Here is a 72089-nt window from a genome sequence, read left to right as displayed (position 1 = left end):
AATGTATGTTTCCATGAATTACTTCTCTTACTACATCAGTGCTATTATTTTCATTGCATAAATATCAAAATGGAGATTTCAGAGATCAATGAATTAGCCCAAGGTCACACAAGCAGAAATGGCTGGGTCAGAATTTGGAACACATTCTGTCCATGTTCTTAGCTCCTATGCCAGATTTCTAGAATTCCAGCTATAACTTTATAGTTGCGTGATATAAAGCTCGCCACAGGAAATCCCATATTCCCCGGGTCTATCTGCTACTAGGAAGATAAAACTTCTGAACAAAGTTGCCTTGAGCGTGTCTCAAAGGGACTGGGGAAACCACATCTTTTGTAATGGGAACAGTGAGATGTGGCTCTTTTATGTCAGTTTGCTTTATTATTTTGAGTAAATTATGTCTGTTAATAGATGTGAGTAGTTATCCAATCTTCAACATTTCTGCCCCAAATTGTATTTGTGATGGCTCTTTAGTATGATCATATTTAATACTCTTCTTACTTGGATATGCACAATTCTCTATGCAATGCCACATATGCTCACAACACTTACTTTCTATTGTGTTACAAAATATGTTTCTTCTACCATGGCATGATGTTACTTTTTTATTATTATCTTTAAGTAGTTGATCCAAGGAGTTGCCATTTAACAAAGCAGTTTATGAGTAAGATGCATCTTAATCTACGTCACTCCTTTCAGCATTCTCTCAACATCCCTGCCCAGCTCAATCTCTTCCCTTAGTTCTCTTAATCCTTCCTTTTTTCCTTCCTTCCTTTTTTGTTTTTTCCTTCCTTCCTTTCCTTCCTTCCTTCCTTCCTTCCTTCCTTCCTTCCTTCCTTCCTTCCTTCCTTCCTTCCTTCCTTCCTTCCTTCTTTCTTTTTCTGCCAGTCCTGGGGCTTGAACTCAGGTCAGGGCCTGAGCACTGTCCTTGGGCTTTCTCAAGGCTAGAGCTCAACCACTTGAGCCACATCACCATTTCCAGCTTTTTCTATGTATGTGGTACCAAGGAATCAAACCAGGGTCTTTGTGCATGCTAGGCAAACACTCTACCTCTAGGCCAAACTCTGGCCCCATTCTTCTTTCTTATTTAACTTTATCATATCCTCATGGCTTTGCTAGAGTTATAGTGCCGCAAGAGTAGGGTTACCAATCTGTTCCATGCAACTCAAAAAGTGCCTGATACATAGTGAAATTCTGTAATAAGGACTTGCATACATACTCCCTTCCTCCTTCCTCTCCCCTCCCCCCTCCTCCTCCTTCTCTTTCTGCTTCTGCTTCTTTCCTTTTGGCAGTCCTGGGGCTTGAACCCAGGGCCTGATCACAGTCCTTGGCTACAGCCCTACCACTTGAGCCAAGGAACTGAACCTGGGTTTAGGTGCATGCTAAGTAAGCACTCTACTACTAGATCAAATTCCTGGCCCCAAGATTCTTATTTCTTGATTGGGATGATTTTTTTTCACAAATTCTTGAAAACATAGCAAGCCATTGTTTTCTAGATCAAGACCTGGCCCTCAACAAGTAAAGCAACATAAATATTTATTTATTTATTTCTTCCAGTTCTTTTTTCTTTCATATATTTTTTATTGTAATTAATAGAAAGGTTACATTATATTCACCAGATAGAAGGTGCATTACTTCACAAACATTGACACCCTTTCTCATGTCTTGGCCCCCATTTCCCTCCCCCCATCCCCACCCCTCATCTTGTTTTCCTCCCTTCCCTATCTGATTTCAAATAACCAAATACGCATATATCTAATATATCAGAGAACAAGGTGAAATACTGTAACAATATGAGATAACCAAGGGACAGCAAAAGAGATGAAAGATAACATAGTACATTAAGGACAACAATCACTTATTATAGCAACATAAATATTTATATGATCAAGAATCCACTGTGGGAAAAACTAACAGATACTGACCTTTATTCCATTACTGGAACAGCTTTTGCCAAGCATTGATGTAAGATCTACTTTATTATTTCTCTGAATTTTAATGAGATCTTTCTTAAATTCGAGTTTTGTTTGTTTGGAAGATCAAGTGAGGACATGGAGAATCACGGTGGAATTCCACATTCCATCCTTTCAGTATCCCAAATTACAAATGTTCAAAAGCACAGAGAAAGGACTGGTATAAAGATGAGCAAGAGTCCCAGGTGTATTAGAATTTGAAATCCCGTGTGATGCCCTTGTCTCTTTATGGGCTTTGCAGGCTGAATTTTCAATGGCTTGATTGAAGCATCTTGCTGATTGACAGTGATCTGGCATTTTGAAAAAGGGACAGGTCTTTGGAAATAAAAGGAGAACTTGGGAACCAGGCCATGTTTGCTTGGCAGGAAGAGAGAGGAAGGAGCGAGGTAGGAATGGACTGATCAACAGAATGTGGAACTTCTGACAGTATTTGCTTTTTATGGCACTTGAGTCCATTGTGTTTGAGGTAGGTTTGACATTGGAACTCCAAGGGTTGTGGACTTAGAGATAAGAAGATTCTAGAATATATCTGGAAACATGTCCCATGACTTAAGAAACCATGTTTTTTAAAATTTTCTATCATGATCTAATTTTAATTCACAGATAAAATTATGTTTAGATATATATGGTCTAAAATATGGACACATTATAGAATGGTTAAATCAAGCTAATGTACTTAGATTTTTGTGCTGAAAACACTTAAAATTTGCTTTGTTGTTGCTTGATCTTACTGAAGTTTTGTATGCTTTGAGTAATTTCACCCTTCTCCTCCCAAGTCTCACTGTTAGCCTCTATTTAATTCCCTGCCTATCTAGATTTAATCCTCTTTATCTCTGTTCTCACAAATAAAAGAATTCTTTTTGCTTTTTATGGCTAAGTTGTATTTCACTGTGTATGTATAACACAGTAAGGAAGCATAATTCTAAGTGCAGGAAGGAGAGATAATGCATCGTACATATCTTATGCAAATCATATCCTATGTAATAATACTGTGATTTAGCATTACAATCACATTAGTCCAAGAAGGAGGCCAAGGTTGAGAAAGGTTGAATTAATTTACTCTGGGTTTAGAAAGATTGGACCTTCGCCTGATTTCCAAGTGCAGTCCTTCATGCCGTACTTCTAAGTTTTATCTACTAAAACATGTTTCTTTTCTTTATGATATTTTTTTTATTGTAATTACTAAAAGGGTTACATGATATTTGCCAGATAGAAGGTGCATTAATTCACATACATTGATACCCTTTCACATGTCTTGGTACCCATTTCCCTCCCCCCCTACACCCCCCACCCATCTTGGTTTTCCCCCCTTCCCTATCAAATTTCAAATATCCAAATACAAATAAATTCAATATATCAGATAACAAAGTGAGATACTATACCAATATGAGATAACCAAGGGGCAGCAAATGAGATGAGAGACAACATAGTACATTAAGGACAACAATCATTCATTATATGGCTTTTTAAAACATGTTTCTTCTCCACTTGAAGATGACCTGCTTTTCTTTTTGTTGTTGTTGTTGTCATCATTGGTTGTGGGGCTTGAACTCTGGGCCCCGGCACTGTCTCTGAACTTTTTAGTTCAAGTCTACAGCCCTACCCCTGGGTGTGGGCATGGGCGTTGGCCCTTGGGCTCTTCAGCTACCCCCCTGAGCCACAACACCCCTTCCAGTTTTCTTGAGGTTAATTGGAGATCAGAGTGTTACAGTCTTTACTGACTGGGCTGACTTTGAACCATGATCCTCAGATCTCAGCCTCCTGAGTAGCTAGGATTACAGGCGCAAGCCACTGTGTCTGGTCTCCTGCACTTCTAATGTGAGATCTGGACAGGTTTGGAAATACTTCAAGAAATGATTTCCTAACCTTGACATGGCTTGTTTACTATGAAACCTGTGAAATGAGCAAATCACTCCACTACATCACTCATATTCTTGTCAGAAAGGGTGCCTTCAGGGCTTTCTGAAAGATCAAACAAAATCAAGTTCATGGAAAATGTAAAATGCATTGCAAATCTGAATGTGCTCTCTGCAACCCAGCAACAATGAAACCAAGCCATAGTTATTTCATCTTCAATGAGATCTTCTTATAATGATTACAGTATTATGATATTTATTTCAGCAAGTGACCTTGTCTTCATGGCAGAAAATGCCACAAGGGTGACAGAATTTATCCTGATGGGGTTCCGGCTCCACACATCACTGCAGATGAGTTTCTTCTTTGTGTTTCTGGCCTTTTATCTGATCACCATCGGGGGAAATCTAGGCATGATTCTGCTAATTCAGAGTGACTCTCGGCTCCAGACACCCATGTACTTCTTCCTCAGCCACCTTTCCTTTTTGGATATTTGCTATTCTTCAGTGATTGTCCCTCAGCTTCTTGTGACCTTGGGGACCGATAAGACGGTCATCACCTATGGATGTTGTGCCACCCAGTTCTTCTTTTTCACACTCTGTGCTAGCACGGAATGTTTCCTTTTGGCTGTGATGGCCTATGACCGCTACATGGCTGTGTGTCACCCTCTCCTCTATGCCATGGCCATGACACCACGGGCTTGCCTGGGGCTGGTGATGGCAGCATACGGTGGTGCCATGGTGAATACTGTGGTCCGTACTGGCTGTACCTTCTCCATCTCCTTTTGTAAGTACAACCAAATAGACTTCTTCTTCTGTGACCTGCCACCTCTGTTGAAGCTTGTCTGTAGTGAGACCAGGCGCAAGGAGCAGGTCATTTTCCTCTTTGCTTTTCTGGTTATCACCACCAGCGTTCTGATCATTCTTATGTCATATCTATTCATCATTCGGGCCATCCTGAAGATCCGTACGGCAGGTGGCAAAGCCAAGACCTTCTCAACCTGTGCTTCTCACATGACTGCAGTGGCTCTCTTCTTTGGAACCCTCATATTTATGTACCTGAAAAGTAACATGGGCCAATCCCTCTGGGAAGACAAGATTGTGTCTGTGTTTTATACTGTGATCATTCCCATGTTAAACCCGGTGATCTACAGCCTGAGAAACAAGGAGGTGAAGGAAGCTTTGAAGAAAGTTTCTCAAAGAATGAGGGTATCCCAAGCAGGCTAAGACTGGCCTTCCCGACACCCACAAGTGCCTGCAAATCATTCTTCAGGGTTTTATCACACATGAACCAGGTGTATTACCAAGATAGACTGAAGGAGAGAAATGTAAGTCTGTGCTCCGGAACTTAAATAAACTGTTTGATGTTGAATCAGAAATACTTCCCCCTCAGTTTTCTCTTCAGAAAAATTTCTGCCTTGCTATGAGTAAAGAGCAAGAGATGGTGAGCCAGAATCAAGAGAGATGGGATGACAGAAGTTTTCTTTTTAATAAATAATAACACTATAAAATCTAAGATTTTTTTCTTGCCTGTTCTGGGTGGGTATTGTTGAAGTTTTTTTCAGTTACTTGAATCTCTTTCTACAAAGCTAATTTTTGAACCTAGAACAATGATAAATCAATAATTCACTTTTAATGTAGGAGGACAGTCATTTTTTAGTTGTAGATTGGAGCCTAGAATAATGACAAGTAATGACAATAATTTAGTGTGGTAGGGAAGTCAATTTTTTGGTTATAGACTGTGGAGTAGATCCCAACTCTGACTAAAGAAACATTTTTAGATATGTCATATCCAACTTAGGTACTTGCCATGGAAGAATACAAGTAATAACTGGAATAAGCAAAAAAAATGAGAGGAAAGGAAATGTGATATAGAAAATGTTCAACTAGGATATGTTATCCTATTTCCCAAGGTGGTGTAGAGGACTAAGGTATTGTAGAATTGCAGAAAGATGTAATGATTTGTGTTACTTATTGGAGAAGTTAGATCTTGATGCCATGCTGAAGTAAATCATACATTCAACTTTGTAATATTTCCTGATCAGTAAAGGTCAAGAGCTCTGTTTTATTTCTGAAGCTCTGCTTACAGACATCTGCCTCAATTAACTTGAGTTATTTCCTATCGTTCAGTGATGAAAATCACTATCTACTTTCATTTTCTCCAGGACATTTAGTTTTTTTTTGTAACAAGACAAAGAGCTATGAATCTATCATTCTTTAATTACCCCATATCTGATAGAAACATTACTTGAGAAATATCTCCATGGATACCTCACTCCAACCCATCAATTTAGTAAATATTCACAGACTACCTGCTCTGTATCAGAACTGGTATTAGGTTCAAAACAGAGTAGTAAAAAAGATAGATATGGATTTCCTGCATAGACAAGGCATAGACACATAACTAATAATTTAGACAGTAATAATAGACAGGGAGTGGGGTTTTTTTTACACAGTTTAGAAAGTGGAAGGAGAAGAAACATGGAGAAACAAACAGTCTAACAGGGTTCTGAGTCTGATCTAGCCAGACCATATTGTCCTGAAGATCTAATACATAAATAGAGACCTAAGAATAACTAATAGTCATGAATGAAAAATAGTCATGAATTTTCAGACAGGAAGAGCTATGAATGCTACAGCCTGTGAAATAGGATGCTTTGAAGGACTGAGAAAAGCCACAGTGACTGTAGACTGAGGGAAGGAGATGCACCTGGCTTAGTGTGAGATGCAGCAAGTGGATTTAGAAGGGACCAGGACAAGAGCCTTGTAGACTTACTTAGGAACTTGAGGAACTTATTTCAAAAGCAGGGTATGAAATGCTTAGCTCTGAATTTTAAAAAGATCCCTCTGGCAGTAGTGTGAAGGGGCTGGTGGCAGTGATGATGGAGGGACATGGACTCAGTTGTCTAAGAAACAATATAGGATGTATTCCAGAACTTGACATTTGACTTCCATGCAGCACTTAGACTTCACTCTCAATGATTTCAGACCATAAGCAAAGCTAGGAGGTGCATGATTATGATGTTGGTTTAGGACAGATGGTTGAAACAATGCTAAACTGGAGGCAATATATTTGGAGGTGCTACCTTTAATTGGTGAACATTTTCTCCTATAAAATCTGACCTTGCTCAGGAATTCAATTGTTCCCTCATCAAAATGTTAATATGAAGGCTGGATATGGTGGGACTCACCTGTAATCCTAGCACTCAGGAGGTGGAGCTAGAAGAATTGTGAATTTGAGGTCAGCCAAAGCTGTATAGTGAGTCTCTATCTCAAAAAGCAAACACAGGGTTCGACTCATTTCTTCTCACCTCCCATGACACATGAGGTAGTTTAGGTGGGCTGTGTTAGTGAGCTAAAGGAAATATGCCTTGCATGGCTTCTTGAGAGTTCAGGAAACTCTAAAGAAACTCTAGTGTTTTTGGTGAACATTTTCAAGAGAAATGTTGTTTTACCAATTGATTATATAATAAATGAGTGGAGATTTTAATAAAATACTTGGGACCTTATTTCAGGAGTGTGTGTGTGTGTGTGTGTGTGTGTGTGTGTGTGTGTGTGTGTGTGTGTGTTTGTGTGTGTTACTGTGGCCTGGTTTTTGCCAATAAGTTAGAGATTGAGTTTTTTAGACTTTTCGTCCCAGGTTGGTTTCAGCCTCCTGATTAGCTAAGATCATAGACATGAGCCACAGATATTCAGCATAGTCTTACTTTTTTTTCTTTCCCTTTTTTATATTGTATTTTATTGTCAGGGTAATGTATAGAGGGGTTACAGTTACAGTCGTCAGATAGTGGGTACCTTACGTCTTGAACACTGATACCCCTTCTCATGGTTTTGTCCCCCTTTCCCCCAACCCCTCCCAATCATCTTGTTTTTCCCCTTGCCTATTTCAAATAAATGAAGTAATCATTTAGAAACATAATCAAGTTAGTAATCTTGGAATCTCTTTTTCCTCAAATTGCCTTTTTTGGTTTTTTTTGGAAGGACTGGAATTTTGAACTCCAGGTCTTGATTTTGTTCTACTTGCTCACTCAGTTGGTGCTCTGCCACTAGAGCTACATTCTAGCCCTGCTTTATGCTGGTTAATTTAGAGACTCATGGACTTGGGCTGGCCTCAAACCATGATCACTTGGGTGTCAGCTTCTTGAGAAACGAAAATTACAGGTATGAACCACTAGTGTCCAGATCCCCTTTCAAATTTCAAATCCATTTTTTCCCATAGAAACTAGGCTTCAACATAATAAATTTTTAGTTGTAATACTCTGGCTTCTATCTACCTAAAATTGAAAAAATGAAGTGGCTTAGACTCTAACTCATTTAATACAGTACGCCAACAGGCCAAAGTACTCTGTCCCTGTCATCATGTAAAACAACACTCATAATTAAATTGTGGGATTCTATTTTCCCTACATTTTAATTTGTATGACTTATGTTTCATGTTTTAAACCTAATTAACTAGATTATCAGCATGGGGCAGGTGTAAAGGGGAAATGAAAGAGCATGACTTATGGAACACATGGTTCTGAACGCTTGTTAGAAGTGCATTTTTATCTATTTGCTTTTGTGTATGGATTTGAATTTAATCTGGAGGTGTCATCATGGTACAGATAAGAACAAAACCATCACATATGTTTAAAATGCTTTAGTCACAAAGCTCAGTCTAGGACACATAAAAATACCCCTCAGATCCAAGAGCTGATGACTCACTCCTATAATCCTAGTGGGATGTGAAGATTGCGGTTTGAAATCAGCTTGGACAGGAAAGTTTATGAGACTCTCATCTCCAATTAACCATCAGAAAACCGGAAGTGGTATTGTGGCTCAAAGCGGTAGAGTGCTAGCCTTGAAGCCTTGAGCAAAAGAAGCTCAGGGACAGAGTCCTGGTCCTGAGTTCAAACCCCATGACCAATCCTCTCTCTCTCTCACACATACACACACACACACAAAAAAAAAACCACCCCAAAACAAAGCATAAAGCTTCTCAGATGCCCCTTCTCTCTAGTTGTCATATCCAGGGCAGCATTGTCACAGTTCTATGCAAATGACCAGAAGCACAGAGCTGCTCAAGTCCAACACAACTGTTACTCATGAGTCTATTTTAAAGCAGTGGAGCCAGAGGGTAGAAAGAGGATGACACATTTGTTAAGAAGGTTGCACTGGTGAAGGAGTTCACAGAAGAAGGTAAGTCTAGCTTCTGAAATTCATCTTGCCTCAAATAATCCTTTTTTTCCTCTTGGCTCTTATTTAGATATAGCATGTCCTAAAGGATGAGTCACTGGAGATTGGGGACAGGGCACAGAAGTGAAAAAGTAGGCCGCCTGCTTCCCTGTGGTGAATCTAGAGAGTTGCTTGTGGAGATCAAGATTGACATTGCACAATTCATCCTTTTTATTCTATTGGAAAAGAAAAAAAAATCTCCGCTATTCCTACTTATCTCTCCTTCAAAAGTCATGATGCTTTCTGAAAATAGTTGAAAAGATCATTGTGTCAGTTCCTTTTTCTCACTGTACCGTTGTCCTTATTTAAAATGTAGCAGTGCAAACACAAAAATAAAAGATGGAAGAATCAATAAAAAAAGTACACTTTACTTGTACTTGATTACTGTGAACTTTTTCTTATTCTCCTCTGGCTAAGTTTGTTTCCTTAGGATTGAAAAAGTTCCCAAAGCCCATTTGCATTTGCTGCATTCTGGATTTGCTATAAGGAGAACCTAGAATATTGTTATCAATTGATTTATTTAAATATTAATTTTTTGAAAGTAGTTCAGTGTACTAATTTTTGTTGAAAGGATGCCATATATTAGCTACTTAGACCAAAGAAGAGAATAGACTAAAACCTGTCCATGTAAGTCTCACATTTTCACAGAGGAGATAAACAAGAAACAAGAAAAACAGCCAGGTAGCAGTGGCTTAAGCCTGAAATCTTAGCTATTCAGGAAGCTAGATCTGAGGATCACAGTTCAAAGCCAGCCCAGGCATGAAAGCCCGTTAAGACTTGTATCCCTAGTTAACCACCAGAAAACCAGAATTTGAGCTGTGGTTCAAAGTGGTAGATCAGTAATTCTGAGCAAAAAAACCCTTCAGAGACACTCCCAGGCCCAGAGTTCAGGCCTCAGAACTGAGCAAAAAAGAAAAGAAGCAGTGAAGATAATATGTAAGTAAATATTATAGTATATGTTCTAAAATATGTTAAGTTCTCTGGAAAAACTGAGAAATTAATCTACAAGTTAAGAAATCGATACCAGCTCCTCCTTCAGAAACAGGTAATTATTTCCTTTCTGGGGTGAACATAGTCTGTATTATTCCAACATTTATTAAACAGTACTCTGTCCCAAATACTATAATGGGTACTGGGGACCAATAGGTCATAATCTCCTATCTCCAAGTGCTTATAACTAGAATGGGTGATAAAAATATAAATAAATATTTGTAATAATATGGAATACTGCAATAATAGTATATGCAAAGTATTTGAGTGTCTTCAGTGGGGAACTCTATTTTCCTGCAGACTGATGATCCAAGAAGTCTGCTGTTAAGATTTCAGCTATGTCTTGAAGATCAAGTTAGGAGCTCACTACTGGACAGAATGTCCGTAACCCTTCTGATAGTGGGAGACTTCAGGGCAAGCTCAGTTACTGGAGCTCAGGGGACGAAGTGGCAGCAGTCAGGTCTTCTTCAGAGCTTCTGTCTATTTCTCTGAGATTTTCACCCGTGGCAGGAGATCAGTGAAGAGTTTAAAGCAGGAAGTGGCATTGCCATGGGGGGGGGCTGCTTCCCACCAGCATGGAGTATATTGTCTGAAGAAACATTCATCTCAAGAAAAGACTCACAAAGGGAAGGAGGCAAGATGGTAGAGTAGAAGTTTTTTCTAGTTGATTCTGTGAATGGTAAGAGTCAAAGCAACAGAGGGGAGGTGATGTTTGAAAGAAAGAAAGAGAGGAGCACCAAGTGCTATGAAAGTGGGACAGAATAACCAAAAGGGATGGAGAAAAAGAAAGGCAGTAGAGCAGAGCAGGAGAGCTGCCTGGGAACGGTGAGTGAATGCAATCATGACACTCGGTGTACATATGTGACAATGGAACGAGGAAAGTTGCTCAGAATGATGGAAGGATGACTCTGATCAAGAGCCATTGTACACATAAATGGACACATTCAGTTGAACACCCTTGTACAACTACTAAATGATAAAAAAGTTAAAAACAAGAAGTAAAAGAGGAAGGTGGAGAAAGAGGAGGAGAAGGAGGAGAAGGAGGAGGAGAAGAAGAAAGAAGAGGAGGAGGAGGAGGAGGAGGAGGAGGAGGAAGAGCTTTACAGCTCCATTCTTGTTTTGCTAGGTTGAAGGGAGGGGAAGCTAGAGCCTCTGTTGACAAGGTAAGCTGGGTGGCCTTGGTGACAGATTCAGATAATTCTTCAGCTCCTGAAAGCCTTAAATCCAGTGTAGGGATTTGGTGGGACAGTAACTCTCCCTCTGTTATCATTAGACAAGAAAAACATTTTCCTATTCTCCATAGCTCAGAGTCGAATAGCCAGGCATCAATATTGGAGAGGCTTGGAAGAAAGGAGCCACCATACCTCAGATTGTCTTAGGGCATTTGGTCCCAGAATCGAGGAGGGAGAAGGCCAAGAGACATGCTTGTGGAGAGGGAGAAGGTCAGATGTGGACCCTCTGGCAAGTCAGAATAGCTTGGCGCTCAAGCAGTGAAGGAACAGTGGATGGTGGCCCTGTCTACACTAAAGAGGATCAGGGTGGAAAGGAGCACCAGTCCTGTGGCCTGCAGAGTTCTCAGGTTCCATGAGCTGTCAACTGGATTGAGGGGTTTGGAGCTAGGCAGGATGTGAGTCTGATCTATCCTGGGCTCTTGACAATAAACAATTAGGAAAGAAATAAACATGGACAAACAACAAAATGACAAGGAATTATCACATGCTGTGGGCTGTCTTGGAACCTTACTCCTCTCTAGCTCCACCTCCTAAGCAGCTGTGATTACAGGCATGAGTCACTACACCCTGCTCCTATTCTGAGTTCATCTTCTCTTCAGGTCCTCAAGTTACCACAGAGGAACAGGATGGGAAGACGAGAAGCTGGAAGATGGCGGCAACCAGTTAGCAATCTTGTAAGATCAGTTCTTTCTCATCTGTGTACATCTTCCAATTGGCACTGGATCCTTATCCTTCTAGAACCCTCTTGGCACCTGTTTTCCTATGACTCATGGAATCTCAGTACTTTAAGTGAATTATCAAGACATCTCATCCCCTTCACCCTGTTGTTATTCTACATGTCCAGCCATACTTAGCCTATATTGTCACAACTGTTTGTTTCTTCCCATCATCCCTCTTGTCAAAACTATTGCTCTATTATCTTGAAATTTTCTACTAAAATGGTATGTGTTTGCTTGATGGGACTTCATATATGTTAATATATTTTAGAGGGATAAAACTATTTTTTTCAAGTTTTCAATACATTCTTTTTAAATTTTATTTTCAAACTATTTTTTTTAACAAGTGAATAGTAGACATTTCCTAAAGAGTATAGTTTAATTGATTAAAACAAAGCTCTTTGCTGGGTACTGGGCTCACCCATGTAACCTTAGCTACTAGGGAGTCTGAAATCTGAGGATCTGAGGATTGTGGTTCAAAGCCTGCTCAGGAAGGAAAGTCTGTGAACTCTACTCTCTGACAACTAGAAAAGGCTGGAAGTGGTGCTGTGGTTCAAGTGGTAGGGTGCTAACTCTGAGCAGAAGAAACTCAGGGACAGTGCCCTGAGGTCAAGCCCTAAGACTGGAAACAAACAAGCAAAAAGAAAGCTCTTACATTGTACATAGGCTTACTATCTGGAAGTTTTCGCATGATCTGACCTTCAGAAAAGAAGTCAAGGCCTGACCTCCTTGGGTGAGCCCATAAAAGAGCCTGAGAACAGTAGATATTCCACTCTCGCCCTGGGGAAGCGTTATAAGAGTAGTGGACCAGGCAGAAAGGCTCTGAAAGTAATCAGTAAGATCAGTTGTGGCTGAAGGCAGCCCCCGAAATGGGTACCACAACCACGCAATTGCCAGGAACTAATTACTGCTAACATTTTAAGAGAGCCTCAACCTTCAGCGGAGATGGAACTCACACCTAACAATTTGCTTTCAGTCATGGATGCTGTAAGCAGGTCCTGACTTATGACTCATGGAAATTAAGAGATGTGGTGTGTTTCTAAGCTGTTAAGTGTGTCGTAATTGGGATTCAGCAACAGAAAATGAATCTATGTGGCTCTCTTCTGCATTTGCTGTAAGCTGAACGTTAAATTCAAAGCAGGGGCCATGTTCTTTGAGGTGTTTCTGGTCAAATAGTCACAAGTTACAATTACTCAGGCTCACCACTGTAGTGAGAAAGCAGCTACAGTTAATAGGTAAACAGCTGTATTGCAGTAAGCTTTATTAATAAAAATTCAACAGGCCTGATTTAGACTATGGGAGATGGGCCATAGTTTTCAGGGTTTTTTGCACTAATTCAGGAACACAAGTTGGCACATAGTAAGTAAATTTTGAAATAATTATCTCAATTAAAGAATAACTCCATAGATCATAGAGAAAAAAAATTGCACCGCTACTCAGACTTGAACTCAGCGCTGATATGCTGTTGTTCACTTTTTCACTGAAGGCTGGTGATCTACCACTTGAGCCACAACTCTGCTTCCTGATTTTTGCTGGTTCATTGGAGATAGAAGTCTCATGGGCTTTCCTGTCTAGGCTAGCTTCAAACCACAATCCTCAGATCTCAGCTTCCTGAGTAGCTAGGGTTATAGGTGTGAGCCACTGGTGCCCAGAATCACACAGAACGTGGTCAAAGATCTTTGGAGACAATTAATTACATTGCATAGGTTGTCTAAGCAATAGCAGCTTTCAATTAATAATCATGGATTCTTGTTCTGGAAGTCGAGAGATACAAAATCAAGGCACTAGTAGGTCCCAAGTTTGGTGGGGATCCATTATCTCTTTTCTAGATGAGACTGTACGTCATGAAATAGTTGGAAGCTTCCTAGGCCTATTTTACACTGTGCTAATTCCATTCATTAGTGATTAGTCACCTAGTCACTTTCCAAAGTTCTCCGAATTACACTGATGCCAGGGTTCCTCTATTTTGAGAAGTACAGAAACATTCAGTCTGTAGCATTACTACTATATAGAATTTTTCCCCCCCTCCTAGTATGGTTCTATGAGTTTCAGCCACAACCCATCTCTGGCTAGTATCAGGGCCAATGGAATCAAAGGAAAGCAGATGTACTTGCTGGGGTCCTAGGAAAGCCCTAAGAGGAAAGAAGTTTGTCTGGCTTCTGAGGCAATACATGAAATATGTGAAATATATAGATGGTGGGAGAAAGGAATGTTCCGGCTTTGGACAAGAATTTTTCTCCTGTTTTCTCAGACTTTCCTACCTGGGTTGACTTTGAACTATGATCCTTAGATTTCAGCCTTTTGACCAGCTAAGATTACAGATATGAGAGACACCAGTGCCAGGCTGTATTTATTATTATTTTTTTGCCAATCCTGGGGCTTGAAATCAGGGCCTGAGCACTGTCCTTGGGCTATCTCAAGGCTAGGGTTCTACCATTTGAACCATAGCACCACTTCTGGCTTTTTTTGTGTATATGGTGTCAAAGAATGGAACTTAGGGCTTCATGCACACTAGGCAAGCACTCTTACCACTAGGCTACACTCCCAGCCTGGCTGTAAAAACTTTTATGGGCTTTGTCAATGGTTTGTAAGTATAATTTGTGTAAGGAATGTTAGTCTTTGTCATTTATATAGAAAATATCTTCCCATGTTTGTCCTCTAAGGGGTGCTTTTGTTCTCTAAAATTGTCAAAACTTGATGTGGATAGAATTACCCAGGTTTACTCTTGTGGCTTATTGGTTTCATATTGCAGTCAGACGTCTACCTTCTAATATGATCGATATGGTCGCGCACATGCGTGTGTGTGCGTGCGTGTGTGTGTGTGTGTGTGTACACACACAAACACATGCATGTTGTTTAAAATCTAGAATTCACCTTGCCATGGACTCCCACACATAAATATGCAAGTTTACATTTCTTCTGAGATTGCCAGGTGCTGCTGCATACCCACAGAATTCCCAGCTTTAGGACGGGCACCGAGTGTCTGCTCTCACCAGCTGATGCTGGCATCCGGTGGCACAGCACCTGGCTCTGGCTGATGTGTAGTGAGCTCTAATTGGTACACGATAAAAACCGTAATTGTCCTAATTGTACATAATTAGTACATGGAAAAAAATCTAACGATAGAGGGATGAAGCTGTGTCTGTGTGGAATACAACTTCATTTCTGGAGTTTTAAAAGAGAGTTGAAATAGGGTGGGAGTGTCTAGACAATAAAAACTAAAGAGGTAGTGGAGCTAGAAGCTAAGTCAGGAGAGGAACTGAGGATTTGAACTGGAGAAAACTCGAGTATGAATGTGTGTGTGTGTGTGTGTGTGTGTGTGTGTGTGTGTGTGTGTGTGTGTGTTGCGTGCACGTGCATTCGCTTCTTTGTCTACTGTGAAGGAGATGGAGTCTCTGGCAGGGATTTGGCTGTCTCTTGAAAGGGTAACTCCCTGTAGGTGGGAGTGTTCACATATAGATTCAAAGGATTCTTGGAGATGTCATTGGAATATTCAACCATGAAGAGCCAATGAACTGAACAATGTGGGCTGAGGGTAATACAGCGGGGGGGGGGGGGGCTCTGCAGAAGACAGCAACTGCTGCAGGCCTCTCACCACGGCATGCTACGTGTCGTGAGAAGACTATTTTCTGTTGTGTTTTAAAGAGAAGTTTGAAATTGAATTGAAAAATGAGAAGTTTCACTCAGCAGCAAATGGTTCACCCCATGTAATCCTAGCTACTCAAGAGGCTGAGACCTGAGGCTCATGGTTTGAAACCAGCTGGGCAGGAAAGTTGGTGAGGCTCTTATTTCCAATTAAATACCAAAAAGCTAGAAGTAGAACTATTGAAGTGGTAGAATGCTAGAATCTCAGGGCTTGTGCCCAGGCTATAAGTTCAAGCCCTACCACCAATATACGTGGTGCGCGTGTACACATACACAATAGTGAGAAATTTCTTGATTTTGTAGTATGCAAATGGTTACAAATGCATTAACTGAAATATGGTAAATTCGAAAGAGAACTCAAATAGGGTAATTCCTGAGAGAGGTAATGTCAAAACCCAACAAAGTAAACCCCAGGAAACAGATTCTTGCAAAGAGGGGGCAAGTAGGACCAAGGGGAGAGAGGTAGCCGAACAAAGAGGAGAAGGCCAGGGGGAGAATGCAGTCAAGTACATACTTATGCACTTCACAATTCAAAAAAGCAAGGGAAGGGGTGGGTTGGAATGTGGGTGAGAAGGTTCAGGGGGTGATCAAGATGCATTGTATGCATAAGCTGCTTTGTTAAATGGCACCTCCTTTGTACAACTCCTTACAGCTAATAAACTGAAAATAACTCCTGAATGGGCAAAAGGAAACATATGTAATTCTTGGATTTCTCTTGAGGTTACCAGTTTCCAACTTCTGGATTAGATAAAAGGTGAATTGAACAAAGAACACAACAGTTTCTTGACCAGATGACCTTCCAACACTTTTCTAACCTTGGCTCTCTGCTTTCCTGATATATATATATATACACACATATATGAATATATGTATATATATGTATATATATGTAATTGTTTGTAGTGTCTTTGGATCATCAGAATATGACCCCATATTTTCATGTAGTAGATAGGATGAAGAAAGAATTAGGATTTGGTGAAAGGAAGGTAGTCTCTGGAATTAGGCTGCTCTGTAAAATCCTCTCATGTTTTATGCCAATAAATATTACTAAGGGAGTGTGGGGGAAGTCACAGAAGCAAGTCTTAAGAGGAACGAGAAAGGAAAGGAAGAGGAAAGAAGTATTTAAAGTGGAAATAGTGAGGAGGAACTGAAAAGTAGTGGAGAAAGGACTGGGATGGGACACAGAGAGCAAAGTTTGGGAATGGAGCTTGGTGCTTGCAAAAGGCCATTGAGCACTTTACTCTCAGGCCGGGAGCTGGCCTGCAGAAACAATGTCTCTTGCAGATGCAAGGTCTTTTGTAGACATCATTCACTAATAAAGTGGAGCATTCTGGCTTTAGCAATAGGAGATCTTGCTGTGGCTGTTTTGTTCTGGAATGACATAGAGTTGAGAAGGAAAGCAACTGTGATCATTTCCCAGTCATTTGGGACTTTCTTCCATCATTAAAACCACGAATGAGGATGGCTGAATGAATATATAGCTTTCCTTCTATGTCCCTGTGAACTGCAAGAAAGATTGGCTCTTGGCCCTCCTTTTCTGGATACACTAGGAAAGGAAATCTTATTGTCAGGACACAGCTTCTACGACCCAAATGGCTGATAAAACTTCCAGCTGGGCACAGCCAGGCATGAGATACTGCTTGCACGTTCATTCTCTCACAACACTGACAGCATCTTTGAGATTCCTGCTATAAGCACTGGAGTGAAGGATACTGGACAAGTGCCCTCAGAAGGAGAATCAGTGTGTGTGCGTACATCACAAGATGAATCAATTCCAGGGAAGGCTCTCTCCTAGAGAGCACAATGGAGCTGAGCCTCAGTTAACAAGTCGTCATAAATGTGGTCATTTTGGCTTCTTTCCCTTCATAGCCCATTCTCCCTTCCTTCCCCGTATCTCCTGAGATTATCTCGTAATAGGTTCTCTTTAAAATTATGAGTTCGCAAGCCTTGCTAATATGAAGGGTAAGCTATTTCTCTCTTCTGTGCTAAGAATAGAAGTTGAAATCAACTCCCAAAGCTCTGGTCCCTGATGCCAAAAAGATGCTATTTATGAGGTAGTAGAGGGAACAGTGGAGTGTGTATGTGCAATATGCATATTTTCTGTTTTTGTTCTACTCTTCCCCTAAACTGTAACACTGCTAGAAGGAAGGCAGAGGCAGATTGTAACTCCTCAGCTCTGGCCCAAATGTAACTATATCCATATTTTATTCCGTTCCTTCCTCCCTCCCTCCTCCCTCCCTCCTTCCCTCCTCCCTCCCTCCCTCCCCCCTTCCCTCCTCTCTCCCTCCTTCCTTCCCTCCCTCCCTTCCTTCTTTTTCTTCCTTCCTGTCTGAACTGAAAGCATGAGCACTGTCCTTGAGTTTTCTTAAGGCTAGCACTCTACCCTAGAGCCATAGCACCACGTCTTAGCTTTATGCATGCTAGGCAAGCACGTTATCACTAGACCACACTCCTGTCCTTTCATTTTATATATTTTGTACTGCTCTTTAAACAATCATAATGAAGCAGGGCACCGGTGACTCATGCCTGAAATCCTAGCTACTCAAGAAGCTGAGGTTCATAACTAACCCTGGCAGAAAAGTTTGTGTGGCTCTTATCTCTAATAAACTATTTAGCAAAAACTGGAAGTGTCACTGTGGCTCAAGTGGGAGAGTGCTAGCCTTGAGCACAAAGTGACTCAGAGACCGTGCCCAGTCCCTGAGTTCAAGCTCCAGGATTGGAAAAAAAATTCATAACGAAAACAAGTGATTGAACCTGGTTGTAATCCAAGACTCAGGTCTCTGACCGAAGGCCGCTACTAATGTGTTACTGGCTAAATTATGTCCTTTGTTTTTATTTGCTGAATTTCTAACTTCCTATAACTCGATGACTCTATTTGGAGATGGCAACCGATTTAAAATTCCAATAGCAATCAATTCAAAAATAAAGTTATTAATATTAGCCCTAAAGCAATATCACTAGTATCCTTATAAAAAAGGAGAAATTTAGACACACAGAAAGTAGGAGTGAGTCCTACAGACTGCTTAGTTTCAAATATCTGGCCTCGAGAAGGTGAGACAGTAAATTGTTCAAGCCAGTTGGTTGGTGGTGTTTTGTTATTTGCAACCCTGGAAAATGAATACATCTTGGCACCTATTGAGACTTCCTGCTGTTCTAGGCATTAGTCTGGAATTGTTATGCACCTTCTAGCAAGTAATTTTTACCAAAGCTCTTTGAAGGAAATACTGATTCTGGCTCCCATTTGTGGTTGGGGAAGCAGAGACATAGGTAGGTAAAGAAATTACACACATATACCCCCACTCCCCCAAGTATAGCAGCAGGGAGAAAGGATTGGCGTCTTGTTTTCAGAACTTGACTCTTAGCTCTTACAAGGTTTACTTCTCTCTGTGATAGATCTTTCTATCAAGGTGAGCAATTCATTGATTTTAGTCGCTTAGAGGATGGTGATTCAGGGTTTGGTATTAGCCAAGTTTCTCCAAGGAGATAGTAAAAGATATATTTATATCTGCATATTCATCTTTCTCCCTATGAATATTATGGATATGTCTATATGCATATCCATATATCATTTATCTGCCTGTCTGGGGATAATTCTTTTAAGGAGTTGGCTCATATGGTTGTAAAAATTGGCAAGTTTGAAATCTGTAGGACAGACTGGCTGGAACTGGCATAGAGGAGGGATTATAATAGAAAATATTTGAGAAGCAAAGCGAATCACTGAAATTTCTGCTTTTCTCTCTTAGACTCTATTTTTTGTTTCTCACCTCTCTGTCTCTTTGACTATGCACATATATAACTTTTGGCTTTTGGTTTTGTTTTCCAGATAACAGAACAATTTGAAAGACTTAGAGTCAACACTTTGCTACTTTAGTTAATGGAATAGCTTAGTAAATGATCAGTGCATGAGAAATAAAAGACCATGGATGCTGGGGAAGAGGGAGTTTGAATTTTCTCATAGGACAAAGCGTATCTCTAATCATCTAAGTCAAACCTTTTGTGTTAGATTGTAGGTTTCAGTTGCTCTTGGGGTAAACTGTTGGATCATGAGGCACTATGTAACTCAGGCCTGATTGATAACTATGCTGGCCTTGCACCATATTCTCCTTAGCTAAGCACTGGTCCTAATGGCTCTTATAGTCACTTAAGTAAATGACCTTGGCTAATCCAGTCCAAGGCCCACTTACTCCAGCTTCCCATTCTGTGCTGTCTGTGCAGTTTCTCAGTAAGGATTGCTTTTCTTGGCACTGACTCTCAGATCTCTCCTCCAGTGTTCCTCCTGGGTTTGTGTGATGGGATCAGGAACGACTCAAAATCTCTTCCTTTTCATATCTTTACATATCCCTTCCTCTGGCTTTTATAAAGACTATTATTTTACTCTTTTTTTGCCAGTCTTGGTCTTGGGCTCAGGGCCTGAGCACTGTTCTTGGACTTTCTCAAGGCTAGAGCTCTACCACTTGAGCCTCAGCACCATGTCCGGCTTTTTTCTATGTATGTGGTACTGAGGAATCGAACTCAGGTCTCTGTGCATGCTAGGCAAGCACTCTACCACTAGGCTAAACTCCCGGCCCCTATTTTACTCTTTTTTTTTTGTCAGTTGTGGGGCTTGAACTCAGGGCCTGGGCATTGTCCAGAGACTCTCTGTGCTCAAGGCTAATACTCTACCACTTGAGCCACAACGCAACCTCCAGTTTTTGAGTCATTAATTGGAGATAAGAGTCTTACTGGGAGTTTTCTGCCCAGGCTGGCTTTGAACTGAGATCCTCAGGTCTCAGCCTTCTGAGCAGTTAGGAGTACAGGCGTGAGCTTCTGGCACCCACCTTAACTTTACTTTTTGTGATTGTCTATTTAATATATAATTGCTACTTATTTTCCCCAATTGGTCTGTAAACTCCACAAGAACATTGCTTTGTCTCTTTTGCCTATCATGAAACCCACATTCTTTTTTTTATTGTAATTAGTAAAAGGGTTACATGATATTTGCCAGATAGAAGGTGCATTAATTCATATACATTGATACCCTTTCACATTTCTTGGTACACATTACCCTCCTCCCACACCCCCCACCCATCTTGGTTTTCCCCCCTTCCCTATCAAATTTCAAATAATCAAATACAAATATATCCAATATATCAGATAACAAAGTGAGATACTGTAACAATATGAGATAACCAAGGGACAGCAAAAGAGATGAGAAACAACATAGTACATTAAGGACAACAATCATTCGTTATATGGCTTTCGTATGAAACCCACATTCTTTAGTTCCAAAAACAATTGTTGAGAGAAAGAAAAGATGGAAAATACATTTTAAAAAAGGAGGTCAAGCAGGAGGCAGAGAAAACATGGGCAGTAGGAGGAGTATCTGTTTAATATGACATATCAGGCTTGGAGTTTGGCTTGAAGACCTTGCTGGCAGGTGAGCCCAGCTTATCTTACCCACTTTAATGTCTTAGTGGCTTCTCACTGATAGTTCCTTTCCCTATGAGATTTACAAAACAGGTTGTAGGGTTTTTCAAAGACCTTCCTTTTCTTAAAAGCAAAAGAGGCACATGATGGGATAGACATCTGAGTTGATGCTCTACTCAGTGCTTCAGCTAAACAGCCAACGATGTTCTTCCAGTCTGCAAGCTGAAATCTCTGACACCCTCTCAGGCTCTCTTAGTCCCGGATTGTTGGTTGTGGCAAATAGAAATGTACTCCAACTGCCTCAATAAAATCGGAACATTTTATTGTCAAAATAAAGCTGGCAATTTCAAGGATAAAGGAGCTGAAATACAGCTAAGTATCATGGGAACTGGATTCCAGGAGCTACTTGGAACTGAAGCTTCATTCTCATCTCTCAGGGGTATTGTAGTCTGACTCATTTCTGCTTCAATCTGATTCTTTCTGTATACTTCTTAATGTCCTGTTTGTGTAATATCTAAACATTGTTGCCAGCTGCAGTACAAGCAAATTAATTAGGTCAAGTTTTTCTACCAATCTGGCCACAGTATCTGCGCTTCTTGGTTAAAATTATCAGGAAAATGAATCTGAGTCCATTGGCCAGTCACATTTTTTTTTTTTAGATTGTCCATGAAGATGAGGTTTGGGTCATATGATATATAAATATGGCTACCTCGCTTTATGTGGGCCTTAGCTACTTTTCATTAGAAGAGACTTGAGAGAAGCCACAGATCACAGGAATTAGCAAAGGTACTTGCTTTTGTTGGACATAGATAAGACCTGTATGCAGGAATTTGGAATCCAAACTATGCGAGACTCATCTTCATAAGGAATAGACTGTACTGTGGATGGCCAGGAGGTATAGTTGTCCATATTCTAATATGTGGATTGACCTGCAAAGGAAGCACAACTTGAGACATGTATACACATACACACTAATCTGATGTATAAAGAGAAGAGATGAGAGACGGAGAAGGGATATTTCCTAGCTTCTCCATATCTCTTTATGAATGGGATTTTCTGACTTACGCTGTGTTCTTGAGCGAGTGGGTTCTATGAAGTAATTATCTATAAGGTCACTTTAAAATATCTGAATTCACCTGTGTTGATTTAGGATACTGCTTAAAATCTTAAAAAAATAGTTCTAAGGTAAGTCAAGCTATTTTTAATGCCATAAACTTTTTTCTACAAATATTAGGACTTCTATAACAACAGTATATGTAGAATCAGAGATTTGGAAAACAATGCATTGTCACTTGAGACAATAATAGGGACACTGGGGACTCGTTCATGCTAAGAGGAGAAATGGAACTTGAGATAGGAAACTCGGACCTAAAAGATGAGGCAGATTTTGATCAGAGTGATTAGAACACTTATTTAAGTAAAACCATGCAGGCACTCTCAACTTTATCCAAACTGGCCTTCTTGCTGTCTCTCAAAGAAAGCTCATTCACACTCTATTCCAGAATGACCAGATTTCCCACTTTCTGTGATAATGATCTCTTGGTCACAAGGAGAGTGATGACTAGTTTCAGTCATTCAGATTAAGCCAATTAGAACCATTTCCATGGGATTTGGAACTGGACTGAATTAAGAGGTATACATGTGACTGATACAAAAACGTGGAAACCAGAGTGTTGTATATTCTCCAAGGCAGAATGGACAGAAGGGAGAAGAAAGGGAAGGAAGGAGGGAAGGAGAGATAAGATTTTGAGAAATATTGTTATAATTCTTCTAACCCTCTTTGTAGATGCATAATCATATGCTGGCATGCCGTTATTTTTAAAAAGTTACTAGTAACAAGAAATCATAAAAAAGTAAAAATGCTCTAACTTCTATGAGAAAATTGCCTTTCATCTTTTAGCAAAACTATGCTTTGTTGAAGTGTGTTTTATGTAATGATACTTAGAAAGAACATTTTTCTAATAATGGGTTGTCAGGGGGTAAAAATTTTAAGCTGTCTAACGTGCAGCTGTACTAAGGATGTGGTTAGGGAATATATACTCTGAAAATGGATTCATAGTGGGACTGGAGAGGTAGTCTTACATTAGTGAAGCTCTCAGTGCTTTACTATGGTGGTTGGAAAAAGACCTTCCTGGTCTTTGTGAAAAGCTAGAGTACTAAGTGAAAAGGTTATTTTATTTGCTGCCATTGCAAGGTGCAGAAAAAGAAAAGCAAGCTGAACACCATGCCAGCTGGTGGCCCCAAAAAGGTGATTTAATCTCTACTTTCTAAACACATGATGTAAGAGAAAGTAATTTCTGTGTTTTGGGGCACTTCTAAATGTCAGAGAAGAAACTAATGACATCTCTGTTAGGTCTATAGATTTGGGGAATGACCTTGGGTAACTTTCCATCTACCTGTTCCCTGTCTGTGTTCTGGCTTTCATAGAATGAGGGAAAAAAATCACATAAACGCCATTCTTCATAGAATTTTTCTGAGGATATAATGAATACTACACTGTTCTGAAAGGTCAAAGATATTCTGGTAAATCTGAAAGTGTATCCCTTTTGTTTTGCTTTGTGTTTTCTCTAGAAAGAAGGATGAGGGGGAAAGAAAGTGAGGAGACAGACATTGCCAGAATTTATGTAACAACAAGGACAATGGACAATAAATACAAAAGTATATCATATGTTATTCTAGAAGGTAATCTCTGTGCAGTAAAACAAGATAGGGCAAGGTTTCTTTGCCCCTGCCTTATAGTTGTTAAAGTTCAGGCTAAATTCTACTTCCGTAGAAATTCATGTCCTGTGATTCTCTGTCCTTGTATATAGAACCTTCTTCTCACAGTAACAAAGTCCTTGAAGGCAGAAAATATCTGTGTGAATCTCCTTCTCCACCCCTCCACCTGTGTGTGTGTGTGTGTGTGTGTGTGTGTAACTTTCACACCAGTCTCCTAGATACCTTGTACACTTAAAAAATGATAAAGCAATCAGAATATGCACACGGAGCCCATTTATCCCTTTTCCTGACCTTTCATTTCTCCAAGGTATTTTCCTCTGACCTTGTTCCGCCCTTTCTTTTCTCTTGCCCGGACATTGTCAAACTTAAAAAAAAAAATGCTGTGCTTCTGGTGCTAAGAATAATTACCATAATTTCTTTGCAGCAGAGAGTGGGCAAAGGTCATGCCAATCTGCAGACTATGCCAACTGCTTTTCTGAGCAATGAACTTGTCCTACTTATTTTTTTCCCCTAGGGTTTCTCCTGTGTTAAAGATGAAAAGGGAAAACCTTGGTGAAGCATCTGAGTCCAGAGAGGGCAAACTGTTGGTTGCAGTGGGCCTGTCTTTTCTTCAGTGAACAGGTGTCTGGTATGTCATCTCTGGATAAAAAGCCCAGTGTTTGTAAAGCATCATTCTCCCAGGTAATAGGTGATGAGAAGTGACATTGCCCAAGACTCATGCATTATTATGACTAAAGAAACCAGACTGTGGGAGAGAGAGGATTCCTCAGGAGAGCAAGTCAGACTGCAAGTCAGTCTTCATCATATCCCCACATGGGATATAACATAGAAATGGAGACAGAAGAGAAACCATATTGATTCCCATGTAGGGATCTCAATATGAGGAGTAGCTTCTCAAGACTTGGTGTGACCATTGACTGGATCCTTCAGAGCCCAGGTAGAGCACACCAGTAGAGCGGGAGCCGCAATCCACATAGACAGTGGGTATTCCACCCTACCTCTGTGGGGCATGACACGGAGGATTTTATTGGAAGGGGAAGGGAAAAGAATCATGAAACTGAATGTCCCATGCTTCCTGTCTTCAAGGGGCTAAGTGAAGACTATCTGCTAGATTTTTAAAAGGAGAATTTAATAAGAAGAGAGAAGAAAGGAAAACAAGAGATCGAAAGCACAGAGATTAAATAGTAGGGTGACACCACTAGTCGAGAATGAGAGTGGAGAAGGTTCAGAGGGTGAGAATGACAACCTGTGTCCGATCACTTTATGCAGAAAGAAGAAGAGGGAGAGGTAGGAACTGTGACCTGGGTTTCAGAAGAAGAAACATCAGGTTCATCTTGACCACATCCATCCTGTGATGAGAGGTCAACCTTTCTTCTTTGTCAGCTGAACCATGACTTTGTTTAACACTGATCATGCTGTCAAGTTTTTTTTAATTAAAAACTAATATTTTAATTGAATGTAGTTTTGGAGTACTGTGTGATAATCTGATGCATGCATAGTAATATGTAAAGATCAAACATTTCTATCTTTTCAAACACCTAGGTCTAGACAGTAGCATTTGGGGAAACATTCTAAAATTGGAATATTGTATAAATATTTCATTGTGGTATTTATATACATGTCTATAATGTATGTTGATCAAATTCACTTAGTCTGTATTTTTATTTCTTCCCTTTTTTCCCTTCTTTCTCCTACAGTTCTTACTGGTTTTCATTAGACTATATTATCCTTTTGTTTTTTTCTTTCTGTCTTTTGTTTCTGTTTCTGTTTCTGTCTTTCTCTGTCTGTCTGTCTGAACAATATCCCTTTTTATAATAATCACACATACTTTTGGAAACTCTGAGCTATATTTCTGTCCTGGCTTCCCTTTATTGATTGGCAAAACCTTTTACTACAGTCACATGCTACACTGCATTGTGAAAGGGTATGCTTACTTCTGCTAGACTCTCAACTATGTGCTCTCACCTCAGCTCCACACTTGCTCTTTCCTATGCTTGAAAAAGGCTCCCCCAGATCGCTCTGCAACTTGTTCTCTTGAGTCCCTCAAATACTTGCCCATATATTACCTTCATCTTCTGTTGGGATCTTCTTTTTTTTTTGCCAGTCCTGGGTTTAAGCTCAGGGCCTGAGCACTGTCCTTGGATTTTTCTCAAGGCTAGAACTCTACTACTTGAGCCTCAGCACCACTTCTGGCTTTTTCTAAGTATGTGGTACCAAGGAATCGAACCCGGGTCTTCGTGCATGCTAGGCAAGCACTCTACCACTAGGCCAAACTCCTGGCCTGAGATCTTCTCTTAACTGTAAACATCCTCATTTATATCCTTTTTTGGGGGACAGCAAGGAGATTTGAACTCAGAACCTTGTTCTTGCTAGAAAAGTGCCTTACCACTTGTGCCATACTTCTATCCTTCCTTCCTTCCTTCCTTCCTTCCTTCCTTCCTTCCTTCCTTCCTTCCTTCCTTCCTTCCTTCCTTCCTTCCTGTACTGTGATTTGAATTCAGGGAGTCAGGGAGTGTTCTTCCTTAGCTTTTTCAGTCAAGGCTGGTGCTATACCACTTGAGCCACACTTGTGCTTCCAGCTTTTTGGTAGTTAATTGGAGATAAGTCTTACGGTCTATCCTGTTTGAGATGACTTCAAACTAGGATCCTCACATCTCAGCCTCTGGAGTAGCTAGGATTACAGGTATGAGTTACCTGTGTCTGACCTGCTGTACTTTCCTGAATGGCCTTTATCTAATCACTATCTAGTACATATCCTTTTGTGTTTCAGTTTCTGTCACCCCATAGGAATGTAAGTTCAAGAGAGCAATATTCTCTACAGTGTCCTCAGGTTTAACAATCCCTGCCAAATAACAACTGTTTCTGAAACCATTAACCTGTGTGTAAAGGCACTTCTGGCCATTCAGGCTTGTGGAGGGAATGAAATTTGTTCTTTCCTCCGGCAGTTCAATTGTTATCACCTCCATGACTTGAAAAACTCCTTAATCTTTATTTTTAAAGATTAACAAAGGCCTCTTGCTAGGACCTTTGGTGGATTGTGTAGACATTAGGAACCCTTTAATTCTCCAGCTAGGTTGCTGGCTCTTTGCTCCTGTAGCTATCTTTTGCTCTGTGGTTTCTTCCCCCCGCAAAATGTTAAACCACTTATTGTTACTTGTTTAATGTTTGCTTGTTCAATGGATCTTAAACATTTTAATATGGCAGGGACCATATAAGGCTGGCTCATTATAGTTTTCTGTACTTCCTGTTAGCTACCTGGCACTTCCTGGCCAGCCAATGGGTATTCACTGACAGAAGGGACCAGGTGTCATAACTGCCAAGGAGAGATTAAAATATGCTCCCAGAGAAATTTTTTTATTTGAAGTTTTACCACTTATAAAATGGCACATTTTGTTCCAGAGTTACAAGATTGAACTCAGACATTCTGTTGTTTAGCATACAAAAATGATGAAACATTATCCAGATTTCTCTGCATTTAAAAATTGTTTCTCCAAACTATGTTAAGTGACATAAAACAGTCTTGGAGAGATATAGGGTACACTGTTTTACTCATATGGTGAAGTTAGACCGAAATTATAAACACACATGAAAATATAGATAGGGACATATTTGCATATACATAATGATATTGACTATAAAGTATCATATACACAACAGAGGATTGCAATGGGTAACTTTTTTGAACTTCCAGTTTAACAAAGTGAATACCAGGAAGCTGAAACATGTGTTGTGAGAATAGGTAGGGGGTACAGAGGAATGGTGGGTTAATGTACTTATAATATTCAATGTACATTTGTGAAAATGGAACCAGGGGATAGATTGATGGGTTTGAAAAGAATGAAGAAAGGGATGACCTGTCACAATGCATTGTCATGTTAACATATCAGGGAGCCAGGTGTGGTGGCTCACCCTGTAATCCTAGCTACTCAGGAGGCTGAGATCTGAGGATCAAGGTTCAAACAAGCCCAGGCACAAAAGGACCTGAGACTCTTATCTCCAGTTAGCCTCTGGAAAACCAGAAGTGGGGCTTGGCTCAAGGCCTTGAGCTGAAGAGCTCAGGGACAGTGCCCAGGCCAAGTTTAAGCCCCACGACCCACCAAAAAAAAATCATAGAGATTATCTATTTCCATTATCTATTATCATAGGTCCAAGGATAATTAGCATAAAATCCATAATAATCTCATCTCTTTGGTGGAAGTAGAGCTTTGATTACTTTCCAACTCTGATAATGCACTTAATTTTCTATTTCTAGAGAGTTAGTTTTATAACTATATTTTTCTGAGAAGCAAAGCAGGCAGTGTAGATTTTTGTGTTATATATGATTGGGTTGTAGGGTATTCTGACATGGATTTTGTATCACAGAATGCTTTAAGCACACAAGAAACATATTTATATGTTAAACATTTATCTAGGTGCATCCTTCTCCAATCCCATTCTTTTCTCTTCCTCCAGAGAAAATCAATATCCTCAACGGTACTAATATTCTCACACATGCTTTAACATGTTTAACACATATGCATGCCTCTGCACTTACCTACATATATTTGCCTTTATTTTATTTTAGTGTTTATATTTTTGCCAGTTCTAAGCTTGAACTCAGGGCCTGAGCACTATCCTTGAGCATTTTAAAATTTTTAAAATATTTTAATTTTAATTTTTATCCTTGAGCTTTCTCAAGGCTAGTACTCTGCCACTTGAAGCATATCACCACTTCTGGCATTTTCTGTGTATGTTGTGCGGAGGAATCAAACCAAGGGCTTTATGTGCGCAAGGCATGCACTCTACAACTAGGCCACACTCCCAGCCCTGTTTGTATTTATTTTAAAACTTTACATATGGTAGTGCCATAATGTTCAAACTCCCAAGCATTTGTTCCACATGATAGTTTTGAGTTTTGCATATATATATATATGTATATATGGCTTCATTTTTTTTTTTTGTGGTTCATGGGGCTTGAATTTGGCCTGGGCATTGTCCCTGAGCTCTTCAACTCATGGCTACTGCCCTACCCTTGAGCCAAATTCTACTTACTGTTTTCTAGAGATTAATTGTAATAAGAGTCTCAGGTCCTTTTATGCCTGGGCTGGCTTTGAATGTTGATCCTCAGATCTCAGCCTCCAGAGTAGCTAGGATTACAGGCACAAGCCAGAGCACCCGGCTATGGCTTCAAGTTTATCTTTTTGTTGATATGTTAGGTTCGAAACATTCTTCTTCATACTATGAAAATTGCCACAAACTTTTCACATTTCTCATTCTTAGTGCCATTTATTTGGTTTATTGTTAGTCTCCTTTTTCTTTTTTGGATTAGCAATCATCTCACAGAGCCAGTTCTGAGTTTATCAGATCCCTAAAAGTCTAATAATGTTATTAGTTCTTACTTACAATTTTTATTTCCTTTTATGTTTTGATGTGTTATGTTTGCATTTTTAGCTTATACTATATTTCTAGTATTTTAATATATTTGCAAGCTTCCCTCCTTTTTTTCTACACTACAATTCCCAGGTGTCTACACTACAATTCACAGATATCAAAGCCAGCTATTTCTAAATAGTTTGTAATTTCAGGATATTTCCATTTTATCTCAAAACAAAAAAATGGTTGAAAGGATGACATTAATAAAGGTATATTTGTACTCGTAAACTGCTTTGTTAAATGGCAACTACTTTGTTATGTTTATAATTACTTAAAGATAAAAACAAAATATTAACTGAGCAGGCTACCTCATAAACATGATCCATAATCTTGTTAGGCTTTTGTTAACTTTTTTTTTGCCAGTCCTAGGCTTGAGCTCAGGGCCTGAATACTGTCTTGGACTTTCTCAAGGCTAGAGCTCTACCACTTGAGCCTCAGCACCACTTCCAGCTTTTTTCTATGTATGTGGTACCGAGGAATTGAACCCGGGTCTTCGTGCATGCAAGTCAAACACTCTACCACTAGGACAAACTCCTGGCCCTCAAGATTTATTTTTAAAGCTCAAGGGAATGTTCTGTTGTGTGATTATTTTTTATCATGATCTGCCTTTGTGCTTCTTAACTGTTGGTGTGATTCCTTATTCCCTCTTGTGGCATTTCTGTGTCACCTGGAAAGTAACAGGTTTATGACTTACAATGTCAATACAGGTGTGCAACCAAAATAACTTCCTAAAATTGCATTTTCACTGAACTCAATCCCCACTCCCTGAAGGCAAAACAGCATTCCTTTTTGATCTGAGGTTATTCAATCTCTTCTAGTTTTTAACATAGCCCATTGAGGATTTAAACTAGGTCAGTCTGAAATGCTCTCTGTTTCCTTCCTTCCTTCCTTCCTTCCTTCCTTCCTTCCTTCCTTCCTTCCTTCCTTCCTTCCTTCCTTCCTTCCTTCCTCCCTTCCTTCCTCCCTCCCTCCCTCCCGTCCTCCCTTCCTCCCTGTTCCTCCTCCCATCCCGCCCCCCCCTCTCTTTTTCTCTCATGACCCGAATTTCCTGGGGCTTTATGTAACACTCTGATGTTGAATGTAAGACATTTACCTCTTGTTGCTAAGTGCTTAGGCTGTTGTTGTTTGATCCATGACTTCTTCTTTCTTGACAGATAAGTGCGCTGTGTCCTCTTTGTGTAAATGTTAGTTTCTTCTGGCTTCGAGATCTTCTCAGCAATTTCAATGTAGGGATGCCAGTGTTTTTGTTCTCATTATCTAGATCCCTCCATTAACCATTGTTCAGATATTCAGTAGCCAAGTTGAGTATAGAGTCTTTGAAAGGTTTTCAGTTGGCCTAGGGAGTGATGCGTGGTCATCACCTCTCCCAGGTATTTCTTCATGGAACAGAGATCTATGTCATTTTCTTGACACTCAGGATTTAGGGATATAGGAACAATAAACTCTTCTTGAAGATTTAGAAAACAGCTATAAAATTAGAGATACCCTCTGATTTTCTCCTCATTTATAATTCAAGAAATTCTACTGTTAGAATATTATTTTCTATTTTACGTAAGGGAATAACTCTATTATAATGTGAATTTTATGTTCATATTCTAAAGTTTCTTCTTCTTGTCTTCCAGGATTGCCTATGGTAGTGAAAGACCCATTTTTGAAATGTTCAAAGAAACTCTTTTATCTTTCAACATAGTTTCTTGTAATAAAAGCTTTGTAATCAAGATTTTTGGCAGTATTGGAGTTTGAACTCAGGGACTTGGAGGTGGCTACTCAATACCTTGAGTCACTTCCCTTGTCCTCTGTGCTTTAGTTATTGTTTATTTTTTTCAGAAAATATCCTACTTTTTGTTGGTTGAGCCTGGAGTGCAGTCTTGCTACTGAAGCTTACCGCCCAGATGGGATAATAAACACACTCATCCCAGCCCTTTTCTGTTGAGGAAAAAAAAAACACATTTTTTTTCTAACAACTTTCCTGTGAGTTAGCCATGGACTGTGATCCTCTTGATTACTGCTTCTTGAGTAGCTCGGATGATTGCTGTTGTGAAACATAATTCAATTATCTTTTCAGTGCATCCAAATCTATTTAGAAATTTGACAAGTTTCTTTAGGCCATGATATATCAGGGGAAGTGTATACTAAAAAATCACATTTTAAATCCAGGAGGTAAAACAAGGGTTACCTGTACACAAGACATTGGGTGGTGATCATGGGAATTAAAATGTTCAAAAAGGCTGATTTTATCTTTGGAAATGCTACTTGGATTTTTCAGATGTGGCATTTTCAACCTCTGTTCTATGTCATCATCACGACTCTCAAGATATTCTACATCAAGATGGTCCTTGCATGCATGAGACAGTTGAACAAATGAGCCTCAATATGTTATATCGTCTCCTTCTCCTTTTGCCTGCTCATCAATTCACGATGATGTAGGCTCAGTGACCTCTTCTTTGCTCTCTGTATGACTCGGACCCAACTTGCTATGGTTCTGTTCATCAGCCAGTCTTTTTTCCTATCTGCAGTCAGGTTGGGCAAGGTAAAACCTCTCAACCATTCTCCTACATCACTAAAGCTGGGTTGATCTTCAGGATTCCAGCTTTAATCTATGTATATAATGATCGAGGCGAGTCCCTGCTAAGAGAAAAGGCTATGATCATGTTCCCACACAGTAGTGAACCCCAGACTGAACTTTCCAATTTTATTAGGCAAGGAACAAGACACAAAAGAGGCCCTGAGGAAAGCTTTTTAATAAAGCAGAGTTGTTCTAATTATCTTCACAGCTCTGGAAGATGCTCAACAGCTACCTCCATCTGGGCTCTCATTATCATTTCCAAGTGTTCATGCATACCAGGCATGAGACAAGGCCCCCAGAGGTAGGAACTTTTCAATAACGAGTTTCCCATGAGTCCTAGCACCAGAGAAGGCAGTTCTAGACAGAGGCATAATATTACCAAAGGAATTCCATACTATAGTGGAGAAAGTGATAAAGATTTGGATTTCGCGGATTTGTAAAAACAGAGAAAGCTGACACCAATAGTAACATTAATACAGGGCTAGAAAAGTGAAAAATGGGACAGGGAGATGAGAAGTAGACAGCTGCGTAATGGAGTTTGGCCAACAAGAAATGCTTTGTCATCAGTGACAAAGCATATTTCCTTACATGGCTGGAGATGTCACATTTAATTTGAAGGATTACAAATGTGTTCCTGAATAAGAAGCTGTATGTGAAATGCTTAACACAGTGCTCAGGCATGCTGTTTATTTCTGACTATTACCATTGTTTTGAGTGGGAGCTACAGTCATTGAAGTCTTGTTAGAAGCTTTTGCCTCCATTTTCACATAACCAGCCGGTATGAACTGACTGTAATTAATGTACAAAGATACAGACCTGGAGGTAGTAGGAAGAAAGTGTGAATTTGGGAAGCATGTGTGGGAAACACATGCCTGTTTAGTGAAGATCAGGGTAACCTGCTAAAGAATGGCTCTTCTGCCTTGTTTTATTTTCCCCCAACCTTTTTGAGATTGGTGCTGTCATCCCTAATATACAAAGATATTGAAGTGCAAAAATATTTTGCCTGCTTCCTAAGATTACATAGTTGAAATGGTTGGGCCTAGATTTCAACCTAAGCAGTTTGACCCCAGAACCTGTGATCTCTCCAAACTCACACTTTCTTTCTGGTAAACTCTTAGTAGCTGTAGAATGCCAGCTGAAAGACCTCAGTCAAATAGAAGCTGTGTTCCCACCTTGGTGAATGCTTCTAATTGTGTCTCCCTTCTTCTTAAAGAAGTACATTCACTTCATTTGTTTTTAATCATTATTATAAGGGTCATGTCCAGAGGGTTTATAGTTACATAAATAAAGTTGAGTACATTTCTTTTGGGCCAAAGTCATCCCTTTCTTCATTCTCTTCCACTTTGCATTTCCTTTGTAAGAAAGAATATTTTCTACCTAGGGAAGGGAAATTTAGAAATCCTTCACCAGAATTTCAGAATTGTTTTTTTTTTTTTTGCCACACACCTGCTTATCTTCCTTCCTTCCTTCCTTCCTTCCTTCCTTCCTTCCTTCCTTCCTTCCTTCCTTCCTTCCTTTTCTTCTTTCTTTCTCTCTCTCTCTTCCCCTCCCTCCCTCATGTCCTCCCTCCCTCCCTTCCTCCCTCTAGCTTCCATTCTCCCTCTCTCCCTCCTGTCCCTCCTTTCCTCCCCTTCTCTTTCTCTCTAAAATTTTTATTAGCATATGCTAATTATATAAAGGGGTTCCTTGTGACAATTCAATATATGCCTACAATGTACCTTCGTCAAACTGACTTCTCCATCTCTCTCCCTCAACCCCTCTCCCCCTTCTTAAAGAAACATTAACAGATTTTGTTATATTTTCCATACCTGCATATAAAGTACTTCAACCACATTCTCACTCATTCCCTCTTTCCATGGGTCTCCCCCATCACTGGTACCCATGTCTCAATATAGCCTTTATCAATACAATTTGGGGGTTTGTGTTAATTTTGGTAGAATGAAGGAAAAAGGAAGCAGGTCATGTTTCCTACTTGAGGTAACCGTACAGATCAGAGTGGACACAAGTGTAAATAATATGTTAATGGAGACGGGAAATGGGATAGACCCGAACACCTTAATAGTAAGACTTGGAATGCCCTCAAGATTTTTGAGGGAGGGGGTTTCTAGACTTCATGGTACCTAAAGATAGGAAAATGATAGTTTTAATATTATTTTTATACAGGTATGAGATGTGAGTTTGAACATTATTTTGGACAAACCTCTCTGCATTTTCTGGCCTCTCTTGTAGCTTTGTTGAGGCTTCAAACCCTTCTCTGAGCCTTTGCATTCTTGGTGCAAGGTGGAATCTCTTTTTCTCAGTCCCATGGAGCTTTTGTGAAGATAGACAAAGAGAGAATGTTTTGAAGTGGCTAAAGATGCTCCGCTTCTGCCAGGATTAGATCTTATTAAGTTGAAAGTCTTGTATTTTCTTTCTTTTTCACATGGAGAATAGAGAGGAAGGAAGTAGGAAATCTCTAGATGACTGAAAGTCACCTGATAAACCTGTCTGCTAGAAGCTTTTTTGGTTTTTCCCTCTCATTTAATATATATATATATGATCAAAAATAACATGTAGAGTCTTTGTCAAGGTGAATTGGACACACACACACGCATATATGTATATATATATATATATGGTATATTCCAAAATTAGGGTAATGTATAGCTTATTTTGGGCTGAGGCAAAAGGAAAATCTGGAATCTTGTAAGGCTTGCATTAAAGGTTTGCTTTCTTCATGATATATATTTTAATAACTGTTATTTATGAAAATATTATATGAACACAGTTATCTCACTTAGCCAGGCATTGTCATTTAATGAATGGGCCAGTGACTTATACAACTCACCCTAATTCTGAGCTTGACGCCTAATTTTCAGATTCTCAAAACTATGAGATTCAAAATACAAAAACATCGGAGCATTCATGTAAACCCACTTCAGTGAAAAAGTCCACACTGACCTCATGTAACTCCCAATCAAAACCTAAGCACACTAAATCTTGTGTATTAAATTTTATTTTCAGACTCTTGTGTTCAAGGTCTATATGAAATGGATGAGAATTTCACGTTTAGACTTGAGTGCCATCCCCAAGGTCTCTAATTATGTATATGTAAGTATTTGCAAATATAAAAGCCTTTGAAATCTTTGTTGTAATTAGCTTCAGGTAGTTGTACAAAAGAGGTGCCAGTTAACAGAGCACTTTTTTTTGAGTGTCACCTCTTCCACATTCTCACCTCCCTTTGACTCACCACTTCCCTTCCCTTTCTTAATTTTTGGGTACATACAATTGATTCTTGACTGTATTTCCCCCTCTTTCCCATCATTTGTCTGACCCTCTCCCCTTGGCCCCACCCTGTTCTCACATGTACCCATTTCCTGGTGCTAATTTTGTTGGGTCTTGAAGCATTTGAAATCTCAAAGCATTTTGGAAAAGGGTGGGTCAACTGTGCCATCCTGCACTGCCACCAGAGCTCCTCTGCTCTGTCCATGTCTGCCCACACTGATCTCTTTGTCTACAGAATTTTGTTCATTATGCCCATATCCTCATCTCTTTCTCAACTGTCAAAAATCGTCTGGTGAGGGAAAATTTCCCTGTTCTACCCTACCCCATGTCTAGGAATCTCCACGACACATTACTCAGGTGCTTGTCACTTTGCAGGATGGACAATATTCTCTTCTATTAGGTTGCAGAGTTCTTTTGTATCTTTTGCTCCTTATGAATCAACCACATCATCCCGTTGGCTCTTAGTTCTCGTCAGTGTCAGAGTGAGTAACTACCTCTGCACCCTGTCATCCTCCTTACTTCCTTATTGAATTGGGATTTGTTGGGATTCAAGTTAACAAAATGCGAATTTGGAGCTTCAAAGATTCTACTGTGTCAAAGATGCCCAGAGCTGACAAAGGACAGGCCAACAAGAAGACCTTGCCAAAATCATCTCTGGACAACATCCCAGGCTGTCACTTTCCCCCTCATTTCACTTGTATTTAAGGAAGTAAAAAGACAGAGAGTTAATGGGACACCTGACTCCCAGAGAGAGCAGTCAGAAAGCACAATGAATGCATCTTGTTCAGGTCTCAGGTAAGGAGATCCATTGGTCCGCTCAGTCAATGTGAATGAATGACTGCTGCATTGGAACATAGTCACACGAGTTAAGGGTGGCATCTTGCAAACTTATGGCATTGTTTCCATTGGACAAAGTAAATCCCGAGACATCTGAATCCTCAAAGGACTGTGAAAAATTGGGATTCAGGTCTTTAAAACTCAACTCGGCTGGTATGTGTTGGGGATTTGGGAAATGGGATAAGGAGATGAGAATCTTCTTTCTTCCCATGTGAGAGGGACCAGGTGCCTTGTTAAAAATCCACATGAGTAATAATCGCTTCTCCTTAGAGGCCACTTTAACCATTGCCTGGGGACTTCAGAGGTGGTGTAGCATTTGTTAAATTTTCTCTTAAAGGAATTTTTGTTGGAGCCAGAAACTGCTGTCCTAGAATGGAACTGAACAAGAGCCAGAGAGAGAATGCATCCTCCTAAGCAGGTTTAGCAGCTCATGGGAACAAAAAGGAAGAGAAGAGAGTCCTTGACTGGAATAAAATTGGCCAGAAGGATCTTGAAGGTCACTGTGTGTGTGTGTGTGTGTGTGTGTGTGTGTGTGTGTGTGTGTGTGTGTGTGTGTGTGCATGCACATGAAATTTGGAAAGAGACATTGGGTCTGATTGACCCAGTGCCATAACTAAGTAGGTTTCGAAGGGAAACAGGAGGTGTCTAGACTTCAAACTGCTTAGCACAATGCTTTCCCCATCACACCCCTAGATTGCTTCTTAAAAATGATTCAAAACATGACTTTATTTTTTATTATTGTGGTGTTGCACAGAGGGGCTACCATTTCATAAGTCATGTAATGAGTACATTTCTTTTTGAGACAATGTTACCTCCTTCCTTTACTTTCTCCCACTTTCCCCCCTCCCATCCCTGCCCACAAGTTACATAGTTGACTTTTCACATAGTGTATGCTGAATAGCAGGAGTGCCTTTGTTCATCTTCCTCCTTATCTCTGCATCTTTCCCCCAGGCTTCTCTGAGAGCCAAAACACTCATCACACACCATCACTAACAACCATAATGAAAAGCCTCCATGTTTCCATTTCCTCGAGTTTATTTCAATAAATAATATTTTTTAAAATCATTTTACTTTTTTTGCAGTCAGTGGTGGGACTTGAACTCGGAGCCTGGGTGTTGTCCCTGAGTTTTTGTGCTCAAGGCTAGTGCTCTATCACTTGAGCCACAATTCCACTTTCAATAGATAGTATTTAAAATGTTCAGAGTAGTTACATTCTTGGGGTTCTCCCCTGTGTGCCCAGAGTCCTGTATAGGATATCAGAGCCAGTTACATTTTAGATCTAGCTTTCACATATGAGAAAACATGTGCCATTTATCTCTCTCAGTCTGGCTTACCACATTTAGTAAGATTTGTTCCCTGAAAATGATATAATCTTATCCTTTCTCATGCATGGGTAAAATTCCATTGTGTTCAAGTATTACGTTTTATGTTTTTATTAAACCACTCATCTGTTGCAGAATATCTGGGCTGTTTCCATAAGTTGGTTAGTGTGAGTAATGCAGCAATGAACATAGATGTGCAAGTGTCTTTACTGTAGAAACAGAGGGAAAGAAATGACCTATTAGAGACTAAGGGAAATAGTAGAGGATGACCTAGGAGATAACACTGAGCTGGGATTCAGGATGTGACTTGGCCTTTTTGGTTCATACACAATCCAGGTCATGAGATTCAATTTCCTTTATTTATTATTATCCTAGTAGGTCTGTACAATATCAGACTGCCAAAGTATTTTGCTTTGAAGGTGACTATTTTTCTGCATCCTGTGACTCTGCCAAAGGACATTCTGTTGGCTTAAATTTCTCCAGAAGCCTTCAGATGTTAAAGACTGCAGTGCTGGCCTTTGTGTTGTTGAGGGACTTCTGAGTACTGCCTGAGAAAAACCATGGGAAGTACATGAAAACATGTCATAAGGTAAACAGAGCTGTTGCTGCTGCTGCTGCTGCTGCTGTTATTTCTCCTCCCCCTCCTCTTCCTCCTCCTCCTTTTCCTCCTCTTTCTCCTCTTCCTTTTCCTCTTCCTCCTCCTCCTTTTCCTCCTTCTCCCCCTCCTCCTCCTCTCCTTCCTCTTCCCCCTCTTCCTCTTCCTCCTACTCTTCCTCCTCCTCCTCCTCCTCTTCCTCCTCCTCCTCTTTCCTTTGCTAGTCCTAGGGCTTGAACTCAGGCCTGGGCACTGTCCCCGGGCTTTCTAAGGCTAGCACTCTATCACTTGAGCCACAACACCACTTCTAGCTTTTTCTATGTATGCGGTACCAAGGAATCAAACCCAGAGCTTCATGAGTGCTAGGCAAGCTCTTCACCACTAGGCCACACTCATGGCCCTAGAAGCAGAGCTTTTTTGTCCAGCTTTGTTCTTAGTGGTATTGCCCCACTTTTCCTGCTGTGCCATCTTGGTCTTGAAACTGGGTTATGACTTGATTCCCTCATTTGTAGAAGATGGAAGAGAAAAGTACCTTCCTTATAAAGTAAGGATTAAATGAGTTAATATGTTATCACGTGGAACAACATAATGCTTATAAAACGCACTTAGTGAAAAAGAAATCAGAGGTTGCATGATCACATCAGTTTGCTGTTAAGTAAGCACACTGTCAGGTTGAGGATAGACATGTGAACCCAAGAATGACTTAGTGCCTTCATTGTTTATTTCTTTATTTTTGGATCAATTTTAGTGAGCTTTTATATTCTAGATGTTTTCTACTCTAAAAAAAATAGAATTGGAAGCCAGGCACTGGTGGCTCATGCTTATAATCCTAACTACTCAGGAGGCTGAGATGTGAGAACCAAGGTTCAAAGCCAGCTAAGGCACTAAAGTCTATGAGACTCTTATTTCCAATTGACCACTAAAAACTGGAATTGGCACTGTGGCTCAAGTGGTAGAGTGCCAGTGAGTTGAAGAGCTCAGGACAGCACCCAGGCCCAGAGTTCAAGCCCCATGATCTACCAAAAAAAAAAATATATATATATAGAATTAGTCACTTTAAGGTGCTTCATATCTCATTTGATAACTTTATCCTATAAAAAATAGAAAGCCTTTAGTATGTGCTGAGTTCCAAGGGCACACAGTGACTGGAGAAGGCCGAGTCAAGACAGGTTCATCATAAAAAGAATGATCTGAGCTGAGTGTTTGGAGTCAGTGTAAGAGCTGAGAAGGATCTTGGGGATTGGCAGGATCAGGGTTCTGAACAGAAAAGGTGTTCTGCCAAAAGAACAGAGCTACAAGAGAACTGGAGAAGCTGCCAATAGCCTGCAATGACTGGCAAAATTGTCGAAGGGTGAGCGGAGAACTGTGCCTGTGAAGGCTGGGAGGAAGTAAGTAGGGAGACATAGGGCCATTCCCAACATAGCTGAGTCTAAGGGACACACTATTCATGAAGGGGCACCATACCACTTTTTCTTTTTTCTTTTCTTTTTTTTGCCAGTCCTGGGCTTGAGCACTGTCCTTGGACTTTCTCAAGGCTAGAGCTCTACCACTTGAGCCTCAGCACCACTTCCGGCTTTTTTCTATGTATGTGGTACCAAGGAATTGAACCCTGGTCTTTGTGCATGCTAGGCAAGCACTTGAACCACTAGGCCAAACTCCCGGCCCACCACTTTTTCTTTTTTAAACATGGAATGAGATATGAGCAAATTCAAGTATTAGAAAGATGAGAGAGAGAGAGAGAGAGAGAGAGAGAGAGAGAGAGAGAGAGAGAGAGAGAGAGAGAGAGAGAAAGAGAGAGAAAGAGAGAGACAGAGGCAGACAGACAGACAGACAGACAGACAGACAGACACACACACACACACACACACACACACAGACAGAGACAGAGAGAGAGAGTCTGCAGGTAGAGAACCACATGCCAAATAAGAACTAGCTATCCATTCCCAATGGAAACACAACAAAGCTTTGTCCCTGGTGATGATGTGAATCCGGGAAGGCCTCATACAGCTCCTTAGCAGCCAAGGTGTAAAAAAGCATGCTTTTTCTTTTCCTGGATATGTTTCCCCCTTCCACGTCTATTAAGATGGTTCCTGTGTAGCTCAGCACTTCCTTGAAGGGAGCGTCAAAGAACGACCACCTTCATGGTCCCACGCCAGCCAGGTATTTTGTCCCCAGTGTTTAGGCTCAGGGACAGCAAAGGCAGGTTAAAATATCATTTCCAGGTCCAGCGTGCTGGCTCCATGGCAGACACAAACCTCACCATGGTGACCGAATTTCTCCTGGTGGCGTTCACCCAGTACCCCGAACGGGCCCTCCCCCTCTTCCTCTTGTTTCTATCCATCTACCTCTCCACTCTGCTGGGGAACCTGGGCATGATTGTGGTGATCCGTGTGGATGGCCGGCTGCACACCCCGATGTATGACCTCCTGAGTCACCTGTCTTTCACGGACATCTGCTACGCGTCTGTCACGGTGCCCCAGACCATGGCTGCGCTCTGGGCGCACGGGGCCTCTCTGTCCTACGCTCGCTGTGAGGCTCAGTTCTTCCTGTTCACCTTCTTCGGTTCCATCGACTGCTACCTCCTGGCCCTTATGGCCTATGACCGGTATGTGGCCGTGTGTCAACCTCTGCTCTATGTCACCATCATGTCACAGAGGACTCGATGGGGCCTGGTGGCTGGAGCTTACATGGCCGGCCTCTCCAGTGCCTCGGTGAGGACCATCGCCGCGTTCTCTCTCTCCTTCTGTGGGGACAACCAGATCGACTTCATTTTCTGTGACCTCCCTCCTCTGCTGAAGCTGGCCTGCGGGGACAGCTCCACGCAGGAGGTGGTGATCCTCGTGTTCGCCGTCTTTGTCATCCCCGCGTGCATGGTGGTCATCTTAGCGTCCTACCTGTGCATTGTCGTGGCCATTCTCAAGATTCCTTCCCTGGATGGCCGGGCCAAGACCTTCTCCACCTGCGCCTCGCACCTCACCGCCGTGTCTCTCTTCTTTGGCACACTCATCTTCATGTATCTCAGGGACGGGTCTGGCCAGCCCTCGGAGAAGGAGCGGGTGGTGTCTGTGTTCTACACAGCCGTGATTCCCATGTTGAATCCCCTCATCTACAGTCTCAGGAACAAGGAAGTGAAAGAAGCCCTGGGGAAAATTCTCCACCGAGTCAAACTCCGCTCACCATGATCCCCAGAATTAAATAAGCATGTCGCGGCCCAAGGAAGGAAATAGAGAAAGCCTCAGAAGAGGTTGCAATCAGAGCTGCCACTTCCAGAACACCAGAGGTTCTGGATTTTAATCTTGCCCAATACAGGTATGTCTCGCCTGACCAGTCTGTGGATATAGAACACCTTTTTATTTTTTATTTTTTTTTTAGAACACCTTTTTATATTTGTAAGATGCTCCATGAAAATGTTCATCATATAAAAATATTGAACATAGTGTCTAATAGACACCTTGTACGAAGTTCTTGGGCTATGTAATTGGTAATAGTTTTACTTACTATATTTACTGCATTGCAGACATACAATCTGCCTGTGAATTTATCCATCTATCAATTCATGCATCAACCCATTTTGTATTTTGATTTCTCTTCATGTGAGTTTTTGATGTCGGCATTAACTGCAATGGACTTCAGGATTTTCTACTTTGTTTTTGGGCTAGTTCTAGGGCTTGAACTCAGGCCTAGGTATTGTCCTTTAATTTTTATGCTCAAAGCTAGCTTTTCACCCCTTGAGCCACAGCTCCACTTCTAACTTTTTGCTGGTTAATGGAGATAAGAATCTCAGGATTTTCTTGCTCTGACTTTAAATCACTGTTCTTACATCTCAGCCTTTGGAGTTGCTGGGATTACAAATGTAAGCCAGTAGTGTCCAACACAGATTCCTTTTATTTTATGTCAATAAAATTATGGCAATTTAGTGGCCTAATGGATGACACTGACTCATTTGAAGCACTCTTCAGATTCTGGTATTGATTCCTGAAGACCCATTCCATAAATTGCTTAAAAACATTGTTTCCCCTCTGGAAACATCCTGGTGTTTCCTCTGGCTCGCCTGTTCCTACTTCCATTTGTCATATTGCTTGCTTGAGAATCCCACATGGTTGAAGACATTCAGTCACTGCTCATATGCTATTTCTAGTGTTTGTGTCATCAGTTTTTACTGTGTTCTTTGAAGCTTTTGTGTGTGAGGCAGAGTATTGCGACTTTTCATGGCAAGGTGGCAGGAAGGTAACTCTGCCCATCCTGAGTCTCTATGCCCTGTGCCACGTTAGCCTGCATCGAAAGCCTCCTGAATGAAGCATATTGACTTCTTGCTTCTTGAACCACAGGTGCTGGCTTCCAAGGCATTGGAAAAGAACAGTTCCCATCTACTCACCCTTTCTTTACTTTCTTTGATTCTTATCTGAAGTCAAACTCCTTCTATCCTATCCTATGGAATAGTAAATAGACAAAATTCCAGCTATATGAATGATGTATGCAATAGTAGGTGGTAGTGTGCGCACGCGCGCGCTGAAATCTGAGGATCTTGGTTCAAAGCCAGCCTGGGCACGAAAGATAAAGAGACTCTTATCCCAATTAACTATTAGAAAATCTGTGGCTCAAGAAGTAGAGCCATAGCCTTGAACTCAGGGACAGTTCCCAGTCTCAGCCCCATAACTGACAAAAAAAGAAATACAGAAAAAGCAAGTTGAGAAAGATGGAAGCATCAGTGTACACAGTGCCAATGGATCATCAATTTGAGGTCACATATTAAAATAAAATGGGTCTACATCTTCAAAGAAGTTATTATTCTAGACCTCAGGACATTTTAGAATACAACTTAAAATTTTCATAAGAAATATTTTATCCTTTCAATAGTGTTTCATTTGAGTAATGAAAACCATGCTCCAAGTGGAAAGTTTCACCAAGGAGGATAATTAATGTCAGGGTCACGAGTTAATTTTATGGCAGGCGGTAGAAAATGTTAAGGAAAGAGTCAGAATTCTTGACTTAGTTTTTGAAATTCTCTCCTGATTAGAATAGACGGTGTGGTTTCTATGAGAATAAAAGGAGAAGTCGCTTTGTAGGAGACATGATTGGAAAGCAAGGCATACACTGTGCATTGAGAGAACAGGTTTCCAGGTCCAGAGCACATTTCTAAGTAAGCATGTAAAGATTTTCATTTAAGAAGAAAGGGACAAATGAAAAGATTGTAGGGACTTAAACATTGAAGTGTAAGTCATATAGAGCATTCTATATACTTTTTACACTATAATAACAACTCAGATGAAATTAAAAAACTGCCTTGTGTTAACATTTGGAAGGGGGGAAGAATTTTGATTAGGAAAAAATTGAGAATCATTGATAATAGGGAGATGATCTCACTGCAAATGGGTGTTAAGTGTGTGGGCTTGAAGTCTGGGCCTGGGAGTTTTCCTGAGCTCTTCAGCTCAACGTTACTGCCCTACCCCTGGAGCCAAAGCCCCATTTCCCGTTTTCTAGTGATTAATTGGAGATAAGAGTCTCTTGTTTTTTAGAGCCCGTGCTGGCTTTGAACTGTGATCTTCAGCAATTAGCCTCCTGAGTAGGGCCCGGCTTGTGTGTGTGTGTGTGTGTGTGTGTGTGTGTGTGTGTGTGTGTGTGTGTGTTTATACCCACTTATACATTATGTTGAAACAATTCAAATAAACACGCAATTGGTTTGGGTTATTTTAATTATGAAAGTACATCTTGAATACAAAATATATTAAATTGCTAATAGAATCTTAATAGCATCTGGCAGCTTTGGAGTCTGTATTCCAGAGTTAAAAATCACTGTGGAATTACTGGCAAGAGTCAAAAGGAGGCAACAATCTAAATGTCCAATTATAGATGAATGGACAAAGAAAATGTCACATATACATACATGGGAATATCATTCTGCTTTATGAAAGAAAGAATTTCTACCATTTGGGACAACACAGATAAATCTAGAGGGCATTGTGCTAAATGAAATAAGCCAGTGACAGAAAGGCCAAAAACAAAAACAAAAACAAACAAAAAAACTCCCCCATAATTCACCTAAAATGGTGAAATCAGAGAAGTAGAGATTATAATACTGGTTGCTTGGGTATAGGTGAGGACAAAGGTCAATTGTTTAATGAGTAGAGAGCTATAGGCATGCCAAAGAAGTTCTAGACACCTGTCATATAATAGTGAACTTAAAGTTAATAATATGACATTGTACATTTTAAAATATATTAAAAAGAAAGAGCTCAAGCCGGGCATGGCTGCTCACACCTATAATCTTAGCTACTCAGGAGGCTAAAATCTGAGGATCATGGTTCAAAGCCAGCCTGGACATAAAGTCTATGAAAATCTTTTCTCCAAGTAACCACCAGAAAACTGGAAGTGGTGCTGTGGCTCAAGGGGGTAGGCCCAGAGTTCAAGTCCCATGACCCACAGAAAAAGAAAGAGAAAAGAAAGAAAGTATTCATGTTAAAGATTTTTTCCATCCAAAGTTGAACCAAGCAAAACTCGTCAAAACTGGAAAGACAATTAAAAATGCACAAACAAACATAAGGAAACCTTTGGAGATGATGAATACAATAAACGCTGTAGTGATAGTGTTTATTATTCATGTATGTCAACTCACCAAATGTACATAGTAAATAAGTCACTTTTTGTGGATGAGGCATATCTCAATAGAATTTTCAAATATCCACTTTTAGATAAACATGTTTAGGGACAATAAAGCTATTCAGACCAAGAAACATCATCTGTTGGAAGGCTTTGGGTGTGGCCATAATATCTAACAAGAGAACACAAGGCCCTTTGAGGAAAAGCCTTGAACATCAGCATAATCACAGAATGGCAAGTGTAGTCCTGGCCTATACCCCACCTGGCCCCATACTTGGAGTTTTGCTTGGCCCCTCCCATGACCTTCCTCAAGAGTCTGCCAACACATAGTACTCTCTAAGAAAAGCAACACTGTTGATGGTCAGGCAAAAATATTCAGTATCCAAAATGGAATAATTTCTTTTTTCCCCCATATATTTTTATAGTAATTAATAGAAGGGTTACATTATATTCACCAGATAGAAGGTGCATTACTTCACAACCATTGATACCCTTTCTCATGTCTTGGTCACCATTCCCCCCCCCCACCGCCCCTCATCGTGTTTTCCCCCCTTCCCTATCCTATTTCAAATAACTAATTGTGCATGTATACAATATATCAGATAACAAGGTAACTACTGCAACAATATGAGATAACCAAGGGACAGCAAAAGAGATGAGAGATAACATAGTACATTAAGGACAACAATCCCTAATTATATGGCTTTTGTTTCTATATGGTGGAGGTCCTTTCACTTAGCATCATACTATGGCCTTATGTTGTCTAGGTTTTGTTCTATTGTAAGTCTTTGCTAGGAGAACCCAAGGTTTCTACTGATTATGACAAATGAGGGAAACAATTGAGCCTATATTCCTTTGAGTCTGGCTTCACTTAATATGATTTTTTTTCTAAGTCTTTCCATTTCCTTACAAATGGGGCCATGTCGTTCTTTCTGACAGCAGCATAGAATTCCATTGTGTATTAAATACCACATCTTGTCAATCCAGTCATCAACTGAGGGGTATCTGGCTTGGTTCCATATCTTTGCTATGGTAAATAGTGCTGCAGTGAACATCATTGTGCTAGTGAATTTAGGATGTCCTTGTTTCTGGACAATTGGGTAAATAACAAGTAGAGGAATTGCTGGGTCATAGGGGAGTTCTATGTTTAGTCTTTTGTGGAATTGCAAAATGGAATAATTTTGAAACTTGTAAATTAGACCTGACTAATAACCATTATGTATAATACTATAGTATAATATTCATTGCATATGTACACATTATTGTCCAGGTTACAGTTACATTCATCAGGTAGTGGGTACATTACTTCTTGAGCATAGATATCCTTACCCATGTTTTTCTCCCATTTTCCCTCCCCCCACCTTCCCCAAGCATTCTGTTTTTCTCCTTCTCTTCCCTACATTATATTTTTTAATTTAGTCAGTAATAGGCTCTAACAGAATATATGAAAATATAATCAATATCCCTCTGAAGATGAACTCTTGGTAGCTAAACTGCCCTAATCAACATACCTACCAACCAAATAACCATTCTTTTTTGGAAATTTACAAACAGCCTTATTTTATTTCTTTCTCTTATGATGAAGGCATCCAGTGTCATTCCAAACAAAACTACAAATACTAAGAATGCAGGAGGTTACTTGAAAGATTTAATATACTAGTTAGCTGCAATTAATGGAAACTGCATATAATGAATAGAGCCTAGAAACCTGATTGCATTACCAATATTATTTTCATGACATTAATTGAAATTGATTTCAAGTCAGTGCAACAAGGAAAATGGAGATAAAGCATCCTAAAGTCATGTAGAAGAGACATGGACTGAGACAGAGAGAAGTCTATTAAAATGTGATATATTGATAACTAATTGCAATGCAAAAGAAATCACTACTAACATTAAACTTGCATCTACCCAAGAACATTGTGATAAAACATGTAGGAGAAATAATGTTTCAGTGATACTTCAAACTCATTATATTATGTAAACAATAAATTTAGAAAAGTATGAGAATGGAGATATCCAGCATATACAGTATGAAATGAAAAAAAAACACATACAAAGCCCCAACATAAACAGACACAACCAAAAAGATGATAGAAAATGTAATGTAGGGGAAAACATTCCATAACATTCTCTGACATGAAATTTTCTCATTATATATGTAGTAAGACCCAAATTAAGGACTAACCAAGTGATGATTTTTCCATATCATTTAAATACAAAAGAGGCTAAACTATTCAGTATTCAAAGTAGAATAATTTCGAAACTTGTAAATTAGACCTGACTAATAACAATTAGAACTCAATTGTCAACTAATAATTGTATACCTTTGTGGGATAGGATTTGATGTACATTTAGAGAAAGATCCAATCAATTATATAGGTTAAAATCATTTCACTCAAATACTTCCTGAAATCAGTGTTACAATGGCATCCAAAGCTGATTTCACCAGATGGAGTGAATATTATTTATGTACTGGGAACAATTGCTTTTGGGAGAACCAATCTCACAGAGACTTGAAGGAGCTAGATCCTAAGATGCTGTTTATGAGAATAATGACTTATTCAGCACTCAAATAATTTCTGAGCATCTATAGGGTAATACGGCTTAGGAGCATCCATCTCTGAGAACTCAGATCCTGTAGGAAGCTAATATAGACATGCATTTGTGGTTACTTGTGGAAAATGGTGGGTCAGCTAAAAACGTGGTTTCTTAACTGTAGGACTTTATACAGCTTGTGAAGTGTGCTTACATAACATGATCTGAAGTGGTCCCCAAACTTCATGAGAGCAGTAAACCTATTTTCCTACCTCAGTCAACTGGGGAAGAGTAAGAGCATCCTGTCAGCAGTTTTTAAACCTTGCTGCACACTGGAATCATCTCAGGATTAAAATTATCCGTGTGTCTGGCTCCTCCTCTCAGCCATTCCGATTTAATTGTGGAGAGGGACAATCTGGATCTTGGGATGTGAACAGCTCTCTGGGGAATTCTTCTGTGTGGTGAAGTTTGAGAAGAACAGTCCTGGAGCTCACTTGTGTCTGTGTATATTCTAGAGTAAGTTTGGAATACAGGTGAGGTTTAAGTCATCGTTCTGCCACCATGAAGCTTCATGGCAAGCTCTGCATCCAGCTCTTTAAATGATTTATATGACAGGAAACCTAAACTCATTCACCTTTCACCATCTCAGTTCTATGAAGAAGGAAGGCAATCATATTTTTGAGATGCGCATATGTGTGCATTTATTACTTTTTTTGTTTATAGTGTCACAAATAGAGGGTGAAGAGGGGATACAGCTCTTGAGACTGCTTCTTCAGGTAGTACATCTAAATATCAATGTTGAAGGTTTATAGTATGGTGATTTTCTGGGATGGCCATTAATGCGTGATTATCTGTTTGCTATGAATAACTGCATTAGAATCCCATGGACATACTGGATAGGCTACCCTCAACATATTTTCCAGGTCTTGGAAATTCTCAGTCATACAGAAGCTTGAGAACCAGTGGGGTCACCTTCGAGAATTTCCTTCATTTTCCTGGTAGAAACCTCTCCACAGCTTACTGGTATGTTGCCCTCCAATATTTCACCTAGGGACTGTTGATATCATGCCTGGCTTTTGCCAGGTGGTGAACTTTAAAAGTCACCAGTTCCAGCATGCTTTCATGATGGGAGGAAGAACATGTACATATAAAGCTGCCTCTTTTAGCTGGCAAGTATGGCCCTGTGTGAAACCACTGATGAAATTCCCAAGTGAGATCTAAGGAGCCTTCAAAGAAAGACATTTCTTTTGGTACAAAGCAGGAGGAGTGCAAGACTAGGAACCATATCCATCATACCCTCCTGTGGGATGGGGATTTGGGAGTTTGAAATTAAAGAGATGCCTTCGAAGTTATTAGACACCTTGTTAGAAAGTCACCATGTCAACTGTTCCCTGGAGAGTCACCTCAGGAACCAATTAAGGTGTAATACTGGAGAGGGGAGTACAGGTGCGTTGCTGACAGGATCTAGGGTTGGATTAGGAGCTTCTGGAAGAAGATGGTCCCCAGCCTTGGTGTCTTGGGATAAGTCTGAAAAAAAAAAACCCCACAGTCAGGGATGGCTTGCTTTGTCAAGTATAACAGGAACTGCAAAGTAACCCATCTTAACCAGGTTGCTCTGATTATAATCCCATGCAGTGTTGTGTTGTTGGTTGACAAGGAGAGGAAATGTGACTTGTCCAGGTTCACACATGTGCTGTGGGTGAACTAAAGCCATGTTTGGCAGGTCATAGGCAAAACATTTTTTTTTTTTACCAAACCAAGGAGATAGTCACTCACAAACTGGAATTCAGGTAAGGAGGACTCATGCTCAGCTCATGGCTTATAGTTCTCATGGTGTTGTTGTTATAATCTGTATGGGTCATCTCAGTCTTGGCCTGGCTGTTGTCGCATCAGGCATTCAAACATAATGGAGACCTTCCTAGTGCCTTGCTCTAAAACTCTATGACCTTCTAGTCCCTAAACGTAGATTTCTCAGGCAAGCATAAGATGAAGACAGAACTTTGCTCCATTCTGTTTTCAGACTTGAATGCTGGCTCTTTTCTGGTTACTACAGTGAAAGGCATTGTGAACTGAAAAATCTCTCATAATGACCTAGGAGAAGTGGTGTGGAAGTCTTACGCCACAACCAGTGCAAACACCAGAAATTCCTGGAATCTGCAGGATTGCAAACCAGCCTGAGAAATTGCAATCCCCAGAAGGACAAACACTTCTCTGGCACTGTCAGGCTTAGATGCACAAGCTCTCTGTGTACGCCCTTAGGGGACCAGAATGGTGATCGGGTACAGGCAGTGGATAGACCCCACTTGGACATCAAGGCTCTGAAGAAGTTCAGCAAGAAAGAAGAAGCTGGGAAAGAAGCTGACCAAGGAACAGGAGGCGTTCTGGCATCCACATCTCTTGCTCAAGTGGATCCTGAGTCAGGCTGGCCAGTTCCTTCTCCTACTAATACACAATGAAAACATGGTGGCCAAGATGGATGAGGTAACGCCCACAATCAAGTTCTAGATGAAGAATCAAGCCAGATAAAGAACATCTCCATGACTGTTGCTGGTATGTTGATCAGGTGAAGGTGATAGATGATAACCTGAGGTATAGCATCCATGTGACTGTCCATTTCCTGGTGTCATTGCTTAAGAAGAATTGGCAAAAAGTCAGGGTTTTGAACATCAAAAGCACCATGGACAAATTTCAGTGTGAAGTCATATGCTAATGAATCCCAATATCACCAAGAAGATAAATTAGGATGCTTGCTGTTGTGATACAATTGCTTTTTGAGGGGCTTTGAGAACAACTAAACAGGGATGTTTGCCGAATCTAAGGAAGCTTACCTATATTCTTTTGGGTCCAAGGTTGATGTTAGTGTGTAGCCATGTGTACATTTACACAGACTCGTAAGAGGCTAACCCACTTGACTTGGCATAACAGCTGTTGGTTAAACATTAACATTATTTGACTGAGAATAGAAGTATTCTACAAGCAGATCCCAGTGCTGGCTGATAATGAACATTACTTTTTGGTTCACAATCTTTTGTCCTTAGATTACAAAATTTTCTTCTTTAAAGCATTCACTTAACATTTTGAATAGTCAATACATGTGGGGTACATTTAGCTTTCCAATGAGCTTTGGCAAGTGTTTTAACGTACATTATCTTGTCAATAGGGCAGCTATTATGGTTTCTTTTGGCAGAGGAAGACACGGAGGTTCAGAAAGGTTAAATGCCTTGCACAAAATCAACCAGCTAATTGGGGTATCTTGTAAAGCAAGCTCCGGTTTGTAAGCCAGAAAAATCACTTGCTCTTTACTCCTACTGTAATAGAAGCCTTTGTAATTTCCCCCCTCCCCTTAAATCGTAGGCTATAGTGAGATATATAGCTCACTTTCTTAGAGTGTAAAGTGGGTTGAATTTGAGTGACTGTAGGCCAAAAAGTCCATTCTTTCCTCCCCTTTCCCCAAACAGCTTAAATTGGCAAGCTGTTTTTCTCATCTTGTTCTAGTCCTCCCAGGTGAACTGCTTGATGGATGGCTGGACAGAATGATACTTTAGTGACCGAGTTCTTCCTGACTGCGTTCACTGAACATCCTCAGTGGAGGCTTCCCCTGTTCCTGATATTTCTCAGTTTCTATCTCACCACTGTGCTGGGAAACATGGCGATGATCCTCTTGATCCGCACAGACCGCCAACTGCACACCCCAATGTACTTCTTCCTCAGTCACCTGTCCTTTGTGGATGTCTGCTACTCCTCTGTCATTGTCCCTCAGATGCTGGCTGTGCTGTGGAAACAGGGCTCAACCATCTCCCAAGTTCGCTGCGCAGTTCAGTTCTTCCTCTTCACCTTCTTTGCTTCCATTGACTGCTACCTCTTGGCAATTATGGCCTATGACCGCTATGTGGCCGTGTGCCAGCCCTTACTCTATGTCACCATCATGACTGAGAGGGCCCGCTGGGGTTCGGTGGCTGGAGCTTACCTCGCTGGGTTTTCTAGTGCCTTCATTCGAACTGTCACAGCCTTCACTCTCTCCTTCTGTGGAAACAATGAGATCAACTTCATTTTCTGTGACCTCCCCCCTCTGCTGAAACTCACCTGTGGTGACAGCTACACCCAGGAAGTGGTGATCATTGTCTTTGCCATCTTTGTCATGCCTGCTTGCACCTTGGTGATCGTGGTATCCTATCTGTTCATCATCCTTGCTGTCATGAAGATCCGCTCTGCTGGAGGCCGGGCCAAGACCTTCTCCACCTGCGCCTCCCACCTCACTGCCGTCACGCTCTTCTTCGGCACCCTCATCTTCATGTATCTGCGAGATAACTCAGGCCAGTCCTCAGAGGGGGACCGAGTGGTGTCTGTGCTCTACACCGTGGTGACACCCATGGTGAACCCATTCATCTACAGCCTGAGAAATAAGGAGGTAAAGGAGGTGGTTAGGAAGTCTCTGGGCCGGTTCAAAGTTTCAGGAAGGTGCTAGATGCACCCTTGCAAGAGGTGTCCTTCTGTACTTTCTCCATCCTTGGTGGATCTCTCTCTCTCTCTCTCTCTCTCTCTCTCTCTCTCTCTCTCTCTCTCTCTCTCTCTCACACACACACACACACACACACACACACACACACACATTTTTGGGAAAGCTTTCCTACACTTCCTTAAATGTCAATCCAAACTTTCCACTCCACTTTCTGACTTCATTTTAAAGCGACATGTGTCATCACTTGACATATGAGATGGCTTGTGTTTGGATAGATTCTCAGAGCTGGAAAGCAAATGTCATGAGAGGACACATTATTTTCTCATACCCAGTGTCTAGCTAAGGAGTTAGCATGTAAAATTTACTTGAACAATAAACAATTCCCAGGTGGCATGGATTTCTAGTTTCTTCAGTTCTTAGTGAGTTAACTGCGAAATGGGCATATTTACTTTCTAGGATTGTAGTTTTGAGGATCCATGCACGAATGGGAAGGCACCCAGTCAGCCTTATTTGCCGTATCTGCTGGACCAGTGCCTTTCCTGGGGGACAGGAAGTACTCAAGTAAAGCAAAAAATAGTTGAAAAAAAATTCCAAAAAAGCTATCTTTAAACACAAGTGACATTTTTCTTTACATTTTATTACTAGGGTGATATATAGGGAGTTTACAGTTAACATTCATCAGGTAGTGGGTACATTACTTCTTGAGCATTGATATTCTTTCCCAATTTTCCCCACTTTCCCTCCCCCTCTCCCTCTCCAAAGTTGTAAAGTTCATTTCCAACACATGTTCTTATGAACATTCCTGTCACACTGATTCATCCTTTGTCTCATCATTTTGTTTATCCCCTTCCCTTCCCTGATTCAAATAAACAAATAAATGTGTATACAATATAACAGGTACCACAGCCAGATACTACAGCAGCAGAAGATAAATCATAAGGGAGAAAAGAAGAAAAAAGATAAAGAAAAAGAGAAAAATAATAAAAAATAAATTCATATAGTATATTAAAAAACAATAACTATAAGTATAAATCTCCTGTTTCCTTATCCTAGAGTTCATTTTGCTTAGCCTCATCCTTTACAGCCATATGTTCACAGCTTTTAAGTTATTGCACTCCTTTGATAGGAAAATCCTAGACACATAGCAATTATTACAAATGAGGGAAACCATGGAGCCTATGTTCCTTTGGGTCTGGCTTACTTCACTTAGTTTTCAAGTCTTTCTATTTCCCTGCAAATGGGCAATGCCATTCTTTTTGATGGCAGCATAGAATTCCATTGTGTACAAATACCTTTTTGACCCAGCAATCCCACTCCTGGGCATTTACTCAAATGTCCAGAAACAAGGCCATACTAAACCTACCGGCGCATCCATGTCCATTGCAACATTATGTACCATAGCTAAGATATGGAACAAATGCCACTCAGCCCCACTTCCCATTTTCTAGTGATTAATTGGAGATAAAGAGTCTCTTGGCTTTGTATTGCCCTGGCTGGCTCAGATCTCAGCCTCCTGAGTAGCTAGGATTACAGGCGTGAGCCACTATGCCCGGCCTCACACAGAATTTTTCAAGTCCAATAATTGATCCTTTTCTTTCAGTTTGCCTTCTTATGGTTTCTGTAGATTTTGAGTCATACTAGCAGCTACTTTTTTGAGGTATAATTATCTTCCAGGATTCATACTAAGTTTGCTATAGAAATTATCTTATTTAACTTGCAGGCTATCCCCAGAAGGCAATTTCTATTATTATCCTGGCTTTCTAGGTGGATGAGGCACTTAAGATTTAGAGAGGTAGAGTAATTTTTCCAAGGTCAGGAGGCAAGCAATAGAGTGAGGCTTCTATTCAGTGAGAGCCAGACTTCTCAATTGCCATTCCTCCTTCTTCCTGTGATCTATTACTTGTGCTAAATCTCTCAACCTGGAATATATTGTTATTGTACTTTTTACTTTCATCAGGACAAGGAAAGGTAAAAGACCAATATATGGGTTAGAAGGCAGCCAGCAGCACCCATTTTATAGCTCCTAAGTGCTAGTATTTTGCAATATGATACACTTTCACTCTCTCCTCCCTCTCCCTCCCTCTCTCCCTATTTCCTTCTCCCTTTCCCTCCCTTGCCCCTCCCACCCCTTCATAGAAAGCTTCATAGCCAAACTCTATGCTTCTCCCCCACCACTCCACTTCTGCTAGAGAAGCTGTACTCTTGGTGTAGAGCATTTCATGTCAAATTGTGCTTTGGCTCTCCTTTCTCTCCCATCCCTTCCCTCCCTTGTCTTTCTCTGTAGATGTTCATGAGATCATATACATGAAAGTGAGATAAACTAAGCAACAGATTCCAAACTCCAAGAACTTTCATAGTAAGGACATGCACGAAATATTTTAGAATGGAATTGAACAGGTAGATTTAGGAAAAAGTCATTGCACTGGTAGCCCAGAGATTGGAGATCATATATTAGATTTTGTTTATATCTTTGCACAAGCCATCTAAAACACTTCAGGCATTACATGGTTGGAGCACTGAGTTAGCCATGTTCTCTTTTTCTTAGCAAGATGACTTAATTGGTTACTGCCTTTCAACCTACTTCTGTGAAGTAATATTTACTGAGCAGTACTGTGGACCAGGATTTACATGCATTTTATTTAGCCACCAAAATGAGGCTAAATAGGGACACACAAATAATGAGGAGGTATTCAGACCATCTATCACCGTGAAGCCGTGTAATGATAGTCATAGAGGAGGTACCACCATTCACCAGTGGGCAATCTGGTTTTGAACTGACAGAGGCAGACTCTCCTTGGTTCCAATTAGATCAAGCTACTTCTAGACATGGAAAATTCACTAATAAGCTTTTATTTTTTAAAAAAAAAACCCAGCTCTTTAGCTAATGCACTCCTGCCACCTTCAAGACACTCTGCCAAAAGTTTCACATGAACCATTTATTTTAGTTCTCTTAACAAGTACAAATGGAAAAAAATATTATTGGCTCCAAGAAACTTTAAAACTCCAACAATCCAACATCCAGAAAAGTCATGACTTGCTCAAAAGATGTAGCAAGAAATCAGCAGATGAGTAACATTCCAATCTCAAGTTGTTCTTAATCCATAGTGCTTACTCTTAACTGGTATTGCCCTGTACTGTCTTCCCTTTCTTTCTACAAAGCCTCATAGTTTTGGCACTTTTCTTCGAAGGCATCTGGGTTTCAGTTGCACTCTTGGTTTCAAGGTATGGTTAATGTGGTTGGGGTGCATGTGTTTTGGCAACTAAGTGCAAAGTTCATGGACTTTACATTGGCTCTTATATCTGTCAGTAAGCAAGAGCTTGGGGAATGTTCAACTCTCTTCAAAGGGCGGGATTAACTCAAGTAAACTATTCCCTTCCAAAATACTCCCAGAATTCCTCTGGGATCAGACTTTCTTCTGAGAACTAGCTTATCATTGCTGAGTCTCCAGGTAAATACTAATCTGTCTACGAGTCTTCTTTTTCAGTTTTATGTGGTCCCTTAACAAATTTATGATTCACTGTTATTTGTTGAATTGTATATAAGTATATAATTACTTTTGTTCTGTTTATCTACTTATCTGTCACCATCATGTTATTATTCAAAAATATGCCTAAAATTTTTCATTTTTGCTAAAAGTTAAAAAAAAATGGCTTAGTCGGGTGTCGATAGCCCATGTCTATAATTCTAGCTACTCAGGAGATTGAGATCTGAGGATCATGGTTCGAAGACAGCCTGGGCAGAAAAGTCCACGAGACTTATATCTCCAGCAGACTACTCAGAAAAAGCTGGAGGTGGTGCTGTGGCTCAAGTGGTAGAGTTCTATACTTGAGCATAAGGAGGCTCAGGGACAATGGCTATACCCCGAGTTCAAACCTAAGGAGAAGCAAAAAGAAAGCCTTTATTAATATTTAATTGACATGTGATGAACTAAATCTATTCAAAGTGCACAATTAGGTTCTGACACTTGTATACTTATGAAAACTACATCGTACTCAATAGTGCATACACCTGTAATTCCTAGAAGCTTCCTTACATTCTTCTGCACTTTCCCATGTACTCCTTCCACTAACTTCCCACGTAGTCCAAGGAATTGCTGATATGCTTTTTGTGTTGTATGTATTAATATAAATTGTTTAGAATTTCATGTAAATTTAAATTTTATATGAATGGAATAATGTACTTTTTCACATCATAATTATTTTTTATGACTCATTAACATTATTACATACATCAGTAATTCAATCCTTATTGCTGAATATGATTACATTATATGCATATACCATGTTTGTTTATTCATGAATCTGTTCCTGAGCCACTTGGGTTATTTCTAGCTTTGGCTGTTATAAATAAAACAATAATGAATATTTCTGGAAGGATTTTGAGTTGATTCAAACTTTCAGTGCTCTTGAGTCAAAGGTAATCTTGGGATCAAAAGGTAAGTTGGGATCAAAATGGCAGAGCTGCTTTTTCCAAAGTAAATATATAACTTAGCATTCTCCCCAACAATGCTAGCAGTGCATGACAATTCCTAACACTTGGCATGGCTAAACTTTACTTTTTAAATTATATTAAGAACAGACAATGTGAAGTCTACTTCTTTTCCCTTTCTTAGTGGCATGTTACAATATTATTAACTATAAGCAAAATAGTGGACCACAGAGATCTTCTCCACAGTTATTCATCTTGCATAAACTTTATACACACTGAATAATTCTGCATGTCTCTTATGTCCCATCTCACAGTAACCACCATTCTACTTGTTGTGATTGTGTATGTCTTCCTGTTTCGGATACTTTATATAAGTGAAATCCACAGTGTTTGCTTTTCTGTGACTGGCATATTTTACTTGGCATGAATTTCTTTAGATTTCTTCATACTGTCACATATGACAGGATTTCTTTCTTCTTTAAAAAAATGGAGATTGATTCTTCAGACTATATAAAGCATTATTGCCTGCATTCTACTCATTCTCCCTGTTCATTCTTCTACTCCTCTCTCTTTATGTTTCCCCAGCCCCCGCATCACAAGTACCCATTTCCTGGTACTTATTTTGTTGGGCTTTGACTTGTTTTCCTAAAGAATTATGCTACTTGTACTCTCCATAAAATCGGTTATACTTCAGTTAATTCATTTATAACCACTTGGGTACCAGCCACTTGTGTTTACTTTTAGATTTATAAGAACATTCTAGCTCCCACAAATGAGGGAACCATATTTCTCTGGATCTGGCTTACTTCACTTTGTGAAATTTTGGGGGTGAGAATGTTAAAAGAGGTGACATTGAACAAGAGGCACTGTATTCATAAACTGCTCTGCTGAATTGCAACTCCTTTGTACAACTACCTAAAGAAAATTAAAAAATATAAAAATATAAGATGGACTTTGCATTCCTCAGTATGTATGTAATACATTTCCTTATTTCCACTCCCTCTTATTGACTTCTAGATTGTTTCTATATCTTGGTTATGGTGAAGAATGTAGCTGTAACTGGGGAGTGAAGCTTTCTCTTTGAGATATTAACCTTAATTTTCTTGGATAATATATAATTCAGAGCTGGATTTTGGGGTCGTGTGGGTTCTTCTATTTTCAGATCCTTTGAGGAAATTCCATATTCCAAAGCATCTTCACCATCTTATATTCTACAAAAAATGTACAAGGGATGAAATTTCTCCATATCCCCAAAACACTTAAGTTTCTTATTCTGCATTAGTTTTAAGTGGACATCCACACAGGAAATTGTATCTCTTGGTTTTAATTTTCATTTCCCTGGTGGTTAGAGATGTTAGGCATTTTTTCAGGAACCTATTACCATTTAGGATCTTTTTGGAGAAATGTCTATTTATACAGTGTTCTTTGATCAAATTTACCACATCCAACTGCTTTCATAATTAATGACATCAATAGTTGATATATTCTATTTTCTTTCCTTGGGAGATCATTGAAGTCATAAACAAGGAGTTAATTGTTAATTGTTTTAGTGATTGAAAACATTTATTTTTTTCCTCTTTGCTATCAGTTATACAAAGGAATTCATTGTGACATGGGCATGCATACATGTATACAATGTACCTTGTTCAAATTTATTCCCTCCATGATTTTTCTTATCTCCAATCCTCCTCTCTTCAAAACAGATTTTAGTAGCTTACATTATTCTATTGTCATATAACACATAAAATACTTTGACCATTTTGAGCCCCATCCTTTCATTCTTTTAATCCCAGAGTCAGACATAGAGAGAGTTAAAAGGAAAGTCCATTGGAAATAATGGTGGGGAGGGGCTGGGAGTTTTGCCTAGTGGTAGAGTGCTTGCCTAGCATGTATGAAGATCTGGGTTCAACTCCTTGGTACCACATACATAGAAAAAAGCCAGAAGTGGCGTTGAGGCTCAAGTGGTAGAGCTCTAGCCTTGAGAAAGTTCAAGGACAGTGCTCAGGCCTTGAGCTCAAGCCCAGGACAGGCAAAAAAAAATGACAGTGGGGAATGGTTCAGAGAATGCAAGCATCTGGGCACAGGTGTATGTCTTTCTTCTTGTGAAAAATCTGTCAAGGGCTCCATGAAATCCTGTGAAAGTTTTCTTAATCAGTGGTCTTCAATGCCTTAATCCTAATTCTAATTTACTTCTCAAGTCTCAATTTGCACACAAGTCTATTTCTGGACAAAAAGCCAGAAATAAGTCATACCTGTCTTCTGTTGAACCTCTAAGTCAGAGCAATGGAAGACCAGGACAGACCCACTGAAAAACAGACAGTCTCAAATAAAATCTTCTGCGTATAACCCTGTGTGTGGTTTCATAATATAGGTATTCCTTTACTGGATGTTCTGGGTCATTAGATCCAGAATGGGCTTTGAGGGGACATTGAAGCACTTTCAATTTTTAGCCTGAGGAAAGCCTAAGAGCTTAAGCTTTTGTCAGTTTCCCCTTGGAATTTTCACGAGTTTTGAATGACCGATGTTTGCTGAGATTCAACTAGATTAGCAAAAGGGTGTTAGTTACATACTTCTAAAAGTGGTAATGTGACTCTTGGAACATAATGCCCAAGTCCAGACCTAAAGTGTCTCTGACCTAAGGTGGTCTCTGACCATTCAGCTTTCTATCTTGACCACTATATCCTAACTGTTCAATAACCAGGAAATTATGAGATTTCTCTTGTACTTCCACTGTGAATTCTTTGTCTAGCCTTTCTCAAAGTTTAGCAACACTGAGTTGGATGTATTGTGTGACTCTTGTTACAGATAAGATCCTCACGTTACAGTAGCAAAGGAAACTTCAGGATTTGAGGATGTGAATTCTGAGAATGCTTACTCCAGAAAATTCAGATGCTCATCCTGAATTAGAAGCTAGTAGTCTAGGTCAATGACCTTACTCTTAGATAAAAAAATTAACTTAACAGTTAGGTGAGCCTGTGTATTATTTTCACAGCTATTTGGAGACAGAATCAGGACTGTATCTTCCACATGTACACTTCTGTGGATTTTTGCCAAAATAACTGAAGTCATCTGGAATTATATTTTTCAGAATGTATTTGGTACAGTACTAGTTCCATCAACCACTCTGTGATAAATTAGGTTCTGTGTGATTAAGTTTAGTTTTGAGCACTGAGGCATACTTAATTATCCTCAATTATAGGCTTTGAGAAATTGTTTAGGTAAGAACATTTTGTTTTATTTAACTCAGAATTGCCCTCAAATTGAAAGTAGGAATATTTATTTTTTTTACAAGTATTCAATATTTCATTAAAAAGGGCCAAGGCAAAACAAGAGTTGAGCAAAGCTGACTTAGATTGAATAAGGAATAAATAATAACTATCGTCAAAGCTGTAAAAGGTAGGCTGTAGGCACTACTTGCATCTATTATTGTCTGTGTCATAACCAATTTGCCCAAATATTTATATTAGTACAGATTAGCATTGGAGTGTATTTTATTATATTAATGGCTATTAAGGACTCTGTTGCTAATACCAGAGTGACATGGAAAAGCACAAACCCCTCAGAGGCTGGGATATGAGAAAATGGCTATATAGATGTCTATAAAAAATTGAACTATCAGAACGTTGCCACAAACAGTGATCCAAATCAACTACCTAGTTATGCAGATCAAAGTAACACAGATGCTCATGGCATCAAAGGGAAGGGCCTTTCTTAATTATGAGCCTTTTCAGGGCCCCTTTCATATCCTTGTTCCTCAGGCTGTAGATGAAGGGGTTCACCATGGGTGTGACCACAGTGAACAGGACTGCACCAATCTTATCTGTGTTCTCAGGGTGAGCAGACGAGGGGAAAAAGTAAACCCCAAAAATGGTCCCATAGAAGAGCAACACAACTATCAGGTGAGAGCTGCAGGTGGAGAAGGCCTTCCACTTGCCCTCTTCAGATGAGATTCTCAGGATAGCCCTGACGATGCAGATGTAGGAGAAGAGGATGAGTGCAAAGGGGAAGGTAACGACTGATAAGCCCACAATAAATAATACCAGCTCATTCAGCATTTTGTCTGAGCAGGACAGTTTGATCAGAGGGGCTAAGTCACAGAAGAAGTGTGGGAGACTGTTTCTGTCACGGAAGATCAGATGACCGAGCAGAAGGGTGTGAGTCAGGGCTACAATATTACTGAGCAACCACGGGATGATTGTAAGGAAAATGCAGTGCCTGGGGCTCATGACAGTTGCATAGTGCAGAGGGTTGCAGACAGCCACAAAGCGGTCATAGGCCATCACCCCCAGGAGGAAGTTGTCAATGACGACAAACACGATCGAAAAGTACATCTGTGTGAGGCAGCTCTTGTAGGAGATGGACTGATGCTTGGTCTGAATGTTTATCAGCATTTGGGGAACTGAGGTGGAAATGGAAGACACATCGGCCAAGGAGAGGTTGGCAAGAAATAGGTACATGGGTGTGTGAAGGTTCGAATCCAAACCAATGGCCAAAATGATGATGCCATTTCCGACTACAGTGACTATGTACATGCCCAGGAAAATCGCCAAGAGCAGTCCTTGCAGCTCAGCCTGAGAGGAGAGTCCCAGGAGGATGAATTCAGAGATGGTTCCATTTCCTTGACACATGTTTCCGCTCATCTGCAGAAAGAAACACAGTCTTCCTGTCTCCACCCAAAGACCCCGATGGCAAGACTCAGCTGCGTCCACTTCAAGGGGACACAGAATGGGAATAAACGGCTACTTCCTAAATAGGACTGCTCAATACATGATTGTCTCAGCAGTGCAGAGACTCGGGAATTGCTTTAGGAAGAAAACAAACAAAAAAAAACCTGTGATTCTTCTCAGTGAATGTTCATAGTTGGCTCTAACTATTGTTTACTTTATTTTTATTTTTTTGTCAGTCCTGGAGCTTGAACTCAGGGCCTGAGCACTGTCCTTGAGCTTTCTCAAAGCTAGAGCTCTACCACTTGAGACACAGCACCACTTCCAGCTTTCTCTGTTTATGCAGTTCTTAGGAATCGAACCCAGGGCTTCATGCATGTCAGGGGAGCCCTCTACCACTAGGCCATGCTTCTGGCTTCCAAATATTTACATTAAATTGAGGGCCTCAAGAGAGGTGGACCTTATATCTTAAAATTATTAGGTGAGCCAGCAGGAATTACTTAAAAATAAACCAAAAATAAACAAACATGCCCTTCATTGGATGAATGGACCAAGGAAATGTGAAATATATAAGGCATACATACACACACACACACACACACATACACACACACACACATTTTAAGTAGTTGTACAGAAGGGTTTAAGTTCAACATGTCAGTGTATGAGTACAATGCATCTTGATCAAGGTCTTGATCAAGGTCATCTTCCCTTTTATCCTTCTCCATGATCTCCCCAATCCTAGTCTTCATTAGCAGTGTGGGCTTTTGAATTCCAGTCTCTTACCTCAGCTTCCTGTTCCATCCATTCTAGTCCCCAGTAGTCTGGTTCAAATTGTTGTGAGTCCAAATGGGGCTACCTAGTTGGTTTGGATCACTTTTAAATTGCATAATGTTCACGTTCAGAGCTGGGAGAATGGCCTAGTGGTAGAGTGCTTGCCTAGCCCTCATGAAGCCCTGGGTTTGATTCCTTGGTACCACAGAAAAAGCTGGAAGTGGTGCTGTGGTTCAAGAGGTAGAGCACTAGCCTTGAAAAAGCTCAAGGACGGTGCCTGGGCCTTGAGTTCAAGCCCTAGGACTGGCAAAAAAAATGCTCATGTCCACCTGACAGTAAAACTTCTGGAAGTTATGGGAATCTAGCTTCAGAATCTTTCTTGTGCTTACCAGGCTGGCAAATCGAGGGCTGAGAACAATTCTCCTGTGCTTCTCTGAATTGGACTCTTCTTCTAAGCACCGGTGTTAATGGAGTCTTGATGTTAGACTCTCATGGGACATGTATCTCCTCCCCATCCTCAGGGACAGCATCGCTAAAGTGTTTTCTTCAAGACAAGCACTTATTTTCACCTCCTACTCAATGAGGTAAACTGGGAATAGATTGCTTTGCTTTTTGCTTTTCTGGTTTTGTGTTTATGTGCTTTTCCTACTCTCTTCGTTTTTGCAAGTGAGCTAATTATCAGACAGACTGGAGATCTCTGCAATATTAAATGGATATCAGTACTGAAATGCAGTCTCAGTGGTGATTCAGTACCTTAGTTTCTAGTACTGGGAAAAAAATTATTATACCCAAACCAGTACTATTTATCCATTCCCCCAAAAGGAAGAAACTCAATGTACTTTTGGCTTTACTCACACTTTTATTAGTATCAGTCATTTCAATCCTACTTTGTACCATTGTTCAAATTCCACTCTGTCTGATAATAGCATTTTCAGATCAACTTCAAAAAAGTTTGTCAGGCCAGAACGTAGCCTAGTGACAGAGTGCTCGCCCAGCATGCATGAAGGTCTAGGTTCGATTCCTGGTATCACCTACTCAGAAAAAGCTGGAAGTCATGCTGTGGCTCAGGTGGTAGGGAGTTAGTTTTGAGCAAAAAGTGTCCAAGGACAGTGCCCAGGCCCTGGGTTTAAGCCTCAGGAATGGCAAAAAAAAAAAAAAATAGACCTTGTGAATCCATCTCTATCCACCCGAAGTCTATTTCAACAAACATAAAACTGAATTTGAACATATAACTAACTTTAACAGTTTTGTCATTTAACATGAGAATTTAAGGGACTCACATATATAGGCCACTGACATGCTGGGTTTATGCTTCCTATCTAATATATTAATTTTTTCATATTTATTTTCTTGACTATTTCTACATTGCTGTAGCTTAATTCTCTTTGCTGCCTGGCATCAAAGTACATCTATGCTATTTTTAATCTACTGGTGTTTAAAATATATTTTATTGCATGAAAATAGGATAATAATACCATATAAAAATATTTCAAAAGGAGAATAAGAAAGAGAAATAGAGTAATAGAGGGAGTGAGTTTGATCAAAATATATGCATGTATGGAAAAAAATCTCACAATGAAGTCCTTTGTACAAGGAATATATACTAAAAGTGAAACAAAAGTGTTTGAAGAAAATATATAAATACATAATTTTTATAACATTTATAAGCTATTATTTGCAAACCATACCTTAAACAAGAAGAAATAGAGTAATTACCATGCATTTTCTCCCACCTTGTTTCTTTCATGTATGCTTAAAGTCCACCTGAATTTGAATTTATTTAAATTCAATATTTAAATTTATTCATATAATTATACTTTAGAATGTATAATGTTCATATTATAAATTCCCCCTTGCTGATGGCTTTAAATGACAAAACATACGTTAATATTCATTGAAGCCAGAAATTCTGAGTATGTTGTTTTAAACTACTGTTTCTCATATTTTCTATCTACTTTCACAAGACTAGAAGGGTTTTGTAAAATCTTCTGAAGCTGACTGTGTTTGATCTGTTTTAATGATGAATAATGAATAATAACTGAGGCTTCTTCTATTCTGGCTTAAGCATTATGTGGAATATATGTATATATAAATATACATATATATACACACATACACACATATAAATATGCGTATATATACATATACACACATACACCATATATGTACACAGTCATATATACATATATCTATATTCTTATATATTGCATATTTTATAATAATTTATATTCTTTTTTTGTGTAAGTACTGGATCTTGAACTCAGGGACTATGCATTGTCCCTTAATTTTTTCGCTGAAAACTGTATCACTTGAGCCACAACTCCATTTCCAGCTTTTTGATGACTAATTGGAGAAAAGAGATGCCCAGATTTTCCTGCTTAACCTGGTCTCTATGACCCTCAGATCTAGCAGATCTGAGCAGCTAGGATTACAGGTATAGCTACCAGTACCTGTGTGACAATCTATTATTAAAGACAGACTCATATATTAAATATTCTGCATGGAGAGATGGAGAGGCAGGAATTAGAATTGGGTAGATTTTCAAAATGTATGGTAAAGATACAGGGAAGAAAAGGTGGAAGAAACATATAGCAGCTTTCCATGGTTTGCCTTTTACTGTGTTGTCTGGAAACTGGGATGTTATTGGGGGATATTATTTTCTCTATCTCATTGATAGATATTTCTGTCACATCATCTGAAACATGATTTTAACATAATGTTAGGAGGATGAACAGAAAAAACAATACAACTACTAAGAAAATAGATCTTGAGTGTTTTCAACTATAAAATGTAAGAATCTGAAGTAAATTCTATGTTAAGTAGGTTATTTGACCATTCAACAAAGGAGATCTGATAAATGCTGTGATCTAATTAAAAACAAAACAAAACAAAACAGTTGTTGGTGGCTCGTGACTGTAATCCTCGCTACTCAGGGAGGCTGAAATTTGAGGATCATGATCTGAAGCCAGCCTGGATAGGAAAGTTTGTGAGATTCTTATCTCCACGTAACCACCAAAAAGCCAGAAGTGGAGCTGTTGCTCAACTGGTAGAACAAAAGCTCAGAAACAGCACACAGGTCCTGAGTTCAAGCCCCAGGACTGGCACACAGATACAGACACAAACATAGACACACATAGACGGTCTCAGTCTCAGAGAGAGAGAGAAAGAGAGAGAGAGAGAGAGACAGAGAGAGAGAGAGAGACAGAGAGAGACCGAGAGACCGAAAGACAGAGAGAGAGAGACAGAGAGAGAGAGACAGAGAGAGACAGAGAGAGACAGAGACAGAGACAGAGAGAGACACACAGAGACACACAGAGAGACACAGAGACAGAGACAGAGAGAGACAGAGACACAGAGAGACACAGAGAGACACAGAAAGACAGAGACAGAGAGAGACACAGAGACACAGATAGACACAGAGAGACACACAGAGAGACACAGAGAGAGACAGAGAGACAGAGAGACAGAGACAGACAAAGAGACAGAGAAACAGAGAGACAGACAGACAGAGAGACAGAGACTGACAGAGACAGAGACAAAGACAGACAAAAAATGAAAAGAGAAGTGTAGGAATAAAGTTAAAGAAGAGGAAGTTTCATTCTGTGGAATTTACGTAGTAGCATCATGGGAGGGGCCAGTAATTCAGCTTGAAAGGATTAAGCAACCAATAACTCCTTTTCAATAGAGTAACATTTTATACTTGTTTTTTTTTTTGTTACAAGGTCACTTCCTCCTATGCTTGTGAAATTTAAGAAGCAAAGGAGAAATAGTTGTAAACTTCTCTTGGCACTTCAGACAAGCCCTAACCTAATATCAAAAGATAAACAACACAACAACAAAAGAAAAAGTCCTAAGCTAGGAAATATCTAAAGTGAGTCCACAGACCTTTGAGGTATTACATAGTTGTAATCCCAGCATGCTTGAAACGAAGGCATAAGGATTCCATATTCAAGACCAGTCTGAGCTACAAAATGGAAAGACTTATTTGGGGCCCACAATTGCAGAGGTTTGGGCTCCTTATCAGTCAGCTGTGTTGTTTGGGGGACACACTGAGCCTGAACATGAGGATAAGAGCATGTGGTAAGAAAAAGCACCTTATATCAGGGAAGATAGAAAAGATGTATTACTAAAATCAGTGACCCCAGCTAAGATCTACATCCTAAAGTTTCCAGCACCTCCTAATACCCTGCTGGGAACCAGGTTTCAACTCATGAGCCAAGATGACCCATTTTATATTCAGGCCAAGCAACTACTAGTTTTAAAATGGTGGCATTTCTGTACCCCCTGACCTGTTATGATGCTGGAATTCATTCTTCTCATTTTTTTTTCCTACAGAGTTCAAGTTCCTGAAGATGTCCAGTGTTACATCTAAGCAGATCTTCAGAGAAGAAACCAATGAAGGATACTTCTCAGGAGTTGTTGACAGCCACAAGAGCAAGGGTCTTTGGCGAGCCACACAAATCAGGAAATATCACACACACACACACACACGAACACACACACACACTTATATACGTATATAATTAAAGGAAATTCACACTTGAAAACAGGAAGGGAGCATGTCATTGATTTGATAAGAAATGTGGAAAGCCAAAACGTCCACCAAAAACTGTTTGACAGGCGACCAAATAGATACCCCATAGTAAAGCAGCATGGCTACTTGACACATAGTGAATCATCTGAGTAGAAATCAAGAAAGCAATTTCATATATCATAGTTCACAAAACTGTGGAAGAGATTTTTTGACAACTGCAAAGTTCTACAACAACAGTTATAAGACATCGTTCAAAAATTGAATATGACACCAGAAAATGGAAAAATGTCTTTTAGGCATAGATGTGAAGAACAAATATTATTAAAATGTTTGTGTTATTCAAAGTAATCCACAGATACAGGGCAATGTTTTATTTTGTTTTTTTAAAAAAACCTGACATTGATTACAGAATTAGGAATAATAGTCTTAAATTTTTTTTTAGTCTTACATTTTTTTTTAGTCTTACTTTTTTTATGCAACAGCTAAAGCCATCTTGAATAGAAGGATCCAGTCAGAGGCCCTAACCTCTCTCACCACAAACAATGGTTACTGCAGTGATGCTGTAACCAATGCATCATTGTATTGGAGTAGATGCAGACATGTACACAGTAAAGTGTGTGTCACAGTAAAGGGTGGCACAGTAAAGAGGGGAGATAGGCATCCAGTGTGCTTTTGAGTATCATCATTTACTGGAAAATGGAAGCAACTGGACACTGTAACGCTATATGAGATTAGACCAGGCTTAGAAAGACAAATATCAAGCTTTTTTCGCATACAACCTAGACTTAAAAAGAGATCATATGGCATGTTTGTGAAAGGAGGACCATTGGAAGGGTCACTGCATGGAAGGAGAGAGAAAGAACACAGGGAGGAATGTGGAAGACCACGAAGTTCATTATGAATATGCAAATAACATAATGAGGCTCAACAGAACCTAAAAAGGAAGGGCAGAGGGGAGTGGTTAAGAAGACCTAATATAGGATGTAAGGGTGATCTGACTACAACGTGTGTCACCCCATGTGCCATCCCCAAAAGAAGAGGACTGGTCTTCATTCAAGAGCATTGAGTAGCTGTGTTCTTCTGCTAGAACCTCCAAATGAGCTCTCGAGAAAATGAAATAGAGATGGCGTGAATCTGATCAAATTACATTATGTATGCATTGTAAGGATCACAGATTTATGCTGATACTGAAAAGACGTCCACAGATGGCCAAGCCATAGATGAAAAAAATGTACAGTAGCACTCATTTCTCAAGGAAATTCAAATCAAAACCACAATGGGTGAGAGATGATCTCGTCCCTATAAGCATGTCTTCATTAAAACGGTGGAGACAACTGTTGTTCCCAAGGGTATGGAGAAAGGATAACCTTTGTAAAATGTTAACATGATAGAAACAGGCCATTATTGATTTCGATTAGGAGGCTATTAAAAATGAAAAAAATAGCACAACTGTATGATGGTAAAATTCCTCTTCGGAGCCTGAATCCAAAATTATATCAGCATGTGAAGACATTTGCATTCGCCATGGTCCTGATAGGGATGGTTCTGAGAGCTTAGAAATGAAAGGAACAAACAGGCAAGGGAAGGCTGGGGGAAACAAGATGATTGGGAGAGGGAGGAGGGAGGGAAATGGGGACAAAAACATGACAAGGGGTCTCAATGTGCAAGAGGTAATGTACCTACTACCTGACGAATGTAACTGTATCCCTTCTATGCATTATCCTGACAATGAAATTTTTAAAAATGTGGTACACACAACGGACAGCATACCAGCCATCAACAGGCATGAACTAAATTGTGTCCTGTGTAACAATGGAAGCGAAGGAACTGAAGGTGTCTACAAAGGCTGGAGAAACAGTTGCCAGTTGATATTCCTCATATGTGGGAACCTGAGGGTTTGAACTCATATACCTTGGAAGTAGAATGTTAGTTCCCAGAATCTGGGAAGGAGAATTCTGGAAAGAGGATCAGTAGGTACTAAACAATGGTTAGATCTGAGTGAGAAGCTCTAGTGATCCTAGTTGAGTGTCCTGCCGTAATTCTAGCTATTGGGGAGACTGAGATTGGTGTTCAAGGCCAACCCGGGTAAAAAGTTAGACTGCATCAGAACCAAAAAGTTAGATGTGTCATATATGCCTTGAGCTGTGTAGGAAGTAAAACTAAGAAGACCAAAGTCCAGGCTGGCCTGAGCATGGGTGAAAATTTCTGAAGAAATAACAAAAACAAAAAGAGTGGGTGGCACACCAATGGGAGAATGCCCGTTTAACAAGTGCAAGTCCTGAGTTCAAATGCCAGTACATGCAAGAAAAAGCAGGATATACTGCACTGTCCCCAAAAGCTGGAAGAATGGACTTTGAAAGGTTTATCATGATGAAATGGTAACCATATTAGCAGATAAATATTTTTAACCTTATTTTAACAGGACACAACATATGCATATATGAAAAGATAGCAGACTACTTCATTCATACACACAATTTTCAGGCTTTTCATTTATCACTGGGGACAGATTTATTTTTTAATAGGTAGCAGCCATTTTGTTCCCTCTAGGCAAGTTAATTGTGTCTTCCCTAAGAAAGCAGGGCGAGGAGTGTTAGATAGTCTCACTGGGGAAAGTCTCTGTAGTTCTCTCCACAGCATTAGCCTTTGAAATCCCATATGACTCAAAATGAAGTTGCATTATAAGGAACAAATCACAGGCCTTGCACTAATGGGTGTCACTTATTATCCAAATGATTATCATTGTTAGTATGCAAAGCCCTTCTCCTACCTGATGCTAACAGTGAGCTTTCATCCATGGCCAGAAAAAAAAAATTTAAAGATAAATACCATGCATAATTCTCTTAAAATGATGTAGTCTACCCACAAGGTATTTTATAAACCCCTCTTTTTAATGTACATTTGTTATCTTTAAGTATCCTTACAAGTCAATTATAAGACCAATGCATCTTGATCTCTCTCCTCAGTCCTCCAAGACCCTCCCCTCTCTAGTGTTTTTAGTCTCAGAGGGCATGCGTTGAATATTATGGCTACAATTTCCCCCTTTTTCTCTTCATTATTTATCATTTAAAGATACACCTATGCGAATAGCATGAGAGGAATACTTTTTTATTCTTTCCTTTTTTATTTTCTTTAAGTAGTTGTTCAAAGAGCTTCCAATAAAACCAGACAGATTAAGAGAACAATGTATCTTTGTCAATGTCACCCCCTTTGCAGTTCTCCACCACATTTCATTTTCCACATAACAAGAGAAGGGGTTTTTCAGGGCAAAGAAGGAATTTGTGTGGGCTGCAAGATTTTATGTTTGTTAATATTCTTTCCTTTATTTTCCCTGTCTTACACAAGTTGGGATCTTTTGGTCATCTCCAAGAGGGAACTCCTGTGATAGAATTCATGCAGCATGGCTGACCATTAGTTTTTAGAGTGAGGATTCTGGATTAAAATGTTCTTTCTCTACTAGAAAATGGGTAAGCTTTTCTATTTCATAGACAGTTTAGTAAGAAGTGTTACACATGTAAAAGAAATGGGTATATAAAACTACTGTGAACGACTTGAAAACAGATATTTTAAACGTAATTCTAAAGTGGCGAGCTGAGTCTAGGTATTAAATGTCATATAGTCAGCTGTTAGAATTCATAGAATAAATTATACTTCTTCCTAAACCTATGAATAAAGACTTGTGAAGATGATGCTTTGATTATAGTGGTTTTATATTATTGTGCCTGCCATTTAGTTGAAGGTAGGATGGCAAAAGGATTAGAGAAAAGAGGATGCATATGGTCGATATACCTTATGTAGACAAACTAAAATGAAGCAGTGAGCTGGTTGAGATTGGCTTTGAAAGAGAGGGGGAGCGTGATGGAAGGTTGAGTTTGATCAAGGTGAATTATATTTATGTATATCCATACCAACATTCAACTCTCATGTACAATTAATTGCTGTGAATAAAAATATGAAGAATTATCAATCACATGCAACTGAAAATCCCCAGAAGGAAATGATCCTCTTCAAAGTGAAAAGGGATCCCAACTTCCAACTATGAGGCTTGCTTGCTCACTCTTTCTTTCTTCTTCCTTCCTTCCTTCCTTCCTTCCTTCCTTCCTTCCTTCCTTCCTTCCTCCCTCCCTCCCTCCCTTCTCTCTCTCTCTCTCTCTCTCTCTCTCTCTCTCTCTCTCTCTCTCTCTCTCTCTTGCATTTCCCTCCCTCCTTTCCTCCCTCCCTTCCTTCATTCCTAGCTTCCTTCCTTCCTCCCTCCCTCCCACCCCCACCCCCTCTCTCTTTCTCTCTTACTTTTTATTTTTCCAGTCCTAGAGCTTGAACTAAGGGCCTAGGCACCATCCCTGAGTTTCTTTTGCTCAAGGCTAGCACTCTACCACTGAGACACAGCACCACTTCTGGCTTTTTCTGTTTATGTGGTACTGGGGAATTGAACCTGGGCTTCATGCTTGCTAGGCATGTACTCTTCCACTAAGCCACATTCCCAGCCCTGTGATGCTACTTCTTGAACTTCCTTTTTAACAATACACCATCATTCTTGGAAGTTGGTTTTAACTCTTGAATCTTACTTTAATCTTTTTCACATATGTGCATAAATGTAGTATACCAAGCTGCTTCAAATCTGGTTTCTTTACTAAATAAGAAAACTAATATTATCATACAAACACATACACAAATAATTCATTTATTTGTAAATCCCTTGTAATTGGCTATAGAACTCAATGCATGCTAAAAGATCTTATATCTTCAATTTGATAAATGTAATATCCTCAAAGGGCAGGCTCATAAATAAAAATAATAAATAGAGATAAAGGAGGAAATAGTAGTTAGTTTAAGGTGTATATAACTCCTAAGATTTCAAGACAGTAAAAGAGAAAAGAAAGGAAAATCTTTCAGTATCGTCACTACAGGGGAATAGATTCAAATAAAATATTCCCCAGCAGGGAACTTGCCTGATCTTCATTAGAGAGCTGAAGATGCCCACAAATCAGGAATTTGTAATTCTTGGTCTTTTGGTTTGGCTCTGGCATGAGAACAATGAGAGAAAGAATGAGATTAAAGAACAGTAGCCTGTTTTTATCAAAACTAATTTATGGATATCAAGGAAGAAAATTTCAACAAGTATGGTTCACATGATATGGCAGTTCTATTCTTATAGTCAGACCAAACTAAGAAATATGGGAGAACAAAGATAATCTTAGGGTGGGAGTGTAGGAAAAGAGGCAAACTGGGGAGAGAAGGTGGAAGACTTCAGAGTGAGTCTCAACTCAGTTGCTTCACATTAGCATTTACTGTGATCCAATCAGCATAGAGACTATTACCCTAGCTAGCACTCACTGGGCTGTACTTTCCACTCAGCATTGTGTGGTCTTTTATTTATTATCTTGTTTATTTCTTACAGTGAACTTCAGAGCAGATCTCATTAATGTCTTCACTTTGCAGCTGGAAATATGACACGTAGGGGAGGAGGTAACCACTTGAGCAGTGAGTGGTACTTATGCCAGAAACCAAAGCTTGATGTATGGATGATATATCTGATGCTCTTCCTGCATTCTGAATAACCTCTATGGGTTGAAAAGATTCCAGGCTCATCTGCATCCATACCACAGTTACTATGCATAGAGTTGTGATACAGCATTCAGGAATTCAATCCTTCTACAAGTGAGAAATTTATTGGTTTTTTTTTCAGCTCCAACAGTAAGAGAGATGGTTTGTTGTATATGTGTCACATTTGCCCCAAACAATGCACAGAACTATCCAAGAATGTAACATGTCCTGGGCCGAGGGTCACTAGTTGCTGCTTGCTTATGAATAAAGTGGATATTTTTTTGGCAATGAAAGTTCTAGATCCATTGAAAAATCACAGAGAGTGGAAAGTAGTTTAATTACTTGCATCAGTGTCCCTTTCGTTGGCATTCCTTATTTTTGCTCCTCTGGTCTCAATGGGTGAACAAGCTGGTTTACTTGGACCCCTGTCTCATCTTTCTTCTTTTGTTTCTTCTCCCTTGCTCTCATGGCAAATGGTTTCTAAAATGATGGCACTAAGTCTGAGAGACTTTGTTTTCAGCCATCTCATGGTCAACCCATGAACACGTGCTCATATTACTACGTCTGGGAGAGACAGGAAAAGGTTGAAATGCAATTCAGAACTTTTTAGTTTACTTACAATTTGATGGTATTTGAAAGAATTATCATTTCACTGTTAGAAGTTTCTGTTTGCTTATTTATTTTTTCTCTAAAGAGAGAAAAATATAGTTAATGAGGTATGATGAGTGAAGAGGTCTTCACCAGTTCTGCAGTTCCCCCCTGATACACAAACACTGAGATACACTATGATGCAATTGCGACTAGTAATTG

General features: G+C 39.9%; 4 protein-coding genes and 1 pseudogene across 4 annotated transcripts; 4 read left to right on the top strand and 1 right to left on the bottom strand.

Moving 5' to 3' along the window:
* Positions 1-4108: 4108 nt before the first annotated feature.
* LOC150052611 (olfactory receptor 9I1-like) lies at positions 4109-5050 on the top strand. The gene has a single exon (XM_090349170.1). The coding sequence runs from the start codon at positions 4109-4111 to the stop codon at positions 5048-5050; it is 942 nt and encodes a 313-aa protein (XP_090205296.1).
* Positions 5051-39980: 34930 nt separating this feature from the next.
* Or9q1 (olfactory receptor family 9 subfamily Q member 1) lies at positions 39981-41098 on the top strand. The gene has a single exon (XM_090348734.1). The coding sequence runs from the start codon at positions 39981-39983 to the stop codon at positions 40920-40922; it is 942 nt and encodes a 313-aa protein (XP_090204860.1). The 3' UTR covers positions 40923-41098.
* Positions 41099-48182: 7084 nt separating this feature from the next.
* On the top strand, positions 48183-49585 carry LOC150052609 (large ribosomal subunit protein uL1-like; annotated as a pseudogene).
* Positions 49586-50395: 810 nt separating this feature from the next.
* Positions 50396-51340, top strand: LOC150052608 (olfactory receptor 9Q2). Its single transcript, XM_090349169.1, has one exon. It carries the CDS (start codon positions 50396-50398, stop codon positions 51338-51340), a length of 945 nt encoding a protein of 314 aa, XP_090205295.1.
* Positions 51341-59455: 8115 nt separating this feature from the next.
* LOC150052607 (olfactory receptor 1S1-like) lies at positions 59456-60391 on the bottom strand. The gene has a single exon (XM_090348733.1). The coding sequence runs from the start codon at positions 60389-60391 to the stop codon at positions 59456-59458; it is 936 nt and encodes a 311-aa protein (XP_090204859.1).
* Between the last annotated feature and the right edge of the window lie 11698 nt (positions 60392-72089).

This window comes from Megascapheus bottae, chromosome 16, assembly GCF_031878675.1.
Source record: "Megascapheus bottae isolate mThoBot1 chromosome 16, mThoBot2.hap1, whole genome shotgun sequence".
In the NCBI taxonomy this organism is placed as follows: Eukaryota; Metazoa; Chordata; class Mammalia; order Rodentia; family Geomyidae; genus Megascapheus; species Megascapheus bottae.
The sequence above is the reverse complement of the archived record's forward strand: the minus strand, read 5'-3'. Positions and strand labels throughout refer to the sequence as shown.

Excerpts from the sequence above, each read along its gene's own strand:
- LOC150052611 (XM_090349170.1), top strand. The coding sequence starts at position 4,109 with ATGGCAGAAAATGCCACAAGGGTGACAGAATTTATCCTGATGGGGTTC.
- Or9q1 (XM_090348734.1), top strand. The coding sequence starts at position 39,981 with ATGGCAGACACAAACCTCACCATGGTGACCGAATTTCTCCTGGTGGCG.
- LOC150052608 (XM_090349169.1), top strand. The coding sequence starts at position 50,396 with ATGGCTGGACAGAATGATACTTTAGTGACCGAGTTCTTCCTGACTGCG.
- LOC150052607 (XM_090348733.1), bottom strand. The coding sequence starts at position 60,391 with ATGTGTCAAGGAAATGGAACCATCTCTGAATTCATCCTCCTGGGACTC.